At 34.0% G+C, this 72089-nt stretch overlaps 6 protein-coding genes across 7 annotated transcripts in view; 2 read left to right on the plus strand and 4 right to left on the minus strand.

The window, feature by feature from the left end:
* Positions 1 to 3281, plus strand: part of UPL5 (ubiquitin protein ligase 5) — an 8008-nt gene extending 4727 nt beyond the window's left edge. The window contains exon 3 of the mRNA XM_078307528.1: positions 2728 to 3281. Coding sequence (XP_078163654.1) covers positions 2728 to 2991 — 264 coding nt within the window. The 3' untranslated portion in view covers positions 2992 to 3281. The remainder of the gene's footprint in view (positions 1 to 2727) is intronic.
* A 367-nt stretch (positions 3282 to 3648) lies between these two features.
* Positions 3649 to 8807, minus strand: LOC144558685 (glycerophosphodiester phosphodiesterase GDPDL3-like). Its single transcript, XM_078307530.1, has 10 exons — positions 8397 to 8807; positions 7552 to 7845; positions 7142 to 7254; positions 6223 to 6727; positions 6090 to 6128; positions 5712 to 5827; positions 5382 to 5553; positions 5139 to 5278; positions 4566 to 5049; positions 3649 to 3998 (listed from the first exon to the last, which is right to left on the minus strand). Exons 1-10 carry the CDS (start codon positions 8512 to 8514, stop codon positions 3715 to 3717), a joined length of 2265 nt encoding a protein of 754 aa, XP_078163656.1. The 5' UTR covers positions 8515 to 8807; the 3' UTR covers positions 3649 to 3714.
* A 20878-nt stretch (positions 8808 to 29685) lies between these two features.
* Positions 29686 to 30858, minus strand: LOC144558306 (uncharacterized). Its single transcript, XM_078307120.1, has 3 exons — positions 30703 to 30858; positions 30208 to 30468; positions 29686 to 30168 (listed from the first exon to the last, which is right to left on the minus strand). Exons 1-3 carry the CDS (start codon positions 30715 to 30717, stop codon positions 29929 to 29931), a joined length of 516 nt encoding a protein of 171 aa, XP_078163246.1. The 5' UTR covers positions 30718 to 30858; the 3' UTR covers positions 29686 to 29928.
* A 5727-nt stretch (positions 30859 to 36585) lies between these two features.
* Positions 36586 to 38736, plus strand: LOC144558401 (uncharacterized). The gene is made up of 5 exons (XM_078307249.1): positions 36586 to 36968; positions 37042 to 37147; positions 37249 to 37330; positions 38282 to 38333; positions 38490 to 38736. The coding sequence occupies exons 1-5, from the start codon at positions 36669 to 36671 to the stop codon at positions 38634 to 38636; spliced, it is 687 nt and encodes a 228-aa protein (XP_078163375.1). The 5' UTR covers positions 36586 to 36668; the 3' UTR covers positions 38637 to 38736.
* A 96-nt stretch (positions 38737 to 38832) lies between these two features.
* LOC144558400 (SWIB complex BAF60b domain-containing protein) lies at positions 38833 to 42190 on the minus strand. 2 transcript variants are annotated; one of them, XM_078307246.1, is made up of 6 exons: positions 41576 to 42190; positions 40557 to 40668; positions 40095 to 40269; positions 39813 to 40012; positions 39124 to 39262; positions 38833 to 39039 (listed from the first exon to the last, which is right to left on the minus strand). In XM_078307246.1, the coding sequence occupies exons 1-5, from the start codon at positions 42028 to 42030 to the stop codon at positions 39140 to 39142; spliced, it is 1065 nt and encodes a 354-aa protein (XP_078163372.1). In that variant the 5' UTR covers positions 42031 to 42190; the 3' UTR covers positions 38833 to 39039; positions 39124 to 39139. The 2 variants fall into 2 exon arrangements, with proteins under 2 accessions (XP_078163372.1, XP_078163373.1); XM_078307247.1 differs by having other exon boundaries at positions 38833 to 39042.
* Positions 42191 to 47398: 5208 nt separating this feature from the next.
* Positions 47399 to 48096, minus strand: LOC144558233 (uncharacterized). Its single transcript, XM_078307032.1, has one exon. It carries the CDS (start codon positions 48037 to 48039, stop codon positions 47608 to 47610), a length of 432 nt encoding a protein of 143 aa, XP_078163158.1. The 5' UTR covers positions 48040 to 48096; the 3' UTR covers positions 47399 to 47607.
* Positions 48097 to 72089: the final 23993 nt, after the last annotated feature.

The following is a 72089-nucleotide window of genomic DNA, read 5'->3' on the forward strand; positions in this document are numbered from 1 at the left end:
TTTCTCTGAGGCAGCAGAGAGTCAGCGATCATGCAAAGTCACTGCATGCGTCCCCACAAGACACTGGTTGCATGCTATTGCAAATGCAGGCATAGTTTTGCAATTAGTTGTGAACCAGAAATGGAAATCAAATTATTGTCTCAGTATTCCATCCCCAGAAAAATCCCAAGTGTGTTTGACCGGTCAACTCTAGTTACACTACCTCGAAGGCGTGAAGCACTCTCACACCTTCCTTTTAGTGTGCCACCACTATTTATACTTAAAGCTCAACTTTTATTATTACTACTGAACCTATTTATACTGACTATTCTAAGGATTCATTAACATAACTAACTCCCAATATGCTGATTGGAGCTATTTATAGTTGTCAAAGGTATTATTTACATGCATCTAACTAGCTATTGTTATCGACTGTAACAAACCTTTTTGAATTGCTAAAAATCCTAGTCCAACGCAGTGGCTGGTTTGAAACTGTTTATAGTTTTTAATGGTCTTATTTATACTTAATTAAACTAGTTATTAATATCTAGAAGGACAATTTTTATATTTGTGATTTTTTCATTATACTAATTGAACTAGTTACTAATAGCCATTGTAATAACTTTTTTTATGGCACCCAACTGTGGTCCAGTGCCACATCTTTTTTGTACTTCTGATTACAACTGTTTATGAATACAGTTATCTAGGGGTGACAACGAATTGAACCGAATCGAACTTATCCTAGGTTTGAGTTTGGTTTGAATAAGATTCGAACCGCACCTAGTTTGATTCGTTTCGAATCAAACCCATTCCTAATCGAATTAATTGCGAACTACACATTTTTCGAATCGAACCCGAATCGAATCACGAACTAAATTATTTTTTAGCAGCCCTAGTTATACCGATAGTTTATTAGACTATAAGAGCTGCTACAGCATTGCATAGCACAGAGGCATCTGTGCTATGGCAGCCCTATTACTTACTGTTAGTTAGGATGGCAATTATGTAATTAGCAGTCAAGGCAATAACATCAATTAGTTGGAAGTAGTTAGTGGCATGCATGTAATTAGCTAAGTGATTAGAGATTAGACTGTTGCCTTTATATAGAGATGTAACTCATCAGTTGTAAGGTTACACTATTGAGAATGAAATAAAAAGATTTGTTCTCTCTTTATATAGAGATGTAAATCTTTTTATTTCATTCTCAATGCAAATCTTTTTATTTCATTCTCAATAGTGTAACCTTACAACTGATGAGTTACATCTCGATATAAAGGCAACAGTCTAATCTCTAATCACTTAGCTAATTACATGCATGCCACTAACTACTTCCAACTAATTGTTGTTATTGCCTTGACTGCTAATTACATAATTGCCATCCTAACTAACAGTAAGTAATAGGGCTGCCATAGCACAGATGCCTCTGTGCTATGCAATGCTGTAGCAGCTCTTATAGTCTAATATAGTTTATACATTAATTTTTTCTTGCGGGACAAAATTCATATGGCTTCCTTTTACCGGTATGAAATGAGTGTTTTTAAGTTGAAAAATTGTTCATGAAAAAATACATCACAACAAATAATCGTAAAAAGAGGATTAAGTACAAGAATTGAAATATGTAGTAAAACAAGTAATCGTATCTCGAGTGCTCACTCGATCAAACCTTTGATCGGACCATCTAATGAAGTGAGAATCCAAAAGATAGAGAAGGTGGAGGAGAGACGGTCGAAGAGAGAGGAGAGATAACCGTCTAGGCCGGAGAGAGGAGTGACGGCCAGAGAGACAGCCAGTCGCCGAGGGCGTCGGCTAGTTTTTAGAGCAAGAGGGAGAGTGAGTTAGAGAGAGGCGGAGAGAGAACTAGATTATTGAGATTTGAGAGCGAGGGAGTGTCGGTTAGGTTAAATTATGACTATCTATCTCAGGTTTTAATTTTATCAGGTAAATGAACGGCAAATGTTATTATGAGATTCGAACCATAAAAGTTTGCGAACCCATTTCGATCGAACCAGATTAGGTTTGAGTTTGGTTTGAATTAATTTCGAACCGAACCTGGTTTGGTTCATTTCAATTCGAACCCATTTCGAATCGAATTAAACTCGAATCAAACCCGAATCGAATCACAAACTACGAATTTTTTTGCTAGCCCTACAGTTATCTATCTTAACCATTTTAATTGTGATAACTACACGGAATATTTTTATACATATTATTACAAGTATTTATAGTTACCACTGACATTATTTTTATGTTTCCTTGTTTGTTTTAATAGCTTGTTGATTAGTGCAGTGAATTTTGTGCTGCTAGAGTTTACAAGACTTGAACCAAAGAAAACTTTTGAACTTCAAATATATAACTCTTGACTGCAAAACTTTTATTGTTTTTGTTTTTAGCCAAACTTCAAAATCCTTAAAGTATGTTGAATAAAGACAATTTGGGAAAATGATGAAGAAATGAAAACAAACCCCAAAAGACGAAAGGTTGAGCCCAATAAGTTGGAAGTGCCAAATAAGAAAACAGAACTTGGACCTGTTTTACTTAAATTCTATAACAAGCAGCCTAATGCCTTCATAAAAACACATACCTCAGTTATTGGTGCTGCTTAACCATACCTCAGTTAAGGGCTCAATTCAGACCCACCAATGGAAAGAACAGTTGAATACTGTTAAAAAACTATGGTTCTCACTACCATACCCAAGATGTGCAAGCACAAAAAAACTTTTTATTGGTCTAATAATTGTGGTGTGACAGGTGGTTGAGCAGATGCTCCCAGAGGAACAGAGGATGCTGCTGTTTTTCTGGACGTCGGTGAAGTTCCTGCCGGCAGAGGGATTTGGAGGTCTGGGATCAAAATTGTACATATACAAGTCTTCTGAATCTCAGAACCGCCTGCCCTCCTCCCACACCTGCTTCTACCGCCTCTGCCTCCCAGCTTACTCCTCACTCTCCACTATGCGATCTCGTCTCTCCATGATCACCCAGGACCATGTCAGTTGCACCTTTGGTACCTGGTAGAACAACTCTACCAGTTGCCCCATACCTTTTCATTTTAGGGTCTTGTATATATTTTAAATAATTATATAGTAGGTCGGTTAACTATTGTTATAACTATAATTCTGTAGTTTTTGAAGTTTTTTTTTTTTTTTTTTTTGCAATTTGTTTATATATCTTATAGTGTTATGTATAGGGTATTTTGGCAGGTGTTGTGGGTGGAGGGGGGAACCTAATTTAGAAATTGGGAATGGTCCAGTGCCTTTCTTTTTAGTTGACTGTTGACTGTTGACTGGTGGTGATTGACATGAGAAGTGAAAAAAAGTGGGTCTTCGTTCTATGTTATTGTTTATCATCTTTTTTTCTTTCCATAGTGTGTGCACTATTTCAACTTGTTTTCTATCGTTATATGGTTGTTTGTGGGTTGCCCCAATTCTTTGCAATTGTTTGCACTCAAAGCAATTTGTGAAGTTTTTGGCATTAATGGAACACCGGTTCATCTTTTATTCCAAAATCAGAGCGTACAAATTTCAACCAAACTCAAAAACACACGTATTCCTATACAGTATACACATTAATTTCATTATTGTGCAAAGTGAATAGTATACAATGCACCTCCAACCAAGTCATCCCACACAAAAATCGTCAGAAAGTGTAACATAAAAGATGCCGAAGAAATACAAAATAGATAGCTCCATTACTAGATGGAATTGGCAGGAGTAATCTGCTGGATCTACAATAGAACTCTTAAACCAAAAGGACAATGACCGGAAGCAGGAAAACCACTACAAATATTGGGGTGACAGTTTGTGATGCATGTGAAGGCTTAGTTGATGGTCCTGGTGGATTTAAAGGAGTTTCTGATGAAACTGAAGTCAACGGCGCCTCAAGCACATCAGAGGGATTTAAAACAGGCAGTGGGGCCAGGGCTGGAGGCATAGCAGGTTGGACAATTAGTTGCATAAGACCTCCGACCTGAACAGGTTCAAAATAGACTGGGCTATTGTTCCTGGCACTGAAACACTGACTTCCTGTAATAAAGAATGAGAAACAACATATTAATTAAGATTAGTCCATATACTATATGAAAAGAACAAATTGAAACTATATCTATCCTCCCAAAATTGTTATTTGCTTGTATGCCATGTAGAAAATTCTTAACCAAATCAATCTATGAATATCTCTTAATCCTTCCAAAAACTATAACTTGGTGCAAGTTCAGGGCAGAATCAGTTTTTTTCCTATTATAACCTACTTTATAGATACCTGACTTCCAATCCAGAAAACATTAATACTTCAATTGAATTTAAGGCTGTGCTCCAAAAAGGAGAGGGGACCGTATGGTGGCAACTGGCAAGGTTGTAGGAACCTTTTCTCTTCTTGCCTACACCCCTCTCGCTTCAAATAATTAGAGGCTGGAGCAAGATTTAATGATTTGGCCAAGGTGGTTACTCCAATCCAGTCTCCACCTCAAACCCTCTATGGAGCACACTGTACGGGGCATATAGGCATGTTTGAATCCCGGGAAGATGTTATGGGCACAAGTACCAAAGGACAACATTAAATACAATGTAAATGGCAGAAAAGTTTAAGCATACTCTTATATCGCCTGGCCGTGGCAGGATAGTCAGTTATGAACCCATCAATCATAGCTCCTTGGAAATATGTATTCAGCTCAACAGTTGCATCAGCAAAAAAGTCCCACGCTATTGACACAAACTCGTTCATAAAACCATAGCCATACACCTTCAACCCAGCTGACTGAAAGCGGTTCATGACGTTTGTCATGTTGGTTATGAAATTATCATCTATAGGATAAACAGAATATTTGTCTATTGCAACTGCATCAGCAAAGCGTTTTATGTCAGCTACAGAGGCTGTTGAGGCATCACGTATGTTTTTAAGGATCTTGTATATGAGCTTGTACTTGGAATCTTGGCGAAGTTTGGCCAGAACAGCACTATCAGGGGAGAGGACGTGTACTTGCAGCGAAGTCTGGTTGCCATAACCAGCGTCAGTCAATGTGGTTGTGACAAGACTTATCATGTCAAACCCTACTTTCTCCTGTATAAATGCCACATCCTGATTCACAAAATGGTAGAAGGTTAAGATTCTGATACTTTCAGACTAGTTATTAAAGACTTAATTTCCTGTTAGTGTAGAGATATCACCTCCAAAATGAGTAGAACTCCTTCTAAATCTTTGCCTTTGGCAAAATCCAAAAAATCAGAAAGCTTAAGAAACTTTCCTGCGTTTTTGTTTCTTGGATTCCGATAGATATAAAAATCGCTAACTGGTGACGATATCATCGCTGTAAATAAAATTAAAAAGATAAACAAATTAAAATAATTGAAGAAACATAAGGAGAAATAATATTTACAATAATGACAAAAAAATTGGAAAACAAGGATCACGTTTCAAGCTCTGGGAAATCTCATTCCATGTGAGGTTGAAAGTGAAGATGCCAGCGGAATTTTGAAGAGCTGGAATTGTAGAAATGCGGGAGCTAAACTGAGACTGTGCAGCATTGGTGCTATGAATCAGATCGACTGAGCTCATGCATATTAAAACTCCATCCTTAGTCACCTATGTTGCAAAAGTATATTTTTTTTTACTGTCAATAATTATGTTCGGCGATGGAAGAAGACACCAAAAAAAAGCTTTATAAATGACTGAGATTAAGCAGTGTGAAAGTAAAAAGTTTGTATTGTTCCAGTAATTATTTGCATTTATCTTATAACAACCTGAACTGTGCAGTCAATGACATCAGCACCGTCATCCACAGCTTTTCGGTACCCCAGGTCAGTACAGTCTGGATAGTCCCCGCTTGCTCCATTGTGTGATATTATCAAGGGTTTTCCTGTGCAATAGAAAAGAAATAGAGACCAATTTTCAGTTCCTAATATATCATACTCAAAAGGCATGCTTTTGGATTGTGTGGCACAGCATTAGATTTGAGGTGTGTCTACAGCTCCAGGATTAAATTATGGAACTTTTTTGGTGTTGCCTTAAAATAAAAATCGTGGAACCTACAAGGTCAGATTTTTTTTTTTTGCTACAGTCAAAATAGAATTAATTGATGTTGTTTGTTTGTTAATTAAATATATACAAACTGCATTTACCATGATCCACATTGCTGGTATTCAAATCCTTAAAGCAACCTACAAAGGAATTCAGACAAATCAGCACAGAATAGAAAAGAAAAGAAAAAAACGAAGCTAAAGAGCTAATTAAGCAAAGGTAACTTTGATGTACCAATGGCTGCAGCAGGAGTTATTGGATAATCCGATAGAACCCCGTCTACTGAAAAGTCACCTTTATCAGTGAATTGCAAATACTCAGCTAAAGGATCGTAACTATAATTATAACTGAACAAATTATCATTTGCAAAATCAGCTGCATAAACCTCCAATCCGGCCTTATGTGCATCAGTCACAAGTGAGGTGTGGTTTGTCAAGTAGTTATCACTTGAGACAGGCCATATATAACCTTTCGGTACCAAGATACCAGATGCGAAAGTCGTGATGTATGTTAGGTTATCTTTGAGAGAATCATAAGTTTTGTTCGTAGAGGGGTCCGTTAGGGCTTCCTTTTCAGAGGGAAACCGAAAAATTAATTTTGTTTTTGGACTGACACGAGTGCGAATGCCCTTCAGGAATTCTTCTTCCGGAGAGGAGATGTAGTTAATTACGACTTGCTTGGACAGAGAGATAGTGTAGTTGCGCAGATTATGGCCGTGCTGCTCATAGAATTTGGGATACTGTGGAGAGAGAGAGAGAGAGAGAGAGAGTTAAAATTCTGTTTTTTTGCGAGTAAATTCAACAAATGCTGCAAAAGGAATATGCTTTTTATTCATATTGCAGCTAGAAAACCAGCAATTCTTGTATTTACCAGAACACCCAAATTGACAAGAAAAGTTCTACAAGCTTATGTTCTGCCTTTGGAACTGTTTTTATCTCAGCAAAATTCATACTCTCCAGCCCATCCCACCAGTGATCTTTGTGCAAAATCATCAGTAATTATACTTTACAATTATCACCAGTTAGTGATGAGTTATTGTGCACTTGCAAAGGCCACAATTAATAGATTCATTTTCTTTTCACTTGCAAATACTAAATTAATTGACTTGCATAAACTCATTTTTTTTCTTGAACAAAGGTTGATATAAGGATACCTGCATATTTAGCCACAGAGAAGATAGCTTGACTTGCGTTTTCAGGTCAGTGACAGAGAGAATGGGATAGCCGCCGTCAAACTTCTCAGAACGAGACCAAATAGCTTGCGTCACTAATAAAATTATACAAAATTTTAAAAACATTTCAGGGTTTTCCCTTGGAATATGTCAATGAATAAGTATACTGAGATGGATATACAAAGTACACTATTAAAAAAGGCTTTGGCACATTGAATAAGAAAAGGTATACCATATCAAGAGCAGTGATATATCAAAATTAATATGAAGCAAGAGAGAATGCTAGCAACTAGAAGTAGACTGAGTGGAAAAGTATACACTATAGTCTCTATCTGAAATTTGAAGGGATAAAATTCAAAGTAAATAACCAAAAAGATAAAAATATTGCTTACAACCAACTTGAAAGAGGTCAGAACTATTGAAGTCAACCGCAAACCAGCCAGTTTTGCTAACTCCATTTACATCATACTTCTTCTTCCCCTTGGGATAAACATAAGCTATGCTGGTGCAATTATCCAAAGTTATGCTCGGCACACAAATAGGGACTCCATCCTTGCTCAAATGTACATCACACCAGAGAGTTGTGTCCGCCGAGCTGGCAGCTAGTACAAAGGCGTAGGCACTATAACTTGAATCTGGGAAGGTTCCAGAAAAGCCACCTCTTGCTATAACTATTGGAGCCTTACCTAAGATTAAGAATACCACGATTTGAGTTGGGATATTCAAGTTCTTGAAATAGGAACTTTGTTTAAACTGAGTAGGGATATTCGACTTCGTAACTGACAGCCTCTGTCAGCTTTCTCAAAAAAAAAAAAAAAAAAAAAAACTTTAACTGGAAGAAGACCACAATTATTACCAAAATTAAACATTTAAAATAGAACCAGAAATATAGCATTGATCAGTGTAATTAGCTTAGTCCATTGGTGTTTTGGTCCTTTTGGACAAAGTTCGAGCTTCTTTTCTTATCCCAAATAACGACTATTCTCAGATTAAAATCATATTAAAAAGAAAAGAAACTAGTTAGCAAAAAGAAAGAAGAAGTTAGGGCTTCCAGCCAATTGGAAAGAACCATTTAATAAGCAGCTGAACAACTTTGAGGAAGGCGAAAACCAAATTAAACCGAACTATAAAAACCACTAGAAACTGCTACCGTTGGAGAGACAGAGAGTACCAACCCAAACTTGTCAGCTGTTGCCAGGGATTTTAAAAACTAGACTGAGAGCGAGAGAGAGAGTACCATTCAGAGTTTTCCATGAAGAAGCATTGGTACTTTGTCCAGCAGCCAAAACCAAAATCTGAACAAGGAACAGAGTCGCGAGCCCACACAAAGCTAGGCTGTTTCTTCTCTTCCCCATTTCAGAGCGAGATAATTTCGGAGGAAGAGAGAGAAGACGTGAAAGGTAAAGTCTCCACCTTTCTCTCTCTAGGAGAGAGTTAGCCAACTTCTGGAACAATGGCAAAGTGGCAAGGCAACCCAGCACGAGAGAGAGAGAGAGAGAGAGAGAGAGAGAGAGAGAGAGAGGTGAGAGAATTACTGACTGGTTCTGGCTTTTGCCTGTGAGTTTAACTCATTTTATATTTTTATACCCGTACTGGCTACTGGGTTCTTAAAACCATTGACCCGTGTTTTCTTCTTGACTTATCTCTTACCATTTCTGTGTTTTCGTTTCTCGTCTTTGAAAATCTATTTCAAAAGTTGGAGCTAGGTCCTCCAAATTATGACTAAATTTGACAAGTACCCCTCGTTTTGTGCATCAAATTAAGATGGTGCAAAATGTCCGATACTTTTATTTTTATCATCTTTCAAAAAATTTAAACTAAATAAACACGTTTTGATCATAATTTTATTTGTGGCACGACTGCAGTTTTATAGTGTGGATAGAAATTGGATGTGGACACATCCTTTTTTTTGTGATCAAAGCCATTGCTTTGATTTTTGTGGGCTCCAAAAACTTTTTTAGCCAATTCAAAACAAAAATATATGGGCAAAGCCGCTCAAAGGTAAAATTTTGAGCAAAACAAAAAAGTTAGGGTAATTATAATATCCCCACCTATCCATTCCCCATTTCATCCCCCAATTAACTTTTTATTTTAACTATAATTATAATTACTATTTCTAACAACCTTTATTTCTTTCATCTTTCTCTCTTTCTCTTCCACCTCTATTTTCCCCTTCCACCTCTATTTTCCTCTTTCACCTCCATCTTCTTCTCTCACCTCCGCCTCCGCCTCCCTCTACCACCTCCCTCTCTCACCTTCACCTCCGCCTCTACCTCCCTCTCCCACCTCCGCATCCCACCTCCTCCTCCACCTCCGTTTTTCCATTGATAAGCTCTCCTCCATCTCCCACCTCGAAATGATAAATACAATAAGCTCCCTCCCTCTTATACTTTCGCCTCGGTTTTTTCCCTCTATGTCTGCTACTCCTGCTACTCCTGCTCTAGCGAACGTTCTGCCGGAGATCATCCGTCACTCCATCTCAATCAAGCACGCCTCTGCCAGGAATGAATACTTCAACGTGTATGAATGAATACTTCAATGTGTTTGAATGAATACTAGAGCACGTCTCTACCGGGTCAGATCCGTCACTGTCGATCGTATCAAAATAATTTTGTATATGTATATGCAATTAATCTTTTTATGTTTATGTTCCCCTTCCTCATGAAGTAGCGAGTTTTGCAAAGAACAAAGCTTTATTAATGGTGAATTAGGCCACTGCGTATTAAATAAATGACATAAAAACAAATTTTGAAAAAAAAATAGAGATATATGAATGAATACTTGATGTCTTAGATGTGAATACTTCAATGTGTATAAATGAATACTTAATATCTTATGTATGAATACTTGCGTGACAAGATATTAATACTTGTGCAACAAACAACTCGAAAGTATGTCATCATGGATCTCATTTGAAAGATAAAATTGTGTAGAAAACGTTCGTGGTTTTAGATTTGCAAAATTCTTCCCAGATCGTCAGAAATATTGGTTAGATTGAACGGAGAAAAAAAAACCCACATCTAAAAACATGTAAAAAATGGATGAGTGATGTGTCCAGTTTTTATATTTACACTTACACAATGAGGATTAATACTTTCTCGATAAGAGATGAATACTTGTGCAACGGACAACTTGAAAGTATGTCATCATGGATCTCATTTGAAAGATAAAATTATGTAGAAAACGTTCGTGGTTTTAGATTTGCAAAATTCCTCATAGATCGTCAGAAATATTGGTTATATTGAACGGAGAAAAAAAACCACCTCTAAAAACGTGTAAAAGATGGATGAGTGATGTATCCAGTTTCTATATTTGTACTTGCACGACGATGATGAATACTTTCTCGATAAGGATGAATACTTGTACAACAGACAACTCGAAAGTATATCATCATGGATCTCATTTTAAAGATAAAATTATGTCAAAAACATTCGTGGTTTTAGATTTGCAAAATTCCTCACCGATCGTCAGAAATATTGATTAGATTGAACGAAGAAAAAAAAATCCCACCTCTAAAAACGTGTCCAATTTTTTTTTTTAAATACTTGATATATTAGGTATGAATACTTGATGTGTTATAGATGAATACTTGATGCATTATAGATGAATACTTGCGCGCGCCAGTTGTAAAATCTTTCAAATATTATGTGGTCCTCAAATAGTAAGTGGTCCCCCTAGGTAGTTAGTAGTTATTGAAGTAGTTAATGACTGGGGGATGAAATGAGGGATTGTTACGGGGGATAGCTAGATGCTCCCAAAAAGTTAATGTGTCCAAACTGCAGACATCCAATTTTTATTTGCAATTTGAAACTACAACTGGGTCAAAAATGTAATATATCAAAATTCGTAGTTGTTTGATTTTTATTTTGAATGATAAAAATTAAAAAAAAAAATTCGGCCAAAATGTAGTCCAGAGCCCTAATTACTTGGTCCTGAGTCCTGACCCTTTTCTTTTGAAAAAATTATAACTAAATGCGCTGCTCTTTAGAAAAAGTAAGTATTATTAATAAATAACTAAATATTTTGAAATTTAAATTGGTCGGTATCAATTATCAGTATTGCAAACATTGTTAATTTGCCTACGGGCATGTTTGAAGCAAAAATAAAATAATAAAAAACATTGTTAATTGCCGGTGCCTATAGAATATCTGAATCCTGTATTTTACTTTTTAATATTTTTATATGAATTTTAATTTATGGACGCTAACAATTGTCTGTGTCTAAATTAGATTTTAAAATATAACAAGGACCAACTTAGGTTTCTGGTTATGATTTTAAAAATGGCAGATCAAAAAGGTAGCCCTAGATTGTTTCTCAAGTACATGCACAATTTCGATATTTTTTTTTATAAACCATAAATTAAAAAAATTTATGAAACCAACATAATTACTTTTCTTTTTATAAAAATTATAAGAACTGAAATATCATTGCGGTCTGAATTTTTTTTTCGAGACCGAAATGGCAATTCAGCCTAAGGTATTTTCACAATTTTTCAGCGTATAACGGCTGGGATCGAAATAGCAATTCGGTCCAAAAAAAAGAGGACCGAAATGGCATCTCGATTCTTATGATTTTTGTAAAAAACAAAGCAATCAAGTTGGTTTGATAAAATCTATTTTTTTTTTAATTTATGGTTTCTAAAAAAAATTCCTCAATTTCATACGCTAATTTGTCCTGATAATTGGCAAAGTTCATATAATGTATTTAGATTCTCGTTTGCTTGAAGTAATGACAGTTTTTATTATGTATAGATGCAGTGATAAAATTTATTTGTCAAACTTAACTGTACAAGATTTTAGAGCCATATGCTTATCGTACAAGGTTTGTAACTTAGGTTGTGCTTTCAACTTAGATAGAGGAGGTGAATGGGAAAGTGGGAAAGGAAAAAAAAATAAAGAGAATTAATTTTCCTCTTAACATTGTACTAGGTAAAAAGAATGTGAAGATGTATCATGTATGGAGAGATTTCCTTTTCAGTTATTTTTTAAATTATATTTTTTTTAAGAGGAGGGTTCAAATGCCTCCATCATGCCTCCATCTCTCTCCATCATTTTCAAAGTTCAAACAGTCGATCCGAACCGTTCAATCTAACCTTCATACTAAAATACGTTTGGAGACCAAATTTTATATTTTTAGGAATTTTTTTACTATTTTTTTAGATAGGTACAAAAATACTGTTTTTAGATGGTTCAGATTTACTGATTTTGTACCTATCTAAAAAAATAGTAAAAAAATTCCTAAAAATATAAAATTTGGTCTCCAAACATATTTTAGTATGGAGGTTAGGTTGAGCGGTTCGGATCGATTGTTTGAACTTTGAAAACGATGAAGAGAGATGGAGACATGATGGAGGCACAAAAACATGGAGGCATTTGAACTCTCCTCTTCTTTTAATTTGAGGTTAAAAAATTTAACATTTTTCTCATTTTCTTTAATTATCTTTTTCTTCCATTTTTTTTTTTTTTTTGTCTTTCTAACTCCGGAACAAATTATTGGTTGGGTCACAATTTGTCCGTTTTTGTGATGAGAAATAATAAGATAAAACCATAAATGTAGTGAGGCTGCATACTATGCATAATACGCATATACGTATCGGTTTGTACTTTTATTTATTTATTTAAAGAAAAGTGGTATATACTACCGATTTCATTTGAAATCAAAGCATATCTGATTTAGTATCAAATTGGTACCAAAATCAAATATAACAAGTTCATACAGCTATAAAAACAAAGTAAAAACAAAAGAAGAACAAGTTCACAGAGACAAATCCACAACTAAGAAAAGTAAAACATAAGAATCTACTAAAAACATTGAATCTATATAAAGCTAAGGACTACATATCCAATAAATCTTTATCACTCTCCTCTTCTCCAGACATTGGAGATGGAGGGTTGCCAATTCTGAATTGTCTACTTGGGAAATGGACATTAGAAGGTCCACTACTTGAGCCAATTCTGGACTTCTTACCTCTTCCTCTTATATTTGATCTGGGAGATCCTTAACATCAGAAGGGAGCATTAGACTCAATTTTAAAAATAAATCATCTAATCGAGATTGACACCAAAAGCTAGCTAATGAAATAATTTTTGTTCCAATAGATTTAATCGGTAGAGAGTTAGCATCATTAAAACAAATTCTATTTCTTTCCAGCCAAATAGTCCATAAAATGGATCATCTAAGTAGCTCAACCAGTAACCTATCCTTTAAAGGAATGTATGCATTCATACCCATAAATTCTCTAAAGATGCACAAGTAAATGTAAAGTTATTATGATCAGCAATCCAATTCCAAATTAATCTAATGTAAGAACAATGTATCGGTTTGTACTTATAAATTAATATTTTCATTTTCGGAGGTTTAGCAATAAATTCGAACCATTCAATATTAATTATTTCCATATGAAAATTTACTTGAATGCTAATTTACATTTTTTTACTATTTTTTTTATATATGTAGAAAATCACTTTGTTCTAAAGATTTTCTATCATCTAAAGAAGTAGTTAAAAAAGTTCTAAAAATGTAACACTCGGATACATATTCATACGGAGATTATGTTGAAAGATTTAAATTGACTATATGAATTTTGAAAATAAAAATATAAATTATAGACTGATGTGTAATCTGCACGGTGTGTAATCTTGCTTATAATATAGTATCAATATTGAAAACGCAACTAAACACATTAAATAGAGCTTCACAGAAACTATAAGCGTGCAACGGAAGGATTCATGACAAAATGGAAGCGGCCAAGTGGGCATCCATGACTCGCTACACAAGTTATGGTCCGTTAAAAGAAAAGGCATCGATACAATGGTGCTGCATATAAATATAATATGAGGAGGGTTCAAATGCCTCCATGTTTTTGTGCCTCCATCTCTCTCTATAATTTTCAAAGTTCAAACAGTCGATTCGAACTGCTCAACTTAACCTCCATACTAAAATATGTTTGGAGACCAAATTTTATATTTTTAGGAATTTTTTACTATTTTTTTAGTTAGGTACAAAATCAGTAAATCCGAACCATCTAAAACAGTATTTTTGTACCTATCCAAAAAATAGTAAAAAAATTCCTAAAAATATAAAATTTGGTCTCCAAACATATTTTACTATGGAGGTTAAGTTGAGCGGTTCGGATCGACTGTTTGAACTTTGAAAATTATGGAGAGAGATGGAGGCACAAAAACATGGAGGCATTTGAACCCTCCTCATATAATATATAGTCTCCAAACCAATCCTCTAAGATAACTCAAAAGTTTAGTTGATACGTGTAAAAATCAGAACCGTTAAGCACAAATTTTAAAGCAACCCATTTTCTATAAATACACCTGTCATGCATCTAATAGGTACTAATTAAAATCCGGTCGTAAAACCATCAACTAGGGGTGCAAACGGGTCGGATATTATCCGACCATATCTGCATCCGTATCCAAAAATTAGATACGGATTTTCGATATATGAATATCTGTACGCATACGGATACAAATACGAATATAGTTTTGAATTTTAATTATCTGTATCCAAATAGTAGATATATACCATATAATTTTACCATAAATTATGAAAATATTTATGTATATATCTACAGATATATTTGATATCCGATTTGTATCCATATATATATGGCTAATATCTGTTCTGCATTTGAAAATTAAAAGCAGATACAGATATGGTTTTACTACTATCCGATCCGTTTGCATATCCGATCCGTTTGCACACCTACTAGGAACTCAAAAGTTGAGGTGATTTAATATTCTAAAAGTTGGAGGACATAAAGTCACATTTAGATGCCATTGTACATTTGTACTTTTGAAAAAGGAAAAATAATTGGAAGGGCATAAAGGCGATTATATGGTAGAATATTGTCCGACTAAAAATTGAAATCCTGTTCACATTTCAGAAAGATAATTCAAGTACCCTGTCTTTGCTTTCTCTAAGAAGTACCATGTCATTTTTTTTTATATACAAAATGACATTATGATGTCCACTCAACTTGACACGAATGTGTTACATCAATTTCTTGAATTAATTATGTAAATTTTGGTGGATCTTATAATGATTAATGAGGGCTTTTGTACCAACTTGGCAACTTTCGCTAAGTCAGTGCTTTGATATCTCATATTTGTATACACATTCACGAGAAAAGACGCGAAATTCGTTCAGCCTTGCAATTCAAACATTTTCTACGGTCTAGTTCAAAAACAAAAAGTGTTATATACGGGGTTGTTCGGCAATAAAGTATTAAGTCTCCTTAAGACTTAATTCGTTTCTTTTGGCTTCCTTAGCAGCTTAATCACCGAACACCATTTCTTTAGTACGGATTAAGAATACCTCATTTAGACTTCTTTTGTCCGAATTTTAATCATCTGCTCGGACCAAATTTTATATATATTTTTTAAATTACTATTTTATTTAGATGGTTAAAAATCACAAAATATAATTTGATACACAAAGGATAGCAAGGCGACACTGCATGTCTCTTTTGAAAGCAGATGGGGGATACTGTAATTTGGTATGATTCGTATGAACACTACATGTTCCTTTCCATTGCCTTTTGTATGAACTGTGCATGTTTCAATATGAAACATGTCAAAAAAAAAAAAAAAAGTTTCAAAATCACTTGATTTAAAAATCTTGACAATCCGAAATTAGCAATTTTCTATCAATTTTTAAAAAAAAGCAAATTTTTTTTAAAGAAATGTAAATTTCAATTTCTAAGTACATTTTCATTTGGATCATGTTTAATAGTTTAAATTGATTGTTTGAACTTTTAAAATAAAGATATAAAGTTATAACACAAGCCGATCTGTAACATACATATTACCATAGTCTCACTCGTATTATGAACTCTTTAAATCCTTTCATATTTATCAATTAACTCTTCAATATGTTTTATACCCTTGAACTTTTTAAATCCATTTCATAATTCATATTCATTCACATGGTTAAATTGATATATCGACTATAGTTGATATGCATCAAAACTATACTTTATGTGATGTTTAAAAATTAATTGATACAATTATCCTAAATATATATTTTTTTAATTTTTAGTTGTCTTGATAAAAATAATAATTTATGCTATCGCCTAATTGATGTTTTCTTAAAAAAAAAAAATTGTTATCCTAGACAAATTAATTGCATTAATATTGTTGGGAGAAGGTCAATTATGCCAATTCATTTTAAATCAATTAATATCAAACCTATTCATTTTAAAATAAACATAGTAATTCTAGTTAATGTACATCAAAGACTCAAAGTTATTATATATGACTGATTTAAAGAATTGACAGAATGATCTTATCCCTTCAAATAAAATTTCATTAATCTAATTATTCTTTATTTTTCCATGAAAAAGGTGTTGGGGGTGAAGTGGTGAACGGACTTTACACATTTGTTTTTGGATATTAAATATCCCACCTATAAAAAAAAAATACATGCAATCTTAATATAATGCACCAACAATTGTTAAATTCAGATTGTTGAAAATATCAAATTGTTCGATGACCAGCAAAATATCCGCTGAATCTTATCATTTTCAAGTATTAACCCCCCCCCCCCCCCCCCCCCCATATGTCCATAGTTAAGGTGGTTTTATTGTTTATTATTTTTTCCGAGTTAAAAAATAACAATAAATCTATTTTTAATTTTAAAAAATAGTCTCTTAGATAGAAATAGAGCTCTCTATAGGGGCCTATGTGACCAATATTATAAAGTTAGATAAATTTTTAAAATTCAAAAAGAGCTGATACCTTATTTCTTAATATTGAAACCAATTAGCTGGTTCGAGCCCGTGTCAATCACACGAAACAGTTTTAGCAAACAAACTAGAGAAATATTGAATTAGATATATGTTTACTAGTGCACTGTGTGTGAGAATATATATGTACCTCTTGAGACAGAATTAGAGCTTTGTTGGGGTCGATTTAATAAATCTAAGCAAGTTAGATATTGAATTAGAAATAGGATTAGAATTATGGTGTTCTTAAGCTCATCAAGTTTATTGGTGAGCTTAGTTTCAAAATAACGAATTTAAACTGTTGAAAGTGATCTATTTCATGCGGATGAGTTTGCAGGAGTGGAATCAGGATTTTCATCAAGGGGAGCAAAAAAAAAAAAAAATGAAATCAGGTTTAAATTGCTATACGGATTTAAACCCATTAACTAATTAGGTACTCGATAAAAAAAAAATAATACTTTAACTTATACTTTCTAATACTCTGACTTGTAATTGTTGATTCTCTAACCTATAATTATAATTACCAATCATAATACAAGAAATTTATTTTTATTTTAATATGGATTACAAATTAAACATTCAGAGGAGAAAAAAATTTCGAGAGGGGAGCAGATGGAACCACATGGGTCCGTCGTCCTCCCCTGTGAGTTTGCATCCATTTTTTAAAAAAAATAATTTAATATAAAGTCAAGCAATAAAAAATTAAAAAAATATTTCATTTAAAATTAATTTATAAACTTCTTAATTTTATGCGTTTGACTTTATTTTAAATTAATTTGAAAATTTAGAAACTTTGATGCAAATTTTTTAGTTGTAATAATTTATAAACTCAGTTTATCGATTCGATATAGTAGTTTGAAAACAGTTTGATAAATTTTGATTTTAAGTTCATCAAAAAAGTTAATGACCTTAAGAACACCTTGGTTCTGTTCTTCCTGGAAATAACACTATATTTTTTTTTTTGGAAAATAATTAGAATATAGAATATCAGATACACTTTTACCAAATAAATGAGAACATAATTATTTGACCCGAAATCGACCGATACGCAACGAGTAACGACCAATCGCCATTGTCGTTAAGGCAATATCGCCTTTTTTAGGCTTTAGCTAATGACAGCCTGGCTCCAACAAATCCCAGGGTCACATGGGGGCTCTTCTCTGGGGAACCAACAATTAATGCTCTCTCTGCCAGTGGGCCAACCCATTTTGTTGGGCCAGCTTGAAACATATATTCAGACAAAATAAATGGATTAGCAGGCTGAAAAAAAGACAATTTTTTCTTACAGTTTTGAATCTTCTGATCAAATTTTTTTTTTTATTCAATAATATTTTGATCAAATAATTGAGTTGCAGGAATTGTAAATAAAACGGAATCCTATATCTATTTTCTTGCAATAGTCTTGGAAACCTGAGGCGATACAGATTTTAAATGAGACTATGACAAATATACATATTATGGATTGATCCATACTATAAATTTATATCTCTATTTTTTAAATTTAAACAGACGTCACGTACCATTAAACATGATCTCCATATAAAAATATAATTGCAAACCAAATTTTGGATTTTTTAGAATTTTTAAACTAATTTTAAAAATAAATAGACAACCATGGCTTTTCAATGGTCCGTAATATTCAAATCCAAGTGATTTTTCTACCTATCATGAAATAGTAAAAATAAAATATAAAAATATATAAAATTTAATCTGCAAGTATATTTTTAAGTAAAGATTATTTGAAAATTTTGGATGGACTATTTAAATATTGAAAATAATGATACAAATTTTCAACGCAGAATACAGTGCATATTACCATCACCTCACTCTTTATTTAATCAATCTGTGGACTATGGTTATATCCAGAGGCAAAGCTACAGTGCCGTAGGGATTGGCAGCTGTTTATTTTTGGAATTTCTTTTTTCTTTGAACTAGAATTTTCAATGGGTCTTAGTTACTCATGAATTTGAATATGTCTATCTCTGGATTTAATTTGGAGTAGCAATTTTTATTCAATTTGAATGTGTGAATCGTTTAATCTAATAAGGAAAGAAATATGTTTTTAAAAACACTGGAGAAATATAAAGAATATGACAGAATTTTGTGGCATGGATTGCGCAAGAAAGGAGCACCAAATTAACTCGATACAGTGTGGAAGGAGAGAACGGCTGTCCCTCACCGGTGTGCCACGTAGGATTTATCCAGTTGAGAGTGGGACCCAGAAGCTGTGCTTTCTTTCCAGCGCATACGAAGTTGTATTGCAATGGAAACAACCCATGCCGTGTTTCAGTTAGCAGACTTTTATAGATAGCACAAAAAGTTTTTTTTTTTTTTTTCTAAAGATCTAACTTTTTTTTTTAAAATAGCACAAAAACATTATTAAAGATAATAGTATCCAAGTATCCAACTAATTTATGTGTTGCTTTTAATAAGAAATTTAATGCTCCTAAACACGCACATCATTTCTTTTGGTAATTTTTTTTTTCTCTTTTAATAAAGAATGGAGATCAAGTAATCCAACCATTTAATTTTTGAAGAAGATAATCCAACAATTTAATATTCACAAGAATTTTTCTCATCCAGATTTTGATCCTACGATCTTTTACACGGAAAACATTGTCTTTATCACTAGAGTAAATACTGATTCTCTTTCGATAATACTCTGACTTAAATGTAATAAAATAATTTGGAAAGAAGAGTTTTCATTAATGTATCGTTAGATAAAATATGAATTAGATTGCATTCATTGCAAGTATCATCATCAAAGAGTTAGTCTAATATTGTTTATCCTTTTGTAAATCATTTTGGCAACTGTATATTTCTTGTGTCATCTATTTTTTCATAAGATTTGACAAAGTTCGCTTAATTTAGCACATAAACATTACATTCGTTTGTTTATTTCTTTTCTTTTCATTTTGACATTCGTAATATCGGACCACAAAAACGAAATGAAATTACAACATCATATGACCACTATAATAATACTCTTTTTGCAGTGTCGTACTTGTATATCACAAGATTCGTAAATTATTCGTGAATAATTCATTTTTTTGGTGATGTTGAATTGAACGTCAAATTACTCAGTTGACCGAATTTTGACCGAATTATTCACGAATAATTCACCAATTTTATGAATTTTCACCAAATTATACGAATTTTTCCCAAACTTTTTCCAGAACATTTTTTATTTTTATTTTTGTTCTCTAGTGAAACTGGAATATATGATCTAGATAATTCTGAATCATTCCCGAATTATTTCCGAATCACCAATTTTTGACCCTGCCGAACTAAATCTGAATTATTCAATTGTCACTATGCTGGTATTACCAACTTTTACGGTCATAGTCACAAGATTCGTGAATTAAACCCGAATATTTTTTTCTTGTAATGCTGAACTGAATGCCGAATTATTTGATTGACTGAATTTTGACCGAATTAAACCTGAATAATTTACGAATTATTCGCGATTTTTTTCGAATTTTTGCCAGAACATTTTTTTTAGCTCTCTTGCATGACTGAGATCTCTAGTCCGAATAATTTCGAATCATTTCCAAATTATATTTGAATTATTATCAAATTTTGAATGTTTGACCTGGTGAACCGAACCCAAATAATTCATCTGTCACTATGCTTTTACCATACAACGATCATACCACATGCGTGTTCATACAGATGGAGCTACAATGGATCCATGGATCCGTGTTTGGCGAATGGCGACTTAAAAAGGAAGAGATTTATTATTATTTTATTGTGCTCAACCACTCATTTTCCATCGAGAACTGGTCCAAATTGGAAGGCCCAAGAAAACGACTCCCACGGACCAACGGGAACTCAAAAAGTTTGAATTTTGTTTTTCTCTTATTATTCCTTCTTCACACACACATTCTAAGTAGAAGGAGAAGCACTGAAGCACAGGCCCAATTGCCTTGAAAACGACTCGAAACTTTGAACAGAAAAATGGATTTTTGTAAACTTTTTTCCCTTGAATAATAATGATTGAGATATGTATTAATATAATAATATTCTGTAAGACGCTTTAGAAATTAAGTGGGTTATTTATTTACCCCCCAACCGGCGACTCAGCGAGTCATGATCAAGTCAATGGGGAATGCCCCAATAAGATCTCTCACGCATATCCCGTCCCCACGATAAATCTGTGCCGTTGGTCTTAATCGAGATCATATAAGCGAATCTTGATGTAAATAATTGACTGGCAGTCTGGCACTAATTTTTCCAGGAGTGATTGGACTTCGTAGGGATCTAGCCTCGGAAATCACAACGTTGTGTTACTTCATATGGGAGATGAAACGATATTAACAGGAAAAGAATGGAAAGAAACGGGATGAGAACCGCACAGTATTCTTAGTTTCTTACATTTTAATTTAGAATTTAAACGTTCTTGTCAAAAATTAATACGGCTCTAACCTCTAAACAGGAAAAGAATGGAAAGAAACGGGATGAGAACCGCACAGTATTCTTAGTTTCTTACATTTTAATTTAGAATTTAAACGTTCTTGTCAAAAATTAATACGGCTCTAACCTCTGCCCTCCTCTGTCCTCTGCACAGTATTCATTCATTTTTGTTATTTTTCTGATTCTTCTCTAGAGTAGGTGAAGTTGTCGATTAGGTTTGATCTGAGGTGAGACCCTCTATGCACACTGTTTTTTTTCTTCCCCTCCCTATTCATAGAACAGATCTTAAATTTAGGTGTTGTGTAGAATCAAATTCAGAGATAGAGTTTTAAATGAGCTGTAAATGAGTGAGTTACCACCAATTCAAGATCAACTTATTAAGTTGGTGAGCGAGTTAACTCGAGTTGAAAAGACAATAATGAGTTGAAAATGTAACTCGAATTTAGCTCAGTTCATAACTCGTTTGGCCCAGACAATCTTTCTAGTTATAGTCATTCTTAATCCATAATACGGTGTATTATAATTTAAGTTGTTGTCCTGTTACAAAATTACATTAAAAAAAAATAGAGTATGAATAAATAGGGTCTTATTCTCATCATAGTCCCTCTTTTTATCATTTTATGAAATACAATTTTAATTCAGCTCACAAGATAAACGAGTCAGTCAATTCAAATTAGATCTGACTCGAGTTATAAATGAACGAGTTAAAGCGATTAATTACCAAATGAGTTACGAATTCGTAATTTTGTTTGCAGCTCTCCCCAAAGATAAGAAACTAAAAATAACACGTTGTGCCAAATAGGGAAGTAAATAGAAAATTAAAATTGGGGCTGAAATATCTAACGCGAGTCTAATTTGATTTGATTTTATTAGAGGGGTTAAAAATATTGATGTAAGAATTTTTTTCAATTTTCAATTTATAAAGGGGGAAGAGGGTTTATTAACGTAGAGAACAACAATCGTCATAAAATAACTACAATATTTAAAGACTAACAACGGTAACTATCATGAAATTAGAAGGGTCATGCTATGTAAAAGTATATTCCACTGTTGTCCATGCTTTATCAGTACTGTTTCGATAACTACAAGCACTTGTGTTTTAGTTATAACTAGAAATTAAAAGGGTCATGCTATGTAAAATATATTCCACTGTTGTACTTTCTTTATCATTACCGTTTCGATAATTAGAAGCATTATATATTTATATGTTATTGGTCATAGGTTTTTTTTAAGTAATCTATAATGAAAATTCACAAGAGATGAGATTTTGAACCTGCGATCAGAGTTGTTCATGAAGATTTTGGATCCAGGGAGAGAGAAAAGTTTGGACTTATTATATATATAAAAAATAATATTTTTATGAGATTGGCTAACATGTTTTTATAAGTACTTTAACACCATACACTTATAAGTTATTTTGTATTTTCAAAGTCCAAACAGTCGATCCGAACCATTCAACATGATATTCATATTAAAACGTACCTGGAGATCAAATTTTACAATTTTTAAAGATAGATAGAAAATCCATTGATTCAGAAGACTCTAGACCAAAAAAACAATGATTTTCTACCTACCTTAAAAAATAGTAAAAAAAATTAAAAAAAATATAAAATTTGGTCTCCAAGCACGTTTTAATATGGATATCATGTTGAATAGTTTGGATTGACTATTTGGACTTTTAAAATACAAAAACGACTTATAAGCATATGGTGTTAAAGCGCTTATGGAAGTGTATTAGCAGCTCTTATTTTTTTATTGATATGCCAATAGATCATACATATTTATAAAAAAAATTGAATCGTTTACATATACAAAATTTAGGCCCTAATATTTTATTTACTTTTAATATAACAGATTATTTTTTTATATATATACATACTATTTTTTTTTTGGCTCTTTGAATTTTAGGGCCCGGAACGGTCGCCTTGAGTGCTCTACACTGGGCTCAGCCCTACTTGCAACCTCTTACACAGAGAATACCACTAAATCAAGAGCTGATTCTCGCTATTAATCATAGTTCTATAAATAATTCTTTCTTGTATTTTTTAATCAATTACGAATGTAACCTATAACAAAAATAACATTTTTAAAAGTAGTGGAGATATCCACCAGTTTCATATAGAAACTAAAAGCCTAATATGGTAACCAAAAGAGGTACCAGTATCAAACACATAGAGTATTACAAATATTACAAAACAATACTAGTCTGAAAAGCACAAAAACTAACTGTATCTAACTTAGAAAATTCACACACGAAACAAATCAAGTAAAGCACTAATAATCAAGCTAATTCTTCCCAATTAACTTAATCCTCATCACTCTGTTCTTTTCCAAACATTTGATTTTGGTGGCTGCCAACTCCAGAATCCTACAAATTGGTTTCCACTATGGAATCCTCCCTGCCAATTTACAGCAGAAGGTCCACCACCTGAGCTGTGTCTGAACTGCTGACTTCCTCTTCCATTAACATTTCTAGTAGGTCCTTAACATCATAAGGCATCATTAGACTTAATTTAAGAAGTGAATCATTAGCACTAGCTTGACACCAGAAAGTAGTTAAAGAAATAATTTTAGTAGCTATACTCTTAATTGATAAAGGATTAGAATCATTAAAACAAATTCTGTTTCCTTCCAATTAAATTGTCCATAAGATAGCACTTCTTAACATTTCTACTAATAATCTATAACGAAAGATTATTAACGAAAGTAACATACCATGTCGCAACAAAACATACTTTTGGTCTTTTCGATAGATATCTCGTGGTGACAAAAACAATCTTGAAAATGAAAATTCAATGATGTGCCTAACAGATTTCGAACTTGTAAATAAAATCTTCCTTTTTATCAATATATTTGCTGCCAACCATAATAAAAAGAAAAAAAAATAGACTTCACCGGGGAGATATAGACAGACGAATTTTCAGACTTTTCTTCTGAAAAATGACAGGGAAGATTGGAATGCTGCGAGCTGTGAAGAAAACCAGTGGAAAGAACTGCTCGCCTATTCTTTTGACAGAGATTTCAGAGGTCACAAGTGGATTGGTTACTAGGGGTTGACTCGAGGTCAGCTAAAGCGCCAATTCAAGAATATTCAAAATAGTGAACTTATTCAAATGCAAAAAAAAAAAAACACTACTGGATATGATACATCTTAAGACGTTGAAATCAAACATAAAATTGTTGTGAAGTATATAATTCTTTGACAAATCAACTCACTGAGAAAGAAGAGATAGCACAGTTGGTTAGAAAAAAGTCGTAGAACTATTGGTTACCCAAAGGTCAAGAGTTCGATTTCCTCTTACGATTTTGCAGCTTCTGTGAAGGTTTCAAAAAAATAAAAAAAAATAAAAGATAAATAAACTCATACAGTTCATTCAGTTGTTATTTGGTTATGGATATTCAAATTCCCAAGCAAATAAGTAATAAAAGGCCCACCAATTCAAAGCCCAAAAGTGGCCGTAAAGGAAGAATAAATAAACCCAAGTTTCCCCAAGTTGGGAAAATGCACTTAAACCAATAATAAGCTAGGACTGAATTTCAGAGAGGATCTTCAGCTGGCAACAGCAATTGATGACAATTTCTTTACTATGCGAACAACAGTAGAGCATGAGTGAAGAAACACCATAGGCAGAAGAACCCCACAGCCACCATATCTGGCTATTTTTAGGCCTTGTTTTTTATATTAGTATCTGTATTAGGATTCTGGTAATTGTAGTTTTTTAAATTTCAAGTTTTAGTTTTCATGTATCGTAGTCTAGGTAGATTCTGCCTTTTCAATTATTGTAGACTAGGATGTATTATGATATCACAGAATATTATTTTGGAAGAGGGTCACTAATTCTGATACCAAATCTAGGTGAAAAAACATGGTTCTCACTCTCAGTTTCTCAATAATTATAGTGGCAGTGATATATACAGATTTTATGTAAGAGCCGAATAATATCAGGAAGATAGGAACTCTTTTTAACTAGAACCATCAATAGTGGCGCATTGATATCTGGCCCATAAAGGCAACCTAAAGCATCTGTTTTTATCCTGAATGGAATTTCAAGTTTTTGATAATTCTAACATATATCCACTTAAAATATATATATATTTTTTAACATATATCTAAATTAAAAAATTAAATTTTAGAAATGTATTATTCATCGTTTAAATATGATATGTCTGAGTCAAGTTAGAATATATTGGTCATTCACAAACTAGATCTAATCCTGCACCATTTTTTTTTCATCTGATGCATATAAATTTCTACTTGTATATAGGAGCGGACCCAAAGGGGTCTAGAGGTACTCAAGTACTGACAAGTAATTTGACCTTTTTTTTTAAACCATGTGTCTATTCTTGAACCAAAAGAATGCTTACCCCTAGTCCAAGAAAAAGTTTAGATTCAAATCCCTTGTCCCTGTAGGCGGATTGGTTGATCTTTGATTATACATTTCTCCTTTATTTAAAGTGAAACGCATGATTCAGTAGTTTAGCATGAGTGTTATGGGACTAAAAGACTTTTGTTCTATTCCGTCATTTTTGTACTCCTTGGGATGTTCAACTTCAGAGAGCATTTTGGGCTGGGCCCCTCTTTAGCCTCATTAATTTTCTGTCATACAATATACAACGTACCTTTTCTATATATAAAAAAATTAATTACATCTCCAAATTGAGTCATACTGATTCATACAGCATACCTCTTTTCCTTTTTTTTTCTCCTTTTTTTTCTCCTTTTTTTTTTCTTAATTTTTTAAATTAATATTTGTATCTTAAAGTTCATATGACTCATTTATCTGATAATTATTTGTTTTGTATTTGTATTCGAATATGCATTAGTAGATTATTTGCTCCGTATTCGTATCTGTTTAAAATAGCTTTGATTTAAATTTTGATATCCATTTACTATTTGTGTTTGTATTCCTATCCGTTCATTAAAATACAGATACAAATTTGGTATTAGTATTATCCACTTCAAATTCGCTCTGTTTACACCCCTACGTCCGTCTCTATTTAATCAAAAATTTTACTCTTTTCAAAATAAATAAATCTAGTACATCTAGGCTTCCTTCCCAATTCTGTATCAAGTCATATCACTTTGCCTAAGGTCCAAAGCCCTGGTAATCTTTTTTTGAGGGTAAGGTGGCAAGATGCTATCTTACGGTTTTCCGTTGATTTAGAAAAGTATTTACATCGGCACTAAAAGACCGTAGTAACGAAACACAAAAAAAATCAAAAGTAATTACAACAGTTCTCTGCTCCCTAACAATATGTCAACCTTATTGTCTTGCCTAAAAGGACGCGGATCATCTTTGTCTTTTGAGAGAAAAACCTGTTGTTCCTTTCTCGCCAAAGAGCCCAAAGTCCTGCTGCCCAGACGGCGTCCCATTCTCTTTTTTTGTATCTTGTCCAAGGCCTGCAAATGTGATATCCAGAAGGCGACGTGTGAAGCTATAACCCACGATGGCGGGGACCTCTGCAGTGATCGCATTAGTGCCCACCAGAATGCAGTCGAGTAAGTACACTCCCAGAATAGATGTACACTTGATTCGACTGTGTTTAGCCCACACATTACACATCCGTCCATTGTGGGGCCCCTTCTCATGAGCACCTCTCTTGTCAACAATTTGTTCTGAAATAAAACCCACATAAAGACACGGACTTTTGGTGGAGTTTTGAATTTCCATAGTCGACGGGTGAATTGACAATTGACTCCCCTTGTGTGTAACACTTTGTATGTCAATGCCGTAGAGAAGAGACCCCCGGCTTCCCATTTCCACACCACCGATTCCGTCGGATGTTGAATCACAGTTGATACCTCAACAAAAGGTACGAGAGATTTCAAATCCTTGAGGAAGAAATAGTGGTTCGCGCTGATGCCCACTTGCGTGATGTTATCAATATCGTGTAAGAGTAATAGTGCCTTTGCCCAATTGCTCCTGCGGTCCTGTTGAAGCATCCAGATTCATTTATGTACACAAAAAAAAATAAAAAAGTTATTAAGATTACTAGGGCTGGTCCTGGTAATTTTAATAACTTCAACATTTATGTACACAAAACAAAATAAAAAAAATAGACGGCTCCACTATTTTAGCGAGTTAGAGAGCAAAAAAAAGACAGTTGTCGCCACTTCAGTTGTTATTTTTTATTTTATTTAAAAAAAAATCTATTCTTATTAGCATTTTTTATTTGAAGTTGCGAGATTCTAGAGTAAAATAATTTTGTACTATTATTAGTATTTTATGTTGATTGAAATTCTGTATCCGTCTATGCTTGTATATATTAATTCTGTATCCGTCTATGCTTGTATATATTATAGGCAGGGCCGGTCCTGAAGATTTTGGGGCCCGGGGCGGGAGATAAGTTTGAGTCCTTTATATAGAGGTGTAAATGAATAAGATATTATCCGATTTCTTTCGGATCTGAATCCGAAAAATTACTTAAATTATCTGATATGTATTCGTATCCGAGACTATCGGTATTTGTATCCATATTCGAAAAGTTATAACGGATAAGGATACAGGTTAATAATTAACTATTTGTATCTGCATCCGTTTTCGTATCCGAAAAGTTACAACGGATAAGGATACGGTTTAATAATTAACTATCCGTAACTATCTGTATCTGACCATTAACACCTCTACTCCACAAGAAATGAGTTGTTAAATACCAATAATTTATTACTTATATTTTAGTTGCATGGTATTGATATATGATCGTTAATATAGCTGGTTCAAGACTCTTTTTATTTTTGTCCTACGTGCTTAGAAAAAAACACTATTGATCTTTAATTGATATATTCTGATTAACAATGTAACATTATGAGATGAATAGTGACTAATATTTTGGTAATATGATGTATGTTTTGTATCCAACAAATTTATTATGAAAAATATTAGATCTAATTAATGAATGAAAAAAAAACTATATTTAGATATTATACTTTACTCAAATGTATATTAGTAATTTTTTTAATTATCTGAATTATATTCATATTCGTCTAATATATAATTCGTATTCGTATACATTTAATATCCGATCCGCATCCGTATCCGAGACTATCCATATTCGCATCCGTATTTGAAAAATTACAACGGATAAAGATACAGTTTGATTACTATCCGATCCGTATCCGACCGATTACACCCTTACCTTTATATATATATACTATTTTATTAATATGCCAATAGATCATTTTTATTTATAGAAAAGTTTAGAGCTTTTATATATACAAAGTTTGATTTTTAATATTTTATTTATTTTCAATATATACAAATAATTTTTTTGTAATATACACATACTAAAAAATTTTTGGGGCCCTTTGAATCCTGGGGCCCGGGGCCATCGCCCTGGGTGCCCTGCCCCAGGACCGGCCATGATTATAGGAATTAGATGTAAATTCGTCAGAGCAGAGGTACACGTAGCAGCATTGTTTTCAAGGCCGTTGAATGTTTATACTTTATGGGAGATTGGGAGAGATTTTATTTTTGAAGGTTTATAGGAGAGAGTTTTGAATCTTAATAACGTGTATGAATCTTAAAGCAATTATCGCAGTTTGATTCTTAATACTGCGTCGTATCACGAGTCTTATAACTCTCTGCCAAAGAATTATTATTTCATTTTATTTGATTTTTAAAAGTACGCAGTATATAACGAGTTTTGTAGCCAAAATGACATATTTTTTTTCCCTAAAATTATCACATTAAATGAAAACAGCAGGATAAAATAGAATTAGTCTTGTATTGTATAATACTATAATATTTCAACATGGTCTGGAACCAGTAAACTGTTTTTAATTTATAACTTTCAGTTTTGATCTCTAAAATTCCAGGATTTTCCTTTTTATTTTTTCCGAAAATTTGCTGACATGGCAACCATATAAGGCAAATGCTCCTATAGAGTTGTATCGAGAATTTTGTTAATGAAATAGACGAATTGCTTCGTGCATTCAATGTGGAATGAAATCTGCTGCGATTCGAATTGGATGAACAGTATCCTGAAATCCCTGCTTTTCCAAATCCAACTATTCAACTTTTTCTGTGCACACATCTCCAAACAGCTAGTTTTTCTATGCACGCATCTCAAAATAAATTAATAGTTGGATTTGAAAAAACAGGGATTTCAGGATATTGTTCATCCAATTCGGATTGCAGCAGATTTGTTTCCATTCAATGCATTGCTTGCTGTTAGCTCCTTCGCTTTTTATTTTATCTCAAATTAGCTTTCCTCTTTGTCAAAGTTCGTTTCTTTTTGTTGATTCCTGCAACTGAGTTACAAGCTCGTTGCATCTGCACTAACTGCTAAGTCTCAACTCTGAACATCATAAACATGTGTTCACGATTTTTTTGGTCTTGTTCAAACCGGCCCATTAATTGACATGCGAACATCATAATAGTAGCACAATTACTATTATTATACATAAACGAAACACAACACAATTACACAAAGATACCCCTCCAAAGACAAGCGACCCAAACAAACAAACAAACCCAAATGGGCTCACAAGCCCACCTTTATTTCCTAACATAAACTACAAACCCAGAAAACCCAACATCAAACCCCCAAAACAATGCATAGTTTTTCCTCTCATTCTCCCTGAGTTTCAACATCATTCAATCCGATCGACTCTCTCTATTCACTCTTCTCCTCCTCGCTCGCTCGCTTCCACAGTCTCCGCCGGTACGGCCTCAGTCTCGACTTTGTCTTCCCCAGTAGGTGTAGGTGTAACTGTAGCTTCAACCGGTGTATTAGTTTCTTGTTCTGGTGCTTTCTCCTCTGCATTTTCAGGTTCATTTGCTGGAACCTCGGCTGTGACTTCGATGGCCGTATCGGAAGTTGGCTCCTCAGTCTCTGAGGACACAACCTCTGTTGTAACCTGGTTTGTTGTTTCAATGGCGACCTCCTCTGTTGTCACTATTGTCTCTGTTGAAACTTCATCTGGGGTTTCTTGATTCTCCTCTTCCACGGTTGGGGTTTCTTCATTAGGCACCTCAACCTCTTCGGCTGCCACATTGGTTGTCTCTTCTTTTGGTTCATCTGCTACAGCCTCTGTAACTGTTGCAGGTGCTGGTACTGATTCTGGTGCCACTGCTTCCTCTTTTGGTGCTTCAACAGTCTCAGAAACAATCGGCTTATTGATGTTCTCCTCGGACAAAGCCGAAGTTGCTGATTGGACCTGTAGATAAAGTTTTGGTTCATGCATTTGATAATTTCACTGGAAATATGGAAATATGTTACTGAATAACATTATTTTCAGTTTTTATTGATTGATTTATAGAACAAAACACTGAGAATCTCATTTCTATGTGTCTTATATTTAAGTTCACTGGTATATCCTGCCAAAGCCTTATAGAACTACTATTGAAGTTCAAGAAAAGTGCCAATAAAGATAAAAGAATGATTAGACTACCTCAACTGTTGCCATGGGAATGATCAATTTGGGGAATTAGCTACACTGAATTTTTTGAGTGGTATTGGGTTGTGAGCTCAACACTTGATAGGACCAGTAGTGGGGTTGAAGCAACACGGGGGCAAATGGTGCTACTTATAGGAGGTCTGAGGGGTAAAATGGGAATACAATGAGGAAAAGAATGAGGAATTAATAACTGATTAAATGATAAACTAGAGCTGCCACATACCGAACTTTCGGTGTATTAAGCAAAGAAGATAATATATGAACTTTAAAATGTTATCAACGTGTTAAACTAAATACGAGCCAGACTATGGTACTATGCATAGCGTGAATTGGTCTGTGATAAGATCAATATTTTTATTTTCAAAGTTTGAATAGTCGATCTAAACTATTCAATGCGATTTTCATAGAAAAATTGCTGAAACGTGATGATGACCCAGACAGCACATAATTCGACGAGTTTTATCTCAAAAACATACAATTTGCAACTGAATTCCTTTCGTTGTTATTTTTTTTTTCACATTCAAATTTACTTTAACTGAATTACCTAAAATTTCGAAGTGAAGATCAACAAAACAAAAGATTGTTCGTAGCAAATTACAAGATATATATACCTTCTATAGCAAATAAGACGCTTTACTGTACAGGAACTAATTAGATATCTTATGTTAAGCGTATAATGTTTATGTGAAAGGATGCTTCAAGAACTGTATTACCCATAATTTTTTTCTGATAAAAAATTACTCAGTTTTATAGATATATAATAACAGGACATAATTAATGCCAAATAGATGTATTAGTTTATAGAGGAGGGTTCAAAACTTCAAATGCACTATAATTTTATGCTCCAATATATTTCACATTTTTTATCTTCGTTTTTAAAGTCTAACAGTCAATCTGAACTAGTGTATTGAAAAAATCCGGGGGGTCCAGACCTGAACCGGCCGAACCTTGGACCGGACCCGGACCGACCTGACCCTTGCTAGATCTTCGGACCGGACCGGACTAACCCAAGGGACGGGTCTAGCAAGGGTTTGGGTCAGATTTTTCCACTAGACCCGTCCAAACCCATCCTGCACTAATCCGAGACCCGTCTAGACTCGGACCGGACTAACCCGAGATCCCCCTAGACCCGGACCGGACTAAAAAAACACATACCTGTTTCGGTAAGAAACAGTCCGCTGTTTTTTTTTTTTTTTAAAAAAGAAGATCCAGACTAGACCCGGATCCGAACCGGATCGTGGACTGGATCGGATCGACCCGTGTGAATTTGAACCATGGATCTAGCACGGGTTTGGGCCAACTCCTCCAAATTAGACCCACCGAACCCACCCGTGCTAACCCGTAGACCTGTGTGACCCCTGGACCGTGGGAACCGTGGACCAGCCAGGTCCGAACTAGACCGACCCGACCCGTTTTCAATTCACTAATCTGAACCACTCAACATGATTTTCATAATAAAATATTCTTGGAGATCAAAATTTATGTTTTATAAATTTTTTTACTATTTTTTTACATAGGTACAATATCGTTTTTTTCGGATGGTTCAGAATGTCCTTAAAACAATGATTTTGTATATATCTAAAAAAATAATAAAAAAATTCTAAAAAATATAAAATTTGATCTCCAAGCATATTTTATTATGAACACCATATTGAGTAGTTCAGATCGACTGATCGAACTTTGAAAACAGAGATAAAAGATGTGGAGTATATTGGAGCACAAAATCATGATCCATTTGAACCCTCTCTAATTTATATGAGCAACAAAATAGTCGCATGAATTACCAAATAATAAAATAACAGTTGTCACGTAGAAATAGCATATAACAAGTAATTCGTAAATGGATTGGTATTTTCGAATGTATATATATATGCATCTTGGGAAATTTTTTTTAGATATTAATTTGCTTAATTAATTCGTTATTGTGTCGTTATAATTATGTTATATTTTTTTTTAGATACTAAATTGTTATACCTGACGGTTGATATGCTAAATGTCACTTTGTCTTCTACCTAAACTCCTAATTTTCTATTTGTTATGCTAAATGTCACTTTGTCTTCTACCTAAACTCCTCCTAATTTTCTAGTTATATATTTTTTCGCTTTTCGCCTTGCATGATTTATATCTCTTTTTATGGTTACTTTTGCCGGTCAGCTTTAATTAATATGCCTAGAAAGCTAATTTCCAAATCAAAAGGATGAATATAATATGTGAGAAAAATCAAATAATTTGAGCGCTTACTCATGAAACTTAATATAATCAACTACAAATTAACGAGTATTAACTATAACAATATATAAAGAACTAACATTTGGTCTAGTGGCAAAAACACATGGTCTCTGATGTGAAGGGCCGTGAATTCAAAATCTAGATAAGAGAAATTATTTGTTGTAATAACAAGAGTATTAAATAGTTGAGTAATTTGACTTCCAACTTTTACTAGAAAGAAAAAAAAATATAACAACATACATTTTTTTTTTCAATTATTTTCAGTTTAAATTGTTTAGATGCAAGGAATATAGAAATAAATTTAATGAGTGAAAATAATAAATACTTATCTTGTGCTCAAATTGTATTATATTTTTATTATTTTCTATAGTAAATGCAATATAAAATGGTAAGAATTATGACAAACACATTTCAGTTGCGGTTGTAATCCTATACATTTTTTTTTTTTAATATTCGGTGGGACTGATCGTGGATTACTATTTAAAATCGTAAAATCAATTGTTTCGAGGGATGTGAGGTGGTGGGTTGATAAAGAGTCTCGAAATTTGGTGAGATCTCATGTCAAATAGTGAAAAAAGAGGGAATGGGGGAGGTGGAGGATTATGTAGATTATTGCTAGACGATATGATGTGATATGGGCATGGCAAATGGCCAAGCAAATAGAGGCCAAATCTCACAGTTCAGACACCACCATCCAGATGAATTATCACCATTCTATATCACTAATTTCAAAAGCATTGTTTCTTGAGTCCAAGTATATCTGTTGTGCTTTGTGCATGTAGGGCTTGTGGGTAACAATTCATTGTTCATGCATGTTCCCTTGCGATTTTGTGGGATCCTTTTATGAATTCCATGCATCATTACCAGTTTTTGGCATCGGTTGGATCAGAGAATGTTAGAAGAGTACTTAATTTCTGAATTTGTAAGACCACGTTCCCCAATCTTTCTTCAAAATAAAACAATGATGCAAATTTCAAGTTGTTGGATTTATTGAATGGTACGCCCGTTATGGGAAACCCGAATCCAAAACTGTGACCCGTTATGAATAGGTGCTTACCCTTTATGAAGAGGTGCATACCTTTTATAAATAGGTGCATTGATTTTATATAAATCATTCATATCTCTCTCATTTAGTCAGTAGAAAAACGTATGAATAGTGACTGCCAAAAATAGAGAGAAAAGATAGAGAGCACCAAGAAGCACTCTGTTAATACTTGAAGGTCTTAGGTCGTGGAAAACGCAGGGCTTTCGGCTTCGGCTTGTGATTCCTTGCAGAACCAGTGATACTACTACGCTCGCAACATCTGCTTCCGCACGAAGATTAACAGAGTAACTTGTAAGTTCTATCTGTTAATTAACACAAGTAGCAGGAGATCGATGAATTACTGTCCACAATTGCAACCACAGGTCATTCAGTCATTCTCCCTTTAATTTGCTAAAAGAAAAAGCCATTAGCTTAATTTCCTATTCGAAATCATGAAAAATGATGTCACTGTTTATACATCCAAAGCCATCTCAAATCTATAGTGAGAGCCTTACAGTACCAGGCTGTCACTTGACAGTTGATAATACGATAATTTGTGAATGCTAAAAGGCGCCGAGCATTTGGCTTGTTGCTCTCAAATTGTAGTACCTTTTCATAACTTTTTATCACTTTGGATCTTGTCAAAACTTGGGAGGTGATTATAAATTAAACAGTCTCCACTCCGAACCAACACGCAGGCGACTTGACGATAGTGGTGCACAAACCTGGTGAAAATTTAATGTGTAGACCATTATAGAAGAAAATCTGAGAGCTCAAGTCCAAGGAGTTTCAATTATTTGACACAGTGATAGGTCCATCCTCATTGGTAGGGATGGATTCAAGATTTCTATATGTATAGAGCAAGAGATCAAGAATAATCGGATTCAAATCTATTAACTAATCAGGTACTATTGTGGATTTCACAATAAAAAAATTAGTACGGGCTCAACAGGGGATTTTGACTCAACATGATAGAGCAAAGTAATTTTCTAAGTAGGATAAGAGCCCAACAGTATATATCAGAAAGTTTGTTTTCAAAGTTCAAGATGAGAGATGTTAAGACAATCTTAAAAAAAATCAAGGTAAAGCAACCTATATCAAAAAGTTAGTTTTCAAAATTCAAAATAGTTACATGTGAGTCTACCTGTACTCTCTACATCGAGCCACATGTGATCAAAGAGGAACTTGATCTAAATTTTTTTCAAAAGTAATTTTCTTTTTTCAAAATATTAAAATATAAAACAAGATTCAAAACAATTATAATGTTACGTACGTCTCATTCTAAAATTATTCATTTTTCTAAATATGTTAACTCCGTTCTACAGATTTTCTCACTTTCCTATGCGAGAAACAACTTGATATCCATAACTCCATAAAAAATAATAATTATAAAACAGGTAGTAATACACAAGTAATAATAATAATTAGTGAAGAGTGAAGAGCCGTATACATTGAAAAATAAAATGACGCAAATGGCGTACCATATAATTCCGGGACATGTTAGATCCAGCACCAAGTATGGAGATACAGAGTCCGGGTCTCGCTAAACATTCTAATCGGGCCAGTAGTTAATTTAGGGGCGGTGAGATGGGCCCCCACAATTTGTCCGGTCACTGTTAGGTTTCAAAGCGTGATTAGAATCCTTCGAGGACGCTGACGTGTCCTAGTCACTCACACAAGGAATCCACCTCATAAAGTGCTCTCCTTGCCTAACTCATGATAATCGTCCACAACTTGGGGCTATTCTTTGCTTGTAACACCAGAAGTCCAGAAGTCAAGAAGGCTGCTAATGATGTATTACAGTATTAGAGAAACATCAAACATGCCAAAATATTAAAATTCTAAGAGGCAAAAAGAAGTTTAGAAAATATAAAAAATTACTCGGCAATCATAATAGACAGAGACATTTAAAAAATTGAATATGTTATATTGATGATGTACTTTTTTGACAAACGTGACAACAAATCAAATAGCTATCCAAAATCAAATTGTTTAAGAAAATTTTAATTTGAATTTTTTTTTTTACTCTTTTGCTCGATGACTTAATAATTTCAAAATTATACCAAGCTTGATACACATCATACCCAAACAATAATAGCATTTATGCAATTTTCATTATTTTTATTTGATAATTATTTATGGGTTATCTTGATTGTCATTATATCACTTCATTAATTATAGATAAAAAGTAAACAGTATACGGCTACAATATTGATTTTAATTTATTTTCTTCTTTTTTCTGCTAAAATGATTTCCCTGTTATCTTGGGTAGGAAAATAAATTGGAAAATTTTCCAACTGCATTTAGAGAACTAAAATGATCAGATTTTACACAGATAGCTTTCCAACTCATCAGCCCCAAATTTGGACTAATAGTGGTCCTTAAGGCAGGGATTAGAGCAAGGTCTTAGTTGCATAATCCAACTCTGTTGCAAAGGAATTTGATTAGCAAAAAAATGTTTAAACTCTTAGACTAAAGGACATACCTATAATCTATAGAAGGTACTTTGTTTGAAGAGGTATGAGAGAGGATCCTTAGCTTGCATGAAGGCGCCTTTAGGTAGCATTGCTTTCCCATTGCACAATACTTTTCTTCTGTTATAGTGACCTGATAACATCAAATTCTATGCTCTCTAGCTTAAACTTCCATATACTATATCTCTTTAAGCTAATCGTTGTCATCTTAACACGTTAAAAACTTGCCAAAAATGTCTCTGACCGTGAGAAATTGGTGTTCTTACCCGAACCTAACAACTCACACAAAACATCAGGCAAAAACAATCTGTTTGATGCAATGCCGACAATTCAATAAAAAGAAACGTGCGCAAACATGCACAAAGGCCGTGTTTGGAACGGGTGGAGACGATTTCCACACATTGAAGAGGATTATAAGATTGAATTCAGCAATTCAGAATCGTAGCGTCAAAGAGTTCTTGGACTTGGCGAGCGATGAATGCAAATTCTTGTTTGGTTCCCTTCCCCCTTTTGACCCCTTCTCTCTTAGTAAGGTATAGTGATAAGAAATTATGATTAATAATATTACTAGATATCAGTAATTATTTTTAAGCATTTACATTGCAGGGAGTGTTCGACCTGCTACATGCTCTCATGCTACACAACAATGTGACCTTTGTGGTTAGACCAACACCAGATGAAGGATTTGATATTGGCGTCCGATGGTCAATTGGTTTGTTCAATGAATATAGCTCAATTTATATTACAGAAGATAACAATTTTATTAGAAATAGTTTATACCTCAAAATTTATTTATTTTTTATTTTTTCCCAGCGTCCAAAGATCATAGGGTGCCCTTGGGGCTTGGTTGCAATGTCCATACTTCTCATCTCTACAAGGGTAATCTGATGATTAAGTAAGATATCTAACATTTCCTCTTTTTGGAAAGCCTGTACATTTTGGGACCTTTCAGGACTGGATTATCTTGCTATAGCAAACATACTCTAGTCCTAGAAGATACAAGATATGGAATGTAACATTGAAGACTAGCAGATAATAATGGATCTGAATCTGCTGCGATCCTTCATATGTGAACAGTACTCTGAAATTGTTGCCTTTTCGAATCCAGTTGTTAAATTGTTTTGAGATACGTACACAAAAAACTAACTATTTTGAGATGCGTGCATAGAAAAAGTTGGATGGTTAGATTTGGAAAATCAGGAATTTCAGGATTACTGTTCCCGAACTTCAGATCGCAGCAGCTTTATTTTCAAAGGCAGATTTTCACATTTGCCCCTGTAATAATCAAAATATCATTTCTATCCTACAGAGCATGAAATATCTCAGATGCCCGACAAAATCATCAAAATATCACTAACCTAGTAGAACTAGTAAGATAACATCGTAATGGTTATCATATATGGTTTTTGTACGTGTTTTTGATAATCAGCGCAGAGAGTATTGTTTCTAGATTGCAAGCAATAGCATTTTTCTCCTTTTCGCGTTTGAAAAAAAATATATATAGAAGCAGCACATCGTGGGGGCCCGACTGATGCTGCATGAGAGATCTAGTTATCTTCTATTTTTGCAAAACATTGTTATCCTTTGCTGACTGCGATCAGCCGCGTATTTTTGACCTTTTGTGTTGGTTCTGTGATATCTCTATTTTGCTATAGCTGTTAGTGTTCCTAGTTGGATAGGAGCAGGGTCATCTCGGATTATATCCGTTATCTACAAACTCTGTTTTGTTATATATTGTTTTTGCAATGAAACGGGCTTAAAAGCCTTATTTCCAAAATATATATATATATATATACACACACACACTTCGATATTTTTGCGGTAACTGGTAACAAATATTGTACAGGAAAGCACACCACATCCTGGGGTACTTGTTGAATATTGGCAACATTTCCAAGGTAAAATTAAAAATCCCAAACAAAAACTTTAATTTGGCAACGCGACCAAGACTTGCATAGAGAAAAATAAAAAAATAAAATTGCTAGGAGGCCCTTCTAGTATAGAAACAAAATAAAAATACCGCATTTTAACTTTTTAACATTTTGCTGTCACAGAAAGTAGAGGAGAAAGTCGTGCTTCTGCTGGACAAGATTGTACCAAAAGATATAGAAGGCAAGAAAAGAGAGGCTTTCATTGGCATCTTACTGAGTCTAGTAGTTATGTTGTTATATTACGCCTTAATGCAGAAGTTAGTTTTATAGTTCCTTGCCTGGAAGTAACACAACACAATTGTGTTTTATGCAACACTTAACTAGCAGTATGTTGTTATACTACACCTTAATGCATATGTTGTGAAAGCAAGCCCTCTCTCTCTCTCTCTCTCTCACACACACACACACACACACACAAAACAAGCAACAAGCAACAATACTCAAGGCAAAATATAATGGCAAAATATAATGGTAAGAAACTATTGGTATTTCACTAGCAACATCATATTAGATCAAGCTACAACATGACTAATCCCCATAAGTTGGATGAGTAAGCTAAGACACAGCACGACAAGAAATAAACAAAAAAAGAAAATAACATATATTTTTTTGTTACATCAGCAGTGTCATCTGTGCTGTTAGAACAACTAGATGCCTCTGGGAGTTCTTTCATCTGCTCAAATATGCAAAAACTCAGTTGTCAAATGTAGTGGGGCCTCACAATATAATATTAGAAAGAGAAATAAAACAAACTTACATATTAGAAAAGACGGTTAAGATAGGGCAAAGCAATGCCGAGATAACAATTCAGATATGCCCAAAGCAGATACACTCTCACATCCAAACAGTTGCTTCAGTTTTGAGTCGCATAATATCACCATAGCATTTCGTGGATCCTAAATTTTTATTCAACCCCAAAATATTGTTTAAATTAGTATTAAATGAATTATAGAGGTAGAGCAGGAAGCTCACCAGCCTATAGCAAAATCCATCTACCACATTAAGTGCAACATACTCTTAACTACCCACAACCACAAGTTTCATACATCAATACTAGTTTTAATAAAATTTCCCTAAACCTAATAATATGCAAAAACTACAAGTCATTTTGTAATTGATAGTTGCATCATGAGTTCCCCTAACCTACCACCAACCAACAAAAGTGCACCCAAATTAACCATGATCTTGTTCACAGAATATAGTCCTATTAAATTGCAACAATTACAAAGATAACCTTCCTAGATAATAATCTCAGCACAATACCCATAATAGTAGCTAAAAATCTCAACAAGTATGAAATAGTCCAATACCCTCATCACAATACTTCAGGGAGGAAATTGTATATAATCATGTTGTTTATTTATAGACACATAAATTATTTGATCCTATGACATGATTCAAACAGCATAGATAATAATAAATAAGGAAACACAACAAGGAATTGACCTCAAGATGGTTGGATTTGATGTGGTCCCAAACACGACCCAAGGCCTCTGCGTGAAGCATCTTTTTCTCTCCTGTGCCAAGAAATTGAGCAAGAGCATCTGATATCATGATTGGACACTTATCAATTCCAGTACTGTCAAATGAAACCACATCGGCTGAAAGAGCTGCCTTCAGCTTTTTCGATTCTGGTCCCACTTCTCCTGCAGCAAATTAAATAAATGCACTTTGTCAGCATGTGTTCTTGTTGTTGGCAATGGTAGAACAGGGAGGGCGTGTGTTTACCTGAAGGCTCATTTAAGGAGGTAATGTGCTTGGATAGAAGCTTATTCATTTTGAACATGTCAGTGCAGTCAGTCTCAAAAAGAAGGCGAAGCTCGTCATTGCAGATTATCTTTCTCTTGTTATTTGGATCTTGAAGGTTGTTTTTGCGAATGTATGCCCAAAGATGCTTCACTATCTGAACCAAAAGTTAAAAAAAATAAAAATAAATAAATGAATGACAAAAATCTGTGTGAAAATATACACACTTAAATAAAACAGCATCATATAGGACTTTTAACGGAATGAACCAGCAGTAGTCCAGTTGGTGTATACTGAGAATGGATCTAACATCCACAGTACCATGACCAAACAAAAAAAAAAAAAGGAAACGTTCTGGTACAATGTTGTAATTATAGTGGTACTACACTGGTACATTGAGGTAAGGCACAGGTACTGTCCTTGGTGAAATGGTGGATAAGGTACCTCTGTTCGAGCCATGGTGGGTTGACCAACAATAGCTTGCAGTAAAGGTGACACACCACACACTTTATTTAAGCCCCCAGGACCGCCTTTCCTTTTTGTAGGAGCTGGAGCACTGAAAAAAGAAGAAAAATTGACTTACTAAATTTGCAGTCACAATAGAATGTATAGAATGCACTAGTCTTTATAATATGTATAGGATATGCAGATCAGCATAGAAGTTATTGAGAAATATCAGGAGGGCATGTAATAACAATATTGAAGGTTTAAAAATCCGGAAACATGAGAATATACTGCATGCTTTTGAGTTTATGAACTGTAAATAGAACCTCCTAGAAACAAATAACTTCAATGGGCTTGGTCCTCTATAAGCAGAATTACACCAATATACAATTTCAGTTTGAATATATTGCCATAAGCACCTCCAAATATGAAGACCTAAAGCCCTAAAACCTAAATCGTATAACAGTGTATAAATTAATGTGGAAAAGACCATTTAAAAGATCCAAACAATTTCCCGAAAGCTTGCTGTCAAATCAGCATGCAAATGAAATTGTAAAAATAGGTGGCATCTTAATGCATGATGTGATACATCATCTTAACACTTCCTCTCTATGGCCTCACTAATCCAGAGTTGAATTTTAAATTTGGCAAATGTACTACAATACTAATAGAGAGTCGAATCTAAATTTGGGAAAAAGATAAAAAAGTACGCAATTTATCAACTAACATAATGCTGCACTAACAATGATTCCCACATTCATATTGTTAGGAGCAAGAGAGGAAAATCACATAACTTTACCATTTCCACTCTTAGAAAATGAAGTGGTGGTAAAGTGGCCGAAAATCGACCTCCATTTTCCTTTCAATTCAAATATTATGCATCCAACCAAGCTATCTCCTTCACTTTTCCGTATACACTCCTCCAGGCACTTACCGGAACCACTTAATTCAATTACAGGACCCCCAAAATCGAAACCAAAACCCTAATTCCAAGCAAAACCAAAGAGTAAAGAACTAACCTTTCCTTAGTACCTGCCACGAAAACAGCAGCAGGCTTTGCATCTTCCCTCAACGGCTCCGCTGTGGCCTTGACAGATGCAGCATTAGGCGTGGCAGTGGCCCCCACCATCTCTGGTGCACCCTGGTACTTGAAGGAGAACTCTTGCTGACCCTGGTAAGGCGAACCCGAAGCGGCGGCGGCGGCAGCTGCGGCCGCGGCAATTGCCAGGTTGGAGTGGTGGTGGTACTGAAATTGCTGAAATGTAGGGGCAAAACGGTCCTTTGGAATCTGAGGGGCGAGTAAAAGTTCGACCTGGTTGCGTATGAAGGATTCCTTGTGGGAGAGGTCGAGGCCGAGCTGGGCCTCAAGGTGGCGTACCAGATTCGGGACGGATATGTTGGAGGCACTGACAGCAGGCGCCACCTGTCGGAGCAACGTCTCCACGCAGCTCGCCAGCTCTTGGTCGGTGACCATTGGAATGTATCGAGTTTCAGAGGTCGATTTGAATTGTAATTAGAGCGAAATTAACGGGATGGGACAGGGGAGGTTCAAAATTTTGGAGGGGAAAAAAGAAATCGAAGTGTTCAGGCGGGTCTCTCTCTCGCGTCGCTCTGTATTCTCTTTCCCTCCTCTAGCATGCGAATGGGATGTGTCTGTCTCTCTCCTCGGAAACTCATTAATTAATTGTAGAATGACGTAAATGGGGCTTATTTCTGTAGGTATTTACCAGTGTGCCACTGGAAAGCAGATATGGATTTGCGATAAATATGAAGTTTTTTTTGCTGAAACAACCTTCCATGTATATAATTTCTAACTATGGGCTTCAAATTGAATTTCTGCATCAGGCAGGCCCTCAACCATCAAAATTAAAAACAAACAGTAATACAAACGTTAAATGTATGTGTACATAAATTTTTTAAAATATAATCAAGCAATAAAACTTTCAACAACGGTAGAGAATATTAATTGAATTGCTATTTTGAAACAAATATATTCTCTATCAATTCTTATTTGGGTTCTTCTTTTGTACTTTGGGTCCCATGTCTTGTAGCTGTAGTGTAATGTTTTATGTAGTCAGGTCATAAAGTAGCTTATTGGTAACAGCAATAATGATTATTATTATTATACTTCATTAATATTATGTTATCATTTTTTCTCTCTATATGTTATGTGGTAGTAGACATAAGCAAGTATCATTTTTATTTTTGTTCTGTCATAAGAATACTTAGATTTACAAGGATGCATGTATAAGTCCAGCTCCAAAACGACGCACCGCTTTGGGCCCCTTAAAAGTATTATTTGTTTGCACCCAGTGTATAAGTTAAGAGCTCTTTTTTGCAATTTCTGCTCTAGTAGGACCCACATGCAGTGATACAATTGTTTAAACGTCAACAAGTTCAGCTACAATAAAATTTGTGGTCCAAGTCAAGACAAATATCTACAAATCCAGGGGTTTTGTCGGGATTTTCTCGGTGCCAAATTTGATATACAGAAGATTACTCAAATTTGATATTCACGTCTTTTATACCATCTATTGTCACTGGACAAGTGTACCAATAAAAACACGTCACGTCAAACAAACTAAACTTTTGTAAACATCTTTGGTGAGGAAAGGGCACTACGATCTGTTAGACCACCGGTCCATCCTAATGTCTGATGGGTCGCTGAACAGTCTCACCGTTTTGGATTTTTAATTATTCAACGTAAGATTACGAGAAGTCTTGTTGCTATTCAGGACTAATCAGGCACACTTAAGTGGTTGCTAATATCGGATTGATCATAGTGTCACAGTGTCAGTTGTCATATCTCCTGCCAATGCCAATGTGGTAGAACTTATCTTTTTATTCAATCCACCTTATTTCTTTCCTAAGTTGACCTTAGTTTATTTTACCACGCTTCGTCGTAGCTCTGTAAATTTACGAGAAGAACTCAAACAATTAAATTAAAACATGCAAACAGTACTTTTGCTTCCTGTTTTAAGATTAACTTCCATATATATATATATTTTAAGGTAATTATAATATCCCTACCTATTCATCCCCTATTTATTATTTAACTAACTAATTTTTTATTTTAACTATAATTATCATTTCTAACAATATTTATTTATTTCCTCCTTCTCTCTTCCTCTTCCACCCCTATCTTCCTTTTCCACCTCCATCTTCTTCTCCCACCTCCACTTTCGTCTCCATCTCCTACCTATGCCTCTGCCTTTCTCTCCTACCTCCGCCTCTCCCACCTCTGCCCCCGTCTCTGTTTTTCCATCGATAAGCTCTCTCTCTCTTCCACCTCCCACCCTCTCCCACCTCGAAATAATAAATACAATAAACTCTCTCCCTCTCATACCTCCACTTTCGCCGCCGCCGCCTCCACTTTTCTCATTTATGCCTGCAGCTCCCGCTCCAATGGACATTCTGTCAGAGATCATCCATCACTCCATTCCAATCAAGCACGCCTCTGCCGGGTTGAATACTTCAACATGTATGAATGAATACTTCAACGTGTATGAATGAATACTTAAGCACGCCTCTGCCGGGTCAGATCCACCACTGTTGACCGTATCAAAATATTTTTGTATCTGTGGATGCAATTAATCTCTTTCATGTCTATGTTCTCTTTCCTCATAAAGTAGAGAGTTATTTGCAAAAAACAAAGCTTTATTAATGATGAATTAAGCCACTGTGTATTGAGAAATGATATAAAAATTTTTTTGAAAAAAAATAGAGGTATACGAATGAATATTTGATGTCTTAGAATGAATACTTCAATGTGTATAACTGAATACTTAATATCTTATGTATGAATATTTGCGTGACAAGATATGAATACTTGTGTAATTGATAACTCGAAAGTATGTCATCATGTATCTCATTTGAAAGATAAAATTGTGTAGAAAACATTCGTGATTTTAGATTTGCAAAATTCCTCACAAACCGTCAAAAATATTATTTAAATTGAACAGAGAAGAAAAAATCATCTCTAAAAACGTGTAAAATATGGATGAGTGATGTGTCCAGTTTTTATATTTACACTTGCACGGCGATGATGAATACTTTCACGGCAGTCATCTGGAATATTTGGAACCAGCGTAATCGATTGTGCTTTAGAGATTCAGTAGTTCACACATGTCGCATTGTGATACTAAATATTATTTCTCTCATTTCATACTGGACAGGTCAAATGAAGGAGGAAGTACAGGCAGCGGCTAACAATTGGATGCCACAGGATTTAGATGAAGTGCCCCTCCAGGTGGTCCGCCCAGAAGATGCACAAATGGTGGCATGGATCTCTAGTGACCCTTCTTAGGCTCTGCTGATTGAGTGTCACGTTCACAATTGCCCCTCTGGTGGCATAGACTAGTTTTATTTTTGTGCTAATGACTATATTTCAGCTAATACTTGCATGTTTTGTGTATGCTTTTGGTGGGTTGATGCATGACTGATGTACGTTCTGTTACTTGTATGTTGCTTTTTATGTTTTTGTTTGATATGTAGAACTCTATGTTTCATGGCAATGAAACGGGCTTACGCCTTTCTTTCAAAAAAAAAGTAGTTAATTACTGGGGGATAAATGAGGGATTATTACGGGGAGATAGCTAGGTGCTCCTTATATTTTAATATAAGTTTATAGGTCCATACTATTATAAATTAAAAACTATAATCAATTCTTAATTTAGTTCAGAGGTCTTTTGTACAAGATTGATGTTACTGTTACAAGTCTGTAAGCTCATTAACCATCTCGGCATATTTATTTGTAAGAATAATTGGGATTTTAATAATGTTAACTGCTTTAGTTCTTTCAAAATATACACGTATTTAAAATATTATTTTCTTAGCCACCTCGGTCTATAGATAAGACCACCAGACAACTTAAAATTATAAATTGGGATCCAACGACTATCTACAAATATTGACAGTGCTTGTAGAATTTAAGTGTTTTAGACAAAAGTTACGTGATACATGTATTTCACATTAATACATAGTATGATTTTGTATATATTTATGATTTATTAATGGTTTTAACTTTTTCAACAATAACATTGGAGATGTTTTCACACAATACTCTCTAGTTCCTAACGGGCACTTAAGAGGATTAAATAAGTCTCAAAGACTCTTAAACATTTCTGGTTAAACCCTTTAAATAGACAAGTCAAACAAGTGTGTACAAATAAATTAAAAAAAAATAGAGTTTATAGAAATTTGACACGCAAGCTGATAACGGAGTTCGTCGTAAAAAAACCTTCGTCTCCAGGATAGAGCAACATCGTCGGCGTCTATTTTCTATTATCCAAAAAGAAGTGATACAATTCATGACACGTGAGCCCAACAATGGTAGGAAGTCACGGCCTAATATAATGTATATAGAGACTGTAATTCAAACTTTCAAAGTATATCAAATTATATATGCTTTTATTCATCCGATTTTGTTTCTTCCTTCCTTCTTTTTATCTATTTTGATTGGATGACTCCTATGTCACATTTATCTCTAATGAGAAAGATATACATATCTCTTAAGATAATATAATTTTTTTATGTACTTCTACAAGAATTATTGGGTGGCGAATTGTCAATATACACGTCTTAAATTTTTGTATATAAAATAAAATTATGCCCAAAATTGTTTTTTTATTAGAATTTATTTTATGAAATTGCTCTCATTTTAAATATCCAATTTTCATTTAGTAGCTATTTTTTCATAGCAAAAATCAAGAAATATAACCAAGTACTTCATATTTATTTTTGGGCTGCATTAATTTATAAGAACATGGACAGTTGAAGCCGAAGTTTTTATTAATATCCCAAAAAAATACAAAATTTTCAAATCCACATCCGATTTGTAAAAATTTCGGAATCTACCAAATCTGAAAAATTATTCTGCGGATTCAAAATCTGAATCCACAGGATATTTTTTCTAGATCCAAGGTTTCTCTTTTCTGTAAATTATTTATCAAAAATAGCATTTTTGATAAATGTCAAGTTATTTTTTTCTATCATGGCTCAACCGAAATGTCAATTTTTTTTTCCGAAGATAGATGTAGTATCTATATCTCAAAATTTGAATGTACTAAAAAGACCATGATAATTTATTTATTTACCTATAAGTAATTTTTGATCAAATGTTGAGATATAGATACTTTTTAGCTTGAATTTTATCAAATGTTGCTCTTAAAAAGGAGATTGAAATAGAAAGAGAAAGAAACCTCAGGCCTCATACAAAATGAAAAAAAGAAGAAGAAAGTGATTGTAGCTTCTAAGCCAGACGTGATTTACAGGAATCTTTTAGATGATTAGATGTGCGGGACTGCGGGCTGAGAAATTATCATTAGGGGTGTTCAAACGGTCGGTTCGGTTTAAACCGAACTTAAAACCGAAGTTTGAAAATTCAACCGAACCGACCGAACTAAAATAGCAAACCGAATTAAAACCGAACCATTTAAACCGATTTAAACTTCGGTTTGATTGATTGAACCGAATTTTCTCAAAAATCAAAACTCAATATACCTATACATTCATAATTTCGATTTGATCAGTTGAACCGAGGATTAATGAACCAAAATAATACTCGAAGTCTCGACCTATCAATAAAATCGGTCGGTTCGGTTTAATCGGTTCTGAGAAATCAAAACCGAACCGAACCATTTAAACCGAACTAAGTCACAAAATCAACCGAACCGAACCAATTCAACAGAACCATTTAAACCGAATCTTACCGGTTCGGTTCAAAACCAAATAAACCGAACCATTTGAACACCCCTAATTATCATCTATGGGGAAATTTAGTATTAGATCAAATATAATGCAAACAAAAAAGGACATGGCCGCACAAAACTTAGCAAATTTAAAATCCCAAACAACTTAAAATATCCGTTTTGATGATATTAAAAGATGTCTCTTTATTTCTAAGTATAGGCACAGGTTATTAATGCATACTAATTCTACGTCTTACAAAAAACAGAAGAGGAAAAAAAAAAAACATGGCACGAATCAAAATTCGTACTACACCAAGCCGTTGATGTTTCGAACTTTCAATCGACAAGTCCAATGGTCCGATTCAGTTAGAAAAACCTGTTGCATTTTTGGCAACCTCTCTCTCTACCGCCCTTTTCAAAAAGCTTCCTTCCTCAACCACCATCTGTACCGGTACAAAACCCAATCCGTTCGCGACCGCCAACATGACCTCCTTCATCTCCCCTCTGAATTCCTCCAAATCCACCATACCGTCACCATCCTTGTCAAATTGCTTGAACAAATCCTGGTACAATTGTGCAACCTCTTCATGGCTTACGCTAGGCTCGTCCATTCCCCCAAAATGCGAACCGAGAATGGTTAGACTCATCAACTCTTTTGCCATTTCAGCATATGTCAGCCTACCGTCAGAGTCGGAATCCAGACTTGCAAATCGAGCCTCGATGGAGGTGTTGAACGCTTGCTCATCCTCAATGAAGCCAAGAACCATTGAGCCATCTAGTAGTTCCACACTCATGTTTAAGTTGTTTCAATTCTCTTCTACTTATTTGTGGCACCCTTTGGTTTGGAGAAGACACTGTGTGATGGACAACATTTATAGGTGCAAGGGTAAGTAGACCTTGGTACTTGGTAGTAGGTTTGAAAGTTGGTTCCTGTGGGTTTGGTAGAGTTCCGTTAGTATGTTATTGCATTGTCTTATTGTCTGAGGAGAATTCTCCTGAAGCAAATTAAAAGGCGAGTAGTTCAATCTTGAAAGAGCAGTATAACAATGACCCGTTTTAGGAATGAAACTAGAAAGGAAGCGCAAGGAGGAGTTGGGATATTGTCTGGTATGGGAAGGTTTGGAATTGGGTGCTTTTAATTTGGTTGTTTGCATAAAAAATCAAATTTTGGTAGATGGTTTTAACCAATTGATGGACTATCCAACGGCTGGTGGAGCTTGAACTAGAGCTGTTCTCGATTGGAAATCAAGCAAATGGAGTTGAGTGTCTTGAGTCAAGTTCGACTTTTCTGAGTAGTTGGAATATGTGGCACATAATTGGAGCAAATCGCTATCCAAAATGAGAATACATGCACGGAGAATGTGCATCGAGAGCGCTAGCGTGGCTCGCAATTTTGAATTCAACTAAGGTCAAACGTCTAAATGCACGGTAGTATGTATTTTGCAGCTTTACAAATATTTCAGAGCAGTCAATAAATATGAATGCTATTAGTTGATATTTAGAAAATAATAGAGACATATATACCGGAAAGAAGTGGCGGTGTACTGGCCACTCTTATCAAATATATTCTTTTTTGAAAAATAGTAGTAGAACGATACCACCTGTTTTCTATTACTAGAAACACACCTATACACATATCAATGACGACTCCATAACATTACGCTTAGACAGACAAGCTCTATTTTTTTTTATCAGTAAATGTCTTTGTGCTTTTCATTAATTAACACATGGCAACATCATTACATATTGAGTTCACAAGAGTAGGATTACCCAAATAGCAAACCCTCACCCGTGATGTATATAAGAAATAAAGCCACTTATTACCAGTATTGCTACCCCTGAGAAACATCTGGTAAAAACAAAGGAAAAGTAAATCCAAGACATCCCATTCTTGTCTTCTTCCAGTTTTAGTCAAGTAATCCGCCTGTCCATAAGGAACATACCAGTTACATTACTATTTGCTATCTTCATCCGAGAACTCAGTATACATGAACTCGGTATCCCTAGCACTTCTTGCACCTTATTTGAACAAAACAAAAAACTTGATATTCACACAATTATGCTAAACAACCATGATTATGTGTCCACAGAGTGTTTAATTGAGGCTTGATTGCAAAATTGGGAAATTTATACATATTAAATGGATAATGTAGGAATGAGGCCTAGTTATGGAATTATGAAAATATGGACAAATGCTTAAGCAGTGGTTTGCAATGGCAAAATATACCAAATAAGATCTTGAAACTACAAATAAAGGACATTGTGTCACGCACAAACAGTGCAAAAAGCAAATAAACAAGATAAAATAACCAACCTGTTCTCAGGTGGTGACATGGTGGTGCAAGAAGGCAGCACATTTTGCTTAGAGACTAATCTAGAATAGAAAAAGGAGGTACAATATTAATAACCAAATGCACTCCACAGGAAGTTAAGCTTCTATTTGCAGCGTCAATAGATTTGTTGGGATATAAATAAATAGCCAACCAGTTGGGCCCTAAAGTGTTCAAACCCCCTCGCCTTGGTATGTGGTGAATTGATTTTTTTTACCCCTAAACATTTGAATATATGTAATTTGTCTCTTAGCTCTAAAAAGTCTTTCCTTTCTACCCATTTCACAATAATTCTGAAGTTAACCATAGTTAAGTCTCTTGTTAAAATAGTAAAAGATAAAAATATACTTTCTTAAGAATCTATTACCAGTTCTAAAAGGGATTTTAGCAGGAAACTGGTTACTTAAGATGAGATCTTTATTCGATTCTAGGGGTCTCAGATTTTCCGGAACAAAGTTCTACTTGGCCCAGCCCAGGCTTGTGCAGTTAAGGTTATAGGTTAGAACTAGGACGCACGGCATGGTTCATCACCAGAGATAGATAGTATATCTTCTTTGAATGAGAAGGGAAGGTTAGTAGCAGAAAAAAAGGTCTATGTTTCAGGTGATTCTCACAATTGCATAAAAATAGAAGAGAATAAAAGGCCGATCAGAAAAAAATGAATGATATCACATCCAAAAAGTTTTGTTCTGACAAAAGAAATCATCATCTTTGTTGCTATAAAGGTAATTAAAAAAAATCCATAAGAAGACAGTACATGTTAATTAGGCAAATTTTAAGACAAACTCTGGTACACTGAAATTTTAATTACAATGTGTATGGTTTGGACAACTTCAATGAAATCTTTTCAAGTTCTTTTAAATTCAAAAATCGCTGAACAAAATACAAGTGTTACGGATATCATTGGAATATTTACGAGACTCAACTATCACTACTTTGTTAATTTTCTCCTATATTTTCTTTGTTGTATTTCAAATTTTTTTTCTCTTCCCTATAAAATGGAGTTAGCAATAAGAAATGAGAAAACAAAGATTTGATTGCCCTGGTTAAATGATTTTAACATAATAGTGGGGGAATATCTTTTGCAAAACTTTACTCTGCACTAGTACTACCATAATTGCTCTGTGATGATGTCCTAATAATACAACTCTTTTTTTTTTTTTGAAGGCGTCCTAATAATACAACTCAGTTGAGTAAATATCTGATGGGAAAGATTTGAGAAAGAACAAGGATACAATGGAAAAAGATAAATTCTGACAATGGATAATTAATTCTAAGGTAAATACAAAAAGATAAAAATAGTTAAGTAATTTATTAGATATAATAAAGACTTAAATGTAAATAGAAAACCGAATAAGTGTTTAGGAATAATAGAAAATTAACCATTAAAACTATTAATCACATCGGAATCCAAGATCTATCCATGAGAAAAGAAATTACATTAATTCAACACGAAAAATCAGAAGAAAGAAACAAAAATCATTGCCCAGAAAGCAAACCCTAAACCCTAAAGGATCGCTTCCTGAAGTTGGATTGCAAAAAAGACATTAACAAACAAAGTAAACCCAAATGCTTATGTGCTAGTTAATTGAAAAGCTTAACCTCATAATGTCCGGTCTTAAACTGGGCAAGTTGTGAGTGGCCATTACGGAGTACGGAGGTTCCATTTGACTTGGTCAAATCGAGAGAAGAGGAAGAAAGGCACATTGGGCTTTGTATGGGCCTAAGGTGGGCTTTTACGAACTAAAAAAAGGGCCTAAAAGAGTCGGAAATATCTCGTTCACCCTATATCAATATTCTGCGAAGTGGGCCAGACCGAATCTTCCGCCTAGATTCGCCTACATATGGAAAGGAAATTTTTTGCCAAAAGAATCGCAAGGAGCCGAAAGGATGAGTTCGCTTGGTACTGGGTCCAATGAGAATCATTCCTTAGTAATTTACTTATTTCTCAACTTAAATAATATTTTAATTTATCCTAATTTTAATTAAATTACTGTTACATTTTTTTTTACTTTTTGTTGACTTGCTTTTTCAATATTTAATATGTTTTTAAATAACTACTGTCTTTTTACATTTCGAATTCATAATTAAGACAATTGTCCTTTTATAAATATCAAAACTTTTTTTACTTTTAGGAGATTTTTTTTTTGGATAAAAAAAAGGCCAAGCCAAACTTCATTAAAGAAACTAAGTTAAATTACAAAACAGGGACTTCTTTTCGAGAGCTCTAAGATTTTAGGAGATTTTGTAATAGCTATTTTAAACATATTATCAAGGGCCTATGCAAAACTTGGTGAATGAGACCAGTGTTTTGCAAACGGACTAGTCCGATCGGACCGGGCAAAATCCAAGGCGGGCCACGGGTGAAACGGGTACATGGGTACAACGGGCCGGGTATCACGGGTTTAATTTTGAAAACTCTTGCCCTACCCGTTTCAAACTTGTGTCAGTCTCGAGTTCGGGGGCAGGGCGGTCCAGTCCGGGTTAACAGGTAGGCCGGTTTTTTTTTTTTTTTTCTTCTTTCTAAACCAATAAAATTTTCAATTTTTTTTTTTTTGTGGGGGGGGGGGGGGGGGGGGGGGGACCAATCCAAATTTTTCAAAAAATTTCAAATTTTTTTAAGTGGCACGGGTACGCGAACCGGTCTTGGCGAGCACGAGTCTAGCTTGGCTCGGGTAAAGGCGGGTTTGGTCCCTAAACTTCGTGACTGGCCCGTTTCAAACCCGCACCCGTGTACCCGTGCAAACCCGGGCACGAACACGGTCTAGTCAGGTAATGGGCACGAGCGGACCGGACCGAGTTCAAACATGTCAGTCTTTTTCAAAATACTAAATGAGACATGTACAGAAATTAAAGTTTTCCCTCTCACATCTTTCCAAACTTGAGACACCGAATATTTAGTTTAAAGATTTTTTTATATTAAATACATAAATGTCATGACCTGCCAACGACTGTGATTAAAGTATGAAATTTTTTATCAATATCAGCCTTCCTATTAGATAGTTTCTCTTCTTTGATTATATATATCTTTCTTTTTTTTTATATTTAGAAGTCTAAATTTATCAAGACACATACTCATCGACGTCTCTCCAGTGCTCTCTATCTCACATAATCTACGTTTCCTCCTCTTTTTCTATTTTTTTTTCGAAAACTTTTCTAAACCCTCTTATTTGATTTTTATATACTCGATTTTCCTATTAATCCCGATCTTTTAGATTGATTGATTGAGTCTTCATTTCTTTTTATTTTTTATATCATTTAAAGGAAGTGTTCTTAAGTTTGCCAACTTCCATTATGAACTCGATTCTAAAATCTATTAAATTGACTTCAAACGATGAATCCAAACCGTTGAAATCGATCTACCTTGCCAGTGATGCGTCTACATGTGAAAATTTAAATTTTGAAATTAGTTTTGTACATACTCAATTGGTAAAAAAATATTAAAAAAAATGAATGCATTAAAATAAATTTATAAAACTTCTAATTTTGACCGCTTGATTTTATACTAATTAAATTCGAAAGTTTTAAGTTTTTGCATATGGACGTTTGATTTTAATGCATGTAGACGTTTGATTAAATTCAAATTTATCATTTAAAGTCAATTTGATAAGTTTTATAGTTGAGTTCACAAAGAAGCTTAGAAATGCACAAATGCATATAAACCCTAGAATATTATGAACCCATCACTCCATTTAAAGAATATTATTTATCATTTAATAATCTCATTCAAGTGAAAATGATTATCTCTATTTTAAATATAAATCCTAGAATATGTTATTAAAGAAAATCCATAGATATGTTTATAAAGAACGAGCTTTACATTTACATTTATATTTTTTTCATTGTTAAAGAGTTATTATTTTCATCAAATTATTTTCAATAATATATCATTTTGTATAAGAATTTATTTTTAATAATGGACAGGACTTGAATTTGGATTTTAATCTGTGTCACCGATTTGTCTGATTCTCGCAAGCGGTCTTAAAAATTGATGCCTGGTCCGTTCAATTATATTTCAATCAATTCTAACTCGGCATGATGCTGCCCTATTAGTCGTTTAGAATCTTTTAAATAAACAAAAAAAATATTCTCATTATAATTGAACTATTGACAATTTAATTTTATAAACCTACTTTTTAATTAGTTTTCACAATGATTGCATGTATACATTATACATAAGACAATCCAATTATTTAAAATAAAGATACATCAATGTTGAAGACTGTTAATCAATAAAATAAGGGATCAAACACTAAATTTTGTTTCTATAAATAACAAATTAAAATGCATAATAAATCTACAAGAAACATACAAAATATTTAAATAAAAATATATAAATAATTGAACATACTATGAATGGGCTAGGTCCATTTTACCCAACAACCCTTCAAATAGAACGGATTGACCAACAAGTGAGACGAGTAAGGATGAACTGATCATATCGTGATTCGTGACTTTTATTATCATCCTCGGTCAACATAAATGGACGCACTATTAGGTTAACATTTTTGTTTTATAATCCTTGATGCTTGAATTTGAATTACATTTTTTTATAATTTTTTTACTATTTTTTTTAGTTAGATAGAAAATTACTTGATTTGAATAGTATCAGATCAAGTGATTTTCTACTTATCTAAAAAAATTCTAAAAATATAAAATTTGATTTACAAGTGCATATTCATATGAAGATCATGTTAAACGGTTCAGATCGACCGTTAGAATTTTAAAAACTCAAATATTGAGCTGCTGCACAGAGGTCCTCTATGCTATGCGTAACACGTAGCCAACTCCAAATATGTTCTAGTTATTTCTAAATAGTTTGCAACTAATTTTTTTTAATACACTAAATCAAGAAATTCGCATTTTTCTATGGTTAAGGCGTAGGATTTCATATCATGCAATTAACATGTAACCCTCATGACACCTAGATAGTCAAAGAATGCATTATGTCAATTCATGAGGATATTGATGCGACAACAGCAAAGCTTATGCGAGATCCTATCATTACATAATTAATCATTTAATAATCGATAAGATAGCTTGCAATTAGATTCACATTGCTTTAATTAGTTGATTGTCCGATACCACAAATACTTTAATTTGATTTGTTGAACTCCTTTCAAGATCTAACAATTTCAAAGAGTTCAACTGCGAGTATTAATAGCCCACCTAACTAATTTGTACCAATATCTGGAAAATAAAGACGAATACGGATATGGTTTTACCGTTTTATCACAATCCGATCAATACTCTGTAATCTGTTTTCACTCCTAATTTAAAGTTTAAACCTCAATTGGACTTTCAAGATTTCAATTCTTGAGTTCAAGCCTTTTACTTTTGTTTATTCGGACCACAATGGAGATGGATATCTCGTCTATGATTTCAGATTTCGAGTCGTCTCTGCAGCGTCTATTACATTTTACACAGACGTTACGCGAGGCAGAAGGGATACTCAAAGAACGACACACTGGGGCCACAACTGATCCAGTTCGCCAAGCTCTGCCAATTCATCTATCACCGACAGTAGAAATTGGGGATTCTTTGTTAGCCGCTCGATCAGGAGGAGTGTCTCACGATTTGGGGAGTGCACCGCCGAATCAAGATTCTCTCATCTCCAGTCGATCCTATGCGACTACAGTTCTTGCTGGTCCTAAGCGGGTCATTCCAGAGTCAGCTCCTTACTCCGCTATAGATAGGCACACAACAACCTCTACACAAACAGATCGGCGACAATTTATTAACCAGGCAGTGACTACCAAGATCGATCAGATCCGGCGTTCTTCCTTTTCTTCTAAACCTTACTGTTTCAAGTGCGGCGATAAAGGCCACCAGGCGATTTCCTGTCGGAACGCAGTAGTGTGTTTCCGCTGTCATCGATTGGGTCATCGTTCTTATCACTGCAAAGCAACCATGCTACAGTCGGCGACTCGATCTGTTTCTCAGGAAGTGCTTGGAGAAGCGATGAAATTTCCGAATATGAAATTCTTTCCTAACAATGCGATTAGGGATTTTGATGAGGTGATTAAGAGGGGGATTGTGGTCAAGGATGATTTGGCATTTGGTAAGGATTTCATTCAATCACATTTAGTGAAGGAGCATCCGACAAATGGCTTTGCGTGGGTACCTCGCCTTTTAGGGGATAACCTATACCTGCTGGATCCACCAAATGACGAGTGGAGATCTGAGGTACTGGCGAAAGGGCAGCTTTGGTTGGGAGATGTAGCTTTTGAGGTGGCTCCGTTCGACTTTCTTTCACATGATGGAGGATATGAACCAGTGCAAGTCTGGCTCAATATCCGAGGTTTTCCACCACAGCTATGGTCTCGAATGGAGTTTCGAAGGTTAGTTGATAATTTAGGGGGTTTCTTGATTGATGTCGATCCCCGTTCTAGCGGGCACTATGATTTTTCCGTTCTTCGATTGAAAGTAGGAGTGCCGGATGTAGCAAGCATTCCTAAGGCCCGGGTTTTACACTTTGTTGGCAATGATCAGCTACATCGGTTTTATTTTCTGACTATTGAGATTGATAGATTACAGAAGGGAGGTGCTATGAATCTAGGTAGATCAGTTTCTTATTGGCAGGAAAGACGTACTTGGGAGACTCCTTTTTGGGAGGAACCTTTGGTTCAGAACAAGGCTAAGAGTTCTCAAGGGATTAAGGAGAGGCAGGGTTCAGGTCGTGGGCTAGTAATTGGTGAGCAGCAGGTTGAGGAAGGTCAGCGACGGAAGGTTGAGGAAGTGATGGGGAAAGGTAAAGGTGTTTGGCGTGACGAGGGAAAGGAGGTTGAGGAGGATGAAGATGAGGATCTTTTAGATAGTAATCCATTCTCATCTTTAAGAGAAGAGGGGTTTTATGGTGATAAGTCAGGTGAGCAGATTGGGGAATCATCGAAAGATGTTAGTAGCAAAGGGGTCTCTATGCAATTTACAGTGGTGCCACCACCAATTCAGTCGGAGTCAAGGCATAGTACACAGCTGATAGATAAGCTCACTTGTGAGAAGGAGGCTATTGGTGATAAGGAGATGATTGGGATGAGTGCTGCTGCTAATTCAGGCGATCAGCTTGAGGACCTGAGTCAGACTGAGCAACAAGGGGATAAGGGGAATGCTGATGGGAAAGGGTCGGCTAAAGAGTTTGGTGCAACTTCATTGGATCTTGCTTTAGTAAATCCAGGGGTGGCGAATGAGTTACCAGCAGGTTCAGAAATTCAGAAAGTGGTTCCTGCTCAACCAGATGTTACAGAGGGCCCGCTAGCAATACCGGAGGAGCCACGCCATAGTACCCGCCTGAGGGGTGGACAGGTACAGCATGTCGTCAACCGCAGGGGGCGAGGTTGAGGTGGTCGCCGTGGTAGGGGTGGACGACAACCAACAGCTGGTCCAGGTAACGTTAGTTTTCTAGATGATTTCCCATTTGTGGATTTTACAGATGATGAGCTGATTCAGTTATATGAGATTGCGGGGTTTAAATTAGGAGAATGTTATGATGCTAAACTGATTGTTATAAACTATTTGCGAGGGCTTCATAAGGAACGATTTGACTTTGTGATGGATGACTTACTAGCAGCCAAAAAAGCAGCAGGGGAAACTGTGGTAAATATTAGTTCTAGAGTTATGCTAGAGAATTATGAGGGTGTATCTGGTTTGCCTAATGAGTAGAATTTTAAGTTGGAATATTAGGGGATTAGGTAATCCGGTAGCTAAACGTATTTTAAAAGATGTCCTCCTTCATAATAAAATAGATATTGTTGGGATTCAAGAAACTAAATTAGAAGTTTATCCTTCTCGTTTTTTCAGTACTTTAAGTACAACTATTACTAATTGGCATTATAAACCGTCGATGGGTAGCTCCGGGGGTATTTTATTAGGTATTAATGCTGATTTATATGAAGTAAAGTCGATTTGGATAAAAGATTTTTCTGTATCAGTGCTTTTAAAAAATAAAATAGATTCTTTTGAGTGGATTTTTTCTGTTGTTTATGGTCCTACTGTTTCTCATCTACGAGGTAATTTTTTAAAGGAAATAAAGGAAATTTGTTCTATAGGACCTGATGCTGTTATGATTTGTGGGGATTTTAATCTAATTAGGCGACGGAGTGAAAAAGTAGGAAAGACGTATAACTATGTGTTGAGTAATAGGTTTAATACTTGCATTGCTGATCTTGGATTAATGGAATTAGGTTTGAATGATAGAAGTTTTACATGGGCAAGGTCTATTTTTTCTAATTCTAAAGCGCTATTAGACAGGTTTTTATGTTCTATTAGTTGGAATTCTCATTTTCATAATTCAGGAGCTTATTCTTTACCTCGAATTCAGTCTGACCATAATCCCATCATAGTTAGCACTCAGGCTGTTTCGTTTGTTGGGAATAAAAATATTAGATTTGAAAAAGATTGGTTACATCAAGAGGGCTTTACAGACTTACTTATTAAATGGTGGAATTCTTATACATTAACACATGATGTAGCTAATAGTTGGAGGTTAAAACTTCAGTTTATGCGCCAGAAATTGCGTGGATGGAATAATAATTTTAGGGCTACTCAACGGAAAACTAAAACTCAACTATTACATAAACTAGATAGATATGAACGTTTAGCTGAATTAGACTCTTTGGATATGGTTGATCAACAAGAGTGGCAGGATTGTCAATTAGATTTAAAACAAATATTTAGGGATGAAGAGATTTATTGGCAAAGTAGGGCTAAGACAAAGTGGTTTCTAGAAGGGGACACTAATACTAAGTTTTTTCATATTCAAGCATCTATTCGAAAAAAGAAAAATTCTATTTTCGCACTTATGATTGATGGAATTCTAGTACAGGATGTTCATTTAATTAGGAATCACATCACAGGTTTTTATAAGAACTTGTTAGGGACTACTACAAATAGAAAAGTGTCGATTCAGCCATTGTGGGCTGATTCAGAAAAACTAACTTATGAACAACAGCAGGCTTTAGAAGCACCTTTTACATTAGATGAGATTACTAAAACAGTTTTTTCATGTAACCCATCAAAGGCACCAGGCCCTGATGGGTTCTCTTTCTTGTTTTATCAAACTTTTTGGGAGGATATCAAACATGATTTTATGCAATTGGTAGTAGCTTTTTATAATAATCAATTGGATTTAGCAAGGATTAATATGGCTTCTATTTGTTTAATCCCAAAGAAAGATAATGCCAATGAAGTTAGAAACTTTAGACCAATAAGCTTAATAAATTGTAGCATGAAAATTATTACAAAATGTTTAACGGATAGACTTTCTTTGTGCATTGATGATCTAATTGATGCATCCCAAACTGCATTTATCAAAGGTAGATTGATAATGGATAATATTATAGTGGCCAACGAAGTTTTATATAAAGTTAGGGTGCATAAAGAACAAGGTGTGTTATTGAAACTGGATTTTGAAAAGGCATATGACCGAGTCCATTGGGATTTCTTGTTGGAGGTTTTACATTTGCGAGGATTTGGTGATAGGTTTATTTCTTGGATTACCTTATTCTTAGAGAGTGGAAGATCTTGCATAAATTTAAATGGAGAATTAGGGGCTTACTTTCATTGTAAAAGGGGTTTACGTCAAGGGGATCCGCTATCCCCTTTATTATTTAACCTTGTAGCTGATGCGTTAAATAAAATATTATTGAGAGCTCAACAATCAGGTTTGATCCAAGGTTTAGGAAATTTTTCTACTTGTAGAAATATATTGAATTTACATTTCGCAGATGACACTTTACTTTTCTTGAAAGCTGATAGAAAAATGATCACTGTTCTTAGGTGGTTATTATTATGCTTTGAAAATCTTTCGGGTATGAAAATTAATTTTGACAAGAGTGAGATGGTATCTTTAAACATTAGCACTGTGGAGGGCCAAGAACTAGCTAGCTTGTTAGGATGTAAATTAGTGCAGCTACCAATCATGTACCTAGGTGTACCTTTGCATTGGAAAAAGTTAAGCGAAAATGAATGGTTGCCTTTAGTTGAAAAAATAGAAAAACGTTTACAAACATGGAAAGGCAAGCTGATGTCAATGGGGGGAAAAGTTACTTTGGTCAACTCAGTTATTTCATCTATTCCGTTATACTGGCTATCTCTTTATAAAATGCCAAGTAAGATCAGGTATAAAATTGATAGATTAAGACGTAAATTTCTATGGTTTGGAGGGAACACTGTTAGGAAAAAAACATCTCCAATTGCTTGGGATAAGGTCTGTAAAAGTAAGAACCAAGGAGGTCTTGGGGTCTTAGATCTCCAACGTATGAATATCTCCTTGTTGGCTAAATGGTTGTTTAGGTTTTACGATAATAAGGTAACAGGTACATGGAAAGAGCTCATAATTGAAAAATATTCGTATACAGGTGATAGAAGAGTGAAATCTTCTTTATGGAATGATATCTTAAAATTTAGACATATTATTCAGGTAAGTAGTAGTTGGTCTGTTGGTAATGGGGAATCAATAAGATTTTGGTTAGATACATGGTGTGGAGATACATTGCTAAGTGTTGATTTCCCTAGTCTCTTTGAAATTGCTTATGACCAAAATATTAGGGTTGCTGCATCTTTTCAAAACAATAGATTAAATATTCAATTTGCTAGACAATTAACAGAAACTCTCCTTACTGAATGGATAGCCTTAGTCAACCGTATTTCTTCTGTTAGTTTAAACCTTACTGCTGACCAAATCTCTTGGAGGTGGAATCCACATGGTACCTTTACTGTTAATTCCCTTTATAAGTTCTTAGAATTTGGTGGAGTCCCTGTTAATACTTACAATAGTATTTGGAAGGCTAAAATTCCTTTAAAAATCAAGATTTTCTTATGGTTAGTAAGACAAAAGCGTGTCTTAACTAAAGATCGATTAAGTAAACAAGGATGGACAGGTGATACTACATGTGTGTATTGTTCCCAAAAGGAAACTATTGACCACTTGTTTGTGACTTGCACTTTTGCACGATCGATTTGGAATTGGATAGCTAAGTATAATAACTTTTCTTTCGATTATATGACTATAGATACCCTGTGGGAAATGGATTACTGTATTCCATTAAAAGAACCAAATATTATTGAAATAATTCGAGGGTCTGTTTTATGGAATATATGGTTGGATAGAAATAGGATTATTTTTAAAGAAGGTAATATACAGCATGTGCATGCAATAGGTTCAAAAATATTAACTATGGCTAGATTTTGGGCTTTAAACCAAAAAACAGATCTTACATGTCATTTGAATCTAATTTTACCTTGTGATTTGAAGGACCTGATAGGGCGTACAATGGTCATTTCCATGGAGGCTACACAAGTTTCAACCCCTATGCATGGAATAGAGATCATTTCTAGTGATGAAGAAGGTTCCTCAACTAGTGCAGGATATAGTGGAAGCAACTTAACAATAGCGGTGACCTAATATTTTAGGGTCTTTTATGCTAAAGTTCTCTTTTGTGATGTTCTATACTTGTCTGTTCGGGTTTCTGGTTTATGGAGGCTTTGATGAACTGTTTTGAGATTTCTTTGTTTACAGGGACTATTATGCATATGTTGATTCGTTGGTGATATGTTAGCTTTTTAGGGGATGGTGAGCTTATTTCTTTAGGTATTCATAACCTAGAGTAGATGACACTATATGATGAGGATCTATTGGACCTGGCTTCATTTGAAGATCTTCGAACCGGCGTTTTTTATTATGACTGCCTTTAGTTTTTGTTGTTTTGTTGTTACAAAACTATATTTCTATGTGGTGTTTTGTTCTAATTCTAGCTATGAGGATTGCTGTAAGAACATAGGTGGGTTGGTACCAACTTGGTACCATCTTCACCCTTGAGATTTTCTAATGAAAATCGGTGGCAATGACCACTTTTTTCAAAAAAAAAAAAAAAAATAGCCCACCTAACTGTCTATTTTTATTTTTTTTAACTATGTAATTATCTATATATTAAGTGAAAAATACATAATTATTAATTATAAAATTTTAATCACTTCATATATAAATCTATACAAAAATATATGAAAAGATTAATTTTTAGTAGTTAACAATTATGTATTTTTATTTAACAAATAAAATATGGATAGTTTGATGGACAGTATGTGTGTGGACGGTTCATGATTTTGTATTTCAAATTGATTGTAAATTTGAGATATATGAAACTCAAACTGAATAATTACAAAAATATGAGTATATATATGGTAAAAAAAATATTATTATAGTCCGTTCCTATAACAGAGAACGAAAGGTTCTTACATTTATATTCATGTGGTTACTTGAATAGAAACGAGGCTCTTTCTTAAAAATTAAGACTGAAGAAGGAAGTTAAACAAGAAGATAAAAAACCTTTCAAGCTAAGATGCATTGATTTAAAGCAAAGTTTTAATTCTTCATGAAAGGAAATCTAAGTTGGAGACAAAAAGAAAATACACTAGTTTATTTATTTTTTGGAACCAACAGACTAGTAGGGGTGAAAACGGATCAAATACAAATTGGATAATGGTAAAACTATATCCGTATCTTTTTTTATTTTTCGAATACAAATATTGATCAGATCGCATATTTACTAAATAAATATATAAATATTATTAAAAAATACTAATGTTCATAATATATATCTAATTATAATGTATTATAAATATATATTAAATTATATGGTGTATATTTATTATTCGGATACATATAATTAAAATTTAAAACTATATCCGTAGCTAATTTTTTTAAATACGAATCAGATATTATCCCCTCTGTTTTCACCCTTACAAGTGAGAATTACCATCTGATAATTATATTAAAAAAGAAAAGTTACAAATCAGATATATATACGTAATGTGTTTCAACGTTGCATTACATATGTTGTAAAAAGATATAACAAACATCACAATGAAAACAAATATGGTCTATCAACTAAAAACGAACAAGCTAGTAAATTCGAAATAAAGTTTGGATCTGATGCCCATAATATATATATATATATAGAGAGAGAGAGAGAGAGGTAGGCTAATAAACAATCAATTGTTCCTAGCCTCCCGTGCAACCAAGTTGTTTTTGAATTTTTAAAGTCCAAATGATCGATCCAAACCGTTAAATGTGATCTCCATATTAAAATGTGCTAGGAGACCAAATTTTACATTTTTTGGAATTTGTTTACTATTTATTAAGCCACTTTGAAAATCGTTGATCCAACGGTAGCTTCTGATTTTACTGTTTGGTTAAGCCACCGTTGGATTAGCGATTTTCAAAGTGGCTTAATAAATAGTAAAAAAATTCCAAAAAATATAAAATTTAGTCTCCTAGCACATTTTAATATGGATTTCACATCTAATGGTTTGGATCGATCATTTGGACTTTAAAAATTGAAAAATGACTTAGTTGCACGGGAGGCTAGGAACAATCAATTGTTTATTAGCCTACCTATGTATATATATATATAAAGAGAGAGAGAGAGAGAGATATGGGCTATGGTGCATTGCAATGCATGGAGGGGTTTGTGCATTGGACCATAAATCTAAAATTCAAAATCCAAACCGTTCATCTTGTTCTCCATATTAATATGTGCTTGAAGACCAAATTTTACATTTTTTTGAATTTTTTTACTATTTATTAAGTATTTTACAAAATTGTTGATTCAACGGTGGCTGCTGATTTTACTGTTTTGTTAAGCCACCGTTGAATCAACAATTTTGTAAAATACTTAATAAATAGTAAAAAAATTCAGAAAAATGTAAAATTTGGTCTCCAAGCACATATTAATATGGAGAACAAGATGAACAGTTTGGATCGGCCATTTGGATTTTGAATTTTAGATTTATGATCCAATGCACAAACCCCTCCATGCATTGCAATGCACCATAGCCCATCTATATATATATATATATATATATATATATAGAGTACGGCTAACGCGCTTCCTCTAGCATATGGGCCGAAATGCTTCCTGTGGAAATTTGAAATTTCAAAATCCAAAAAGTCGATCTGAACCGTTCATCTTCTTCTCCATATTAATATCTGCTTGAGACCAAATTTTACATTTTTATGAAATTTTTTACTATTTATTAAGCCACTTTGACAATCGCTGATCCAACGGTAGCTTCTGATTTTTACTGTTTGGTAAGCCACCGTTGGATCAACAATTTTCAAAATGGCTTAATAAATAGTAAAAAATTTCAGAAAAATGTAAAATTTGGTCTCCAAGCAGATATTGATATGGAGAAGAAGATGAACGGTTTAGATCGACTTTTTGGATTTTGAAATTTCAAATTTTCACCGGAAGCATTTCGGCCCATATGCTAGAGGAAGCGCGTTAGCCGTACTATATATATATATATATATAGTACGGCTAACGCGCTTCCTCTAGTATATCAACAATATACTTCCGGTCTCTAAAATCTATCGAATCGGCTTCAAATGACAAATCTAAACCGTTCAAACCAATGTCCTTAACGAGAGCTTCGTTTCCATATAAAAAAAAATTAAGTTTCAAATTTATTTACTATCAAGTCAAGTGGTCAAAAAAATGATCAAAATAGTGCATTAAAATGCGCATAAAATCCTTCATCTTTTGACCGCTTGACTTGATAGTAAATAAATTCGAAACTTAAATTTTTTTTTATATGAAAACGAAGCTCTCATTAAGAAATATATATATATATATATATATATATATATATATATAGGGTCTGTCTAAATTGCTGCTGGCAGCATTTCGGCAGAGGTGCTGCCGGGGCTATATTTAGCCGTGTGATGTCCAAACAACAAATCCAAACCGTTAGATGTTTAATCTATATTATAATCTACTTGGAGACCAAATTTTACATTTTTTGGAATTTTTTTACTATATATTAAGCTGGTTTGAAAACCGCTGATTTCAGTAAATTTCTGCAGCATTGAAATCAGCGGTTTTCAAACCAGCTTAATATATAGTAAAAAAATTCCAAAAAATGTAAAATTTGGTCTCCAAGTAGATTATAATATAGATTAAATATCTAACGGTTTAGATTTGTCGTTTGAACATCAAAAAATAGAAAAAACAGTGGCAGCACCGCCGGCAGCAAATTAGCCACAGCCTATATATATATATGGATTTAATGGACATAGGAGCTGACTGAATCGCTTTAAAATTTTATACGCACCCCGCATTATAATTGCATGCAAGAAATATAAAGCGGATCGGATAGCTCTGATGCACATTAGATCCAAATTTGTTTCTGATGAGCATCGGACCTAAACTGCATGCACTGGTATATAGGCAGCTAGTTTCTTGTTTGAACCAACCAACCTTTAATTCAGTAAATATTTAGAAACCTTTTGTTAAATGAGGAGGGTTTAAATGCTTTTATTTTTTGTGTCTCCACCGTACCTCTATTTTTTAAAACTTTAATAATTCAAAATTTAAAACTTAAAAGTTAAAATAAAACCATTAGATGTGATCTATATTATTTTCTCTATGTGCTCATAAAAAATTATCACATATTCAATTTTGTTTTTATGTGAATTAATGAGTTCAAAAATCAACGTCTAGAAATTATCCACAGTAGTATGTCTTTATGACAATCCAAATAAAATTGAAATGTCATAATTTTTTACATGTGCATAGATAAAATGATTTAGATCATATTCAACGGTTTTATTTTGACTTTTAAATTTAAAATTTAAAATTATTAAAGTTTTAAAAAATAAAGACACGATGGAAACACAAAAAATAAAGGTATTTGAACCTCTTGTAAAATCGACACAACTCAAATTCACGTGTTCTCCAATTTGTGCGTTTTTTTCTCATAAAATAAAAAATAATAATTTGTGTATGCGTTTATAAGACATTGAACAAATAATCACACAAAATTAACTTTGTGCATTTATCGCATGTAAAAGTGCTACAGTGCATCTACAGGAGAGGACCTCAAAAGAAGAATAAATGCTATGCCATATAATTAATTTACTCCTAGTTTTGTACTGATCATCTACCCTCTTTTGGTAGTTTAAGCGTCACTGTGCTACTGTGATGATATTTAATACTTAATAAGATCAAATCATTTCAACTTTTTAATTAAAGCGCTCAATAAATTGTCTTTTGTCATATTAAATCGCTCTGCTGCGTCTGCACACGAAATGATAGAGCACATCGAAACTGGAACTCTGAGAAATCTATAGACTTGTCGGTCGAGAGCGAATCGGAAACTTCCAATCAAGACTGAAAGGGACAGGATTTCTCGTTGAGGTACGATTGCATAAATAAAAGGACCCTGATAACAATCTCTGCATGTCTATCCTCGCAAAAAATTCCGCACAAACTGTCAAAAATATCATGGGGGGGACCGCCCAGTCATTAATGCTCCGCAGAAACTGTTAGTATTTAACTTGAAGCATCAAAGTATTTATCTTGAATTCGCAAAATATTAATTCCTATGCAATGATCTCTATTTAGGAAAGAATAAATCAACCCATGAGTTGTCCCCGCACAAAATTTCCTTTTTTTTTGAATCGTCCCCGCACAACTGGGGACCATTAAATAAGCAATCCCCTCATAAATACTTGCCATTTATCCCCGCACAAATTTTCCTTTTTTTTCTGGATTGTCCCCGCAAAAATGGGGACCATTAAATAAACAATCCCCTTACCCAATGATAAATACTTCTCAGACATAAGGATAAATACTTTATGATACATTGATAAATATTATATGTTACATGGATAAATACTTATCAGACATAATTGCAACTTTTAGTACAATATCAATGATAAATACTTCTCAGACATAAGGATAAATATTTTATGATATATGGATAAATACTATATGTTACATGGATAAATACTTCTTAGACATAATTGCAACTTACAGTAAAACATCTGTGACAATGATAAATAATTCCCATATATAATCGTAAATACTTGTCAGAACAACGATAAATACTTTCTTGAACTTTGTTCTTGAACTTGTCAATAAGTAATGTTTAATCAAATCAAAGTATTATCATGTCAGGGACAATGATAAATACTTCTCAGACATAAGGATAAATACTTGTCAGAACAATGATAAATACTTTCTTGAACATCAATAAACAGATTAATATTTATTAGCGGGAATTGTTATTAAAGGATAGTATAATTAATGCGTGGATTGTTATTAGAGGACAGTATAATTAATGTGGGGATTGTTAATTAATGCGGGGATTGTTATTAAAGGGCAGTAATTAATGCGGGGATAAATGGAAATTCTTAGAGGAATTAATGCGGGGATAAAAGGCAATTAAGGGAGTTAATTTGGAGAGAGAGAGTGCGGAGTTAAGTGGGGGGACAGGGTTGAGGGGATTGTTATAATTATTCTAAATAAAAAGGGATCGACTAACAGTCCCCCTACTTCAGTCCACTATTTGTCCCCCGCACTAAAAGACAAAAAAAATAGTTAAAACGTGCTAATTACCACCAAAGAGCAAGATTAATGCTATTTTATTAATAGTCAAAATGTATAGTATTCATACCTACGAATTTATAGTATTCATACCTACAAATTTATAGTATTCATACTTATTATCAGAACCATTCGTCATATGTAAACACAAGCTGGAGGGGACCACTAATGACCAAGGGGACCGCTGATGTCTTGTGACAGCCTGGATTGGGGACCGCAATCGTCTGAAAACGACATTTGCCAAGATTGGAGACCACTACAGCGAATCTATATATTATTCATATATAAATAAAGAAGTATTAATATCTAAACAAATGAAGTATTCATACTGACGATTACGAAGTATTCATACATGTTTGAAATAATTTATACAATTCAAAATTCAAAGTCAGATTCATCTCTCTCACCCCACCTCTTCCAAGAAGTATTCATACTGACGAATACGAAGTATTCATACATGTTCGAAATAATTTATACCATTCAAAATTCATTGTCAAATTCATCTCTCTCACCCACCTCTTCCAAGAAGTATTCATATCTAACATGAAGTATGCATATCTAACAAATGAAGTATTCATATCTAACTAGTGAAGTACTCAATATCTAACAAATGAAATATTCATATATATAAGGAGTAAAGCTAGTGTGTGACATGCTCACCAAGAAAGTTTGGTGAGCATAACTCCAAAAGTATATCGGATCGACGTCAAATGCCAAATCCAAACCGTTGAAATCCATGTACTTCATGAGTGATGCATATACATGCAAAATTTTGAAAGTTTCGAGTTTATTTGCTACACGGTCAAGTGGTCAAAGAAATGAACATTTTATTATAAGTTATTTTATATATTCAATTTTTATTATTTCTTTGACCACTTGACCGTGTAGCAAATAAACTCGAAACTTTCAAAATTTTGCATGTATATGCATCACTCATGAAGTACATGGATTTCAACGGTTTGGATTTGACATTTGACGTCGATTCGATATACTTTTGGAGTTATGCTCACCAAACTTTCTTGGTGAGCATGTCACACGCTAGCTTTACTCTATATATAAGTATTCATATCTAACTAATGAAGTATTCACACATGACACTAACAATATTCACATCTGACACTAATAATATTCACGCCTGTCCAGATTGGGACCAAGAAATATTTTCAACAAACTAGTATGCATATCTAAAACAATGAAGTATTCATATCTAACTAAATAATTATTCATACTGACGATTACGAAGTATTCATACATGTTCGAAATAATTTATACAATTCAAAATTCAAAGTCAGATTCATCTCTCACGTCCCACCTCTTCCAAGAAGTATTCATATGTAACATAAAGTATGCATATCTAACAACTGAAGTATTCATATCTAACTAATAAAGTATTCATATGTTGCACTGTGACAACCTTCGCTGAGCTAGCATGGACCCCCTCCAATGGTGCACCACGCTCTCCCCGCCGAATCTCGACGGTGCACCACTCTCTCCTCGTCGGATCTCGACCGTGCACCATGCTCTCCTCGTCGAATCTCGACGGTGCACCACGCTCTCCTCGCCGGATCTCGACGGTGCACCACGCTCCTCTCGTCGGATCTCGACCGCCATCACAACCATCGGCGTGGGTAGCTAGTGGCGAGCAGTAGAGGAGAAGAACATAATGGATTTTGAGTTGTGTTGAATTTTTTTTTTTTTTTTTTTAAGAGAAGATTGAAGGGGGTGAATTTTGACCACGTGGGGGAACAAAAAAAGAAAGGTTGTTAGGGGGACAGATAGGGGACAGATTCAAGGGGGACAACATCTTTACTCAAATAAAAAATGTAGAATGTATTTTCGTCGAAAAGAAAAGAAAAAGGAAAGAGGATATGTCCGTAGACCGTAGTTGCAGGTAGAGTGAGAAAACTACTACGGTGGAGTTGACTTTGTCACGGAATGATACGGTTACAGTACATAATAGTATAAGTGTCGGTTATGTGATGTGACTCGCGTGTCATGTGTTGTGATTATTTGTGTCATGATAATCTTTAAAAAATTTGACACATCATGTTACGTAAAAGATTTAATCACAGCACGGCACGATACGTGGTCACTTGAGTCACGTATAATTAGAACCTTTAGATCTTGATCAAATAGTGGATTTTGAATAAACTAATATAAATTATGATCAAATGGTTATGCGAGTAAATTTGGCACGGTTGATTAATTATCCGTGCCAAATTCTAATATTTAAATTTTAACGCTACATATATTTAAAAAAACATTTATTCCAATAAAAATAATTAAATCATATATTTCTTCTTAATTATTTAGATATAACATGTATCAAATTAAATTTCATGTGAAATTTGATTGGTCATCCGTCATAAATGATTAAAAGTTCACTATTATTTTTTTAAATTATTTAATAGGAAGCTAATTCTTTTAGAACGACGTCTACAGTTTTATTTTTAAATTTAAATATATGCATCATAAGAGTTAGATGAACTATAAAAGTTAGATGTATGCTAGAATTACCCAAATAAATAAATACGTACTGATTTTTGAAAAATATTTTTGCTTGCATTAAAAAGTTCATATCTAACTCTTTCATTAAGCAGTGCATGTCATGTTGTCATGTTGTTGCGTTATTTATAGAGGAGGGTTCAAATGCCTCTATTTTTTGTGCCTCCATCATGTCTCCATTTTTTAAAACTTTAATTATTCAAAATTTAAAATTTAAATTCAAAATAAAACCGTTAGATATGATCTACATCATTTTATCTATGCACATGTAAAAAATTATGACATTTCAATTTTATTTTAATTATCATCAAGAGCTTGTAAAAAATACACTAATTTGGATGATTTCTAGACGTTGATTTTTGAACTTATTGATTTACATAAAAACAAAATTGAAAAGTGATAATTTTTTATGAGCACATAGAGAAAATAACATAGATCACATCTAACGGTTTTATTTTGACTTTTAAGTTTTAAATCTTGAGTTATTAAAGTTTTAAAAAATGGAGGCATGATGGAGGCACAAAAAATGGAGGCATTTGAATCCTCCTCATATTTATTAGGGATAATTTTGAATAAATTTAAACGTGCCAATTTTTATTTGATGGAAGAAGAGTTGGTGCTTAAGGAAAATGTGATGTGCTTTGCTGATAATAAGTAACAGGCGATTTTTTTTTAAATGACCGTTAGCAAACTTCTTAATTTTTTTTATGTAAATGAAGTACTAGATATCAGAGACAAATTTCAACCAGTATTATCAGTCTTCTGCTATAGAAAGCACCAATACACTATTTGAATTTAGCGGTGGAGTTCAGATGTTTACGACCATGAATTTAAAATGAGGAGGGTTCAAATGCCTCCATGTTTTTGTGCCTCTATCATGCCTCCATCTGTCTTCATCATTTTCAAAGTTCAAACAGTCGATCCGAACCGCGCAACCTAACCTCCATACTAAAATATGTTTGGAGACCAAATTTTATATTTTTAGAAATTTTTTTACTATTTTTTTGGATAGGTACAAAAATACTGTTTTTAGATGGTTCAGATTTACTGATTTTGTACCTATCTAAAAAAATAGTAAAAAAGTTCCTAAAAATATAAAATTTGGTCTCCAAACATATTTTAGTATGGAGGTTAAGTTGAGCGGTTCGGATCGACTGTTTGAACTTTGAAAATGATGGAGAGAGATGAAGGCATGATGGAGGCACAAAAACATGGAGGCATTTGAACCCTCCTCATTTTAAATTGATTGACTATAAGTTCATATCAATTTGAAACCTTTCAGTTGCGGTCTAGAGATGACAATACTATAATTTTGAGATTTTTTTTTTCTTTTATTTTCCTTCAATCCGAGATATTTGTTTTTTGTTGATTCATTGTTCGTCAAGGAGCCGAATTTTTTTTAGTTACCATATTAAAAAATCAAAATTAATAAGTTATTATTCTAAACTTCAAAATTAAAAAACCACCCCCCTACACTAGTTGAATCCGTGTACAATTTTTTTTGATGCGCCAACTAGGCTTGTACACCAATTTTTTTAAATTATGTTTTGTTGTATTTTAAATTTTTGGAATAAGTTTTTTCATGTTCTATTCTTTTTTTTTCTGCAATATTTAGAATAATATGTTCACATCAAATTAGACAAAAAAAATTGCAGAAAATAAAACGGGCTTAACAAATAAAATTTTGTACTAAATTTGAAATAAAAATTACTAGAACAAATTCTATGCACAATCTGAGCAGCATATTGTACTAATTAAGTTGTTGCGCAAATTACTACAAATTATACTTACAATCAGATCAACGTTTTATACTACAAATTATACACACCACATAAAAAAAAAAATTGGGGCGCCAAAAAAAAAAAAACAAAGAAAGAAAGATCGCGCAGATCCACTTGGTGTGGGTGTTTGGTTTTCGAATTTTGAAATTTAGGGTGGTAACTAATTAATTTTGATTTTTTAATGCGGTAACTAAAAGAATTTCAGGTCAAGGAGCATATGCAAGACTATATCAATTTGAGCGTGCATCACATTTCCTAATGAAAGAGAAATTATTTTTGCAAGAAATAGTGAAAACTTGAAGGAATCATTTGGGATATATAATAAACTCAATGCTCTTTGGCGTATTTGGACAAAATTTTAGGCCTTCTCCAAAAATTAAGCAGAATTATGTTGTTAATTAAGATCAATGACCTTTCTATTTTAGTTATAAGACAAGAAGTTTCCAAGTCATCTAAAGCACATGGGCTGGTAAGTCAGAGAGGCCTTAGTAGCAATGAAATAGTGTATCAGAGAAGCTGCTGCCAGAGCAGGTTTCAAAGTTCTGATGTATGTCGTACAGTCAAGTGTTTTTATTTTAACTTTTTTCCTGTGTGAGGCCAGACTGCCAGTGCATGACAACCCGATAAATTCTATCTTTTTGATGGTTTGGTGTCACCTACTCTGTAATAATTGACCTTTCGAGTTCCTCTATTTCCTTTGAAAACTAGCCATCAAACTTGTTGTTTACTAACAAGGGGACTAATCAGCTTGTAGTTTCTTAAATTTTGAAGCTCGTATTTTTACTTCACAAAGAAAGTCTCGGTTTGAAATTTGAATGGTCACAAACTCATGATAGTCACGCTT

Source organism: Carex rostrata, chromosome 8, assembly GCF_964058835.1.
Source record: "Carex rostrata chromosome 8, lpCarRost1.2, whole genome shotgun sequence".
NCBI lineage: Eukaryota > Viridiplantae > Streptophyta > Magnoliopsida > Poales > Cyperaceae > Carex > Carex rostrata.

What these genes read in the sequence shown, in the direction of transcription:
- LOC144558685 (XM_078307530.1), bottom strand. Translation starts at nt 8,514, where the DNA reads ATGGGGAAGAGAAGAAACAGCCTAGCTTTGTGTGGGCTCGCGACTCTG. An exon ending in TGACCTCTTTCAAGTTGGTT is followed by an intron (nt 7,255 to 7,551) that starts GTAAGCAATATT and finishes TAATTTTATTAG; the next exon opens with TGACGCAAGCTATTTGGTCT. An exon ending in TCATTGACTGCACAGTTCAG is followed by an intron (nt 5,554 to 5,711) that starts GTTGTTATAAGA and finishes TTTGCAACATAG; the next exon opens with GTGACTAAGGATGGAGTTTT.
- LOC144558306 (XM_078307120.1), bottom strand. An exon ending in AAGTTTCAACAGAGACAATA is followed by an intron (nt 30,169 to 30,207) that starts GTGACAACAGAG and finishes ACAACAAACCAG; the next exon opens with GTTACAACAGAGGTTGTGTC.
- LOC144558401 (XM_078307249.1), top strand. Translation starts at nt 36,669, where the DNA reads ATGTCTCTGACCGTGAGAAATTGGTGTTCTTACCCGAACCTAACAACT. An exon ending in ACCCCTTCTCTCTTAGTAAG is followed by an intron (nt 36,969 to 37,041) that starts GTATAGTGATAA and finishes TTTACATTGCAG; the next exon opens with GGAGTGTTCGACCTGCTACA. An exon ending in TGGCGTCCGATGGTCAATTG is followed by an intron (nt 37,148 to 37,248) that starts GTTTGTTCAATG and finishes ATTTTTTCCCAG; the next exon opens with CGTCCAAAGATCATAGGGTG.
- LOC144558400 (XM_078307246.1), bottom strand. Translation starts at nt 42,030, where the DNA reads ATGGTCACCGACCAAGAGCTGGCGAGCTGCGTGGAGACGTTGCTCCGA. An exon ending in CTCCTTAAATGAGCCTTCAG is followed by an intron (nt 40,013 to 40,094) that starts GTAAACACACGC and finishes AATTTGCTGCAG; the next exon opens with GAGAAGTGGGACCAGAATCG. An exon ending in TCAAATCCAACCATCTTGAG is followed by an intron (nt 39,263 to 39,812) that starts GTCAATTCCTTG and finishes ATAAAAATTTAG; the next exon opens with GATCCACGAAATGCTATGGT.
- LOC144558233 (XM_078307032.1), bottom strand. Translation starts at nt 48,039, where the DNA reads ATGAGTGTGGAACTACTAGATGGCTCAATGGTTCTTGGCTTCATTGAG.